The 72089-nt window shown below is 35.2% G+C and overlaps 1 long non-coding RNA gene across 1 annotated transcript; it reads left to right on the top strand.

The window, feature by feature from the left end:
* Positions 1-45108: 45108 nt before the first annotated feature.
* LOC131273869 (uncharacterized) lies at positions 45109-71091 on the top strand. The gene is made up of 3 exons (XR_009181038.1): positions 45109-45218; positions 60161-60311; positions 71043-71091. It is a non-coding gene; the product is annotated as an uncharacterized lncRNA (long non-coding RNA).
* The last annotated feature ends 998 nt before the right edge of the window (positions 71092-72089 follow it).

Raw genomic sequence — 72089 nt, 5'->3', positions numbered from 1 at the left:
GAAGGCAGTTTTACAAGCAGAATAAGGAAGTTGGCTGGGTTCTGTTATTGGAGTAGGGGCCTGGTGTCTTATAAGGCTGGGTTAAATATAAGTGAGGCTTTTTTTTATTATTGATTGAGCCAGATGTGCTTAACTAGAGGTTTAACTGGCTTTCCTGTCTCAATAAGGACTTTTCAAAGATGATATTTGCCACCTACTCCTATGCTAGTTCAGGGAAGTTAACTTTTGTGTTGGTTCTGAGAAAACCAAGGAACTAACTTGATTATATTTATCACTTTCTATCCATTATCAACCTGCATGAATCTGGCTTCTTTACCTGAACTAATCCACTTGAAATTGCATTCTCAGTGTCACCAGCAACTTCCATGTTATACAAACCAACAGAACCATTTTTAAACAGGTGTCTATTCTTGCCTTCTTAAAACAATTCTCTGTGTTTGGTTTCTGTGATATTACAACCCTTCTTTTCTTTGTACCTCTTTTCTTCCACTTCTAAATTTCCAGTTTTGCATCCTCCGACAAGTCCTTAGAGCTCATCCTCTTCTAACTCTAAACATTTTTCCTAAGTAGTTGCATTAATCACCATGATTCTAATTATTATAGTTATAGCCATACTGACAACTCGAAAATATGTGTTGTAAGTCCTTGCATATCTTCCTATTTTGAATTCTTATACACTATTTATTGGTGTCCCCAATTTCATGTCAACAGATAGCTCCAGTAACAAATAGCTAAAACTAAGTTTATAGTCTTCTCAAAACCTTATTTTTCTCCCATTGTTTTAGCCTCTAAAATGTTTTCATCATTCACCCAGTTTCCAAGGTCCAAAGCCAATGCTTTCTGTCTTCTGCCTATCAAATCAACTACAAAGCTGTCTTGACTCTACCTCCTAAATAACTCCAGAATTGATATGCACCTCTACATATGTACTATAAAAACCCTAGTTTAATGCAACACAATCTTTCACCTGGACTATTGCAGTAACCTCATAATTTGTTCCTGACATATATGATAGCCCCTGTAAAATTCATTCTCCTTACTGAAGCCAGAGAATTGTTCAAAAATATAAACCATGTCATACCACATTTGGGTTTCCTTTTGCCTTTAGGTAAAAACCAAAATCCCTAAGATGCCCACAAGACCTTGGGCAATCTTAATCCTGTTGACTTACTTCCCCAACCTCATGTTAATTTTCCAGTCACCTTTTCTTTCATCTATTACAACCTGCCCTTTCCTTTCTTGGAATCTTCACATAGACTCCTCTTTTAGCCTGTGATACTCATCATATTCACCCTAATGACACACCAAAATAACCCCCATTATCTCTAGCATGCAGCACATTGAAGTCAACACATTCAACCAATATTGACTTAAGGCCTTCTTGTCGTAATCTGATTAGTTTGATGAGTTGACATAATTGTTATTAAATAGAATTAAGTACTTGTTCAGTGTCCAATTCTTAGATTAGACCGTGAGCTCCGTAAGAGTGCAAACAATGTCTTCTTCCTGGATATGTTCCCAGTGCGTAGAAGAGTACCTGTAAGGCCAGAGGCATACAATGTGACTTTGCAGAATGAAGAGAGAAATCCAGTGGTTTGTTAGATAGCCATCACTTTCTTTATTTTTAAATAAAGTATTTTATTTATTTACTTATCTATTTATCTATTTATTTATTTATAGTAGCATCTCTTTACCCTGTGGAAGATACCTTTTACTCTGCCCTACCCCAGGCAAAGATCCAGTCTTTCCAATGATTTGAACTCCAAATATTAAAGAATCATTCTAGTGTTATTTCTTACACCGTTTCAGTGTTATTCCAGCAAAACAGAAAATTCTGCTATTATAAGGGAGGTCACGATTAAGTTATTTTCTCTGTAGACAGTAACTGTAGACAGTAAGCTATAGAGACTGTGAATTTCTTATAATAAAAATCAAAGGTTATTACTGACATGAAAAGCCAGGAAAAGTTGCTACTTCAATGGCTGAGGAATTATTTAGCTTTAAGCAGATGAAAAAACATGGCTTGGTGGCTTAATTAATTGAAACATGGAAGGCAATTTCATTACTTTTCCTAATTTATTCATAACAAAGTTATTTACAATCCAATTTTATTTAAAAGAGACACAGATAAGGTTTCCCCCCTATCCAACAGTAAGCTTTCCAAGATGGCATCTGGGGAAGATTCATTATTAATAGATATATAGTATTTACATATTTACAAAGTGACATCTACTCTTGTTCATTTCACTCATTTTTAGTTAAATGTCATATTTTGTTTTAATTTGATCACATTGTTAATGTTGGTATCACCTTCTCCAAATAGATTAGTTTGGTATAAATATCTTCTAAAATTGATGTTTCTTCAGCATATGATATAGACTATTACCAACTCCAGTTTCAAGAAATGCCATTGGATAATGAATAGGCCCTTTCTTAGTTTTAACGTTAGCCTTGTGAGGTCGATCACAGTAAAATCAGTGTTGTCTGCTTAGAAATAGGCTTTAAGAGTATGATGTCAATTTTTTTTTTAAAGATTTATTTATTTATTTAACCTCACCCGGTTGTCTGTTCTCTGTGTCTATTTGCTGCGTTTTGTTTCTTTGTCCGCTTCTGTTGTCGTCAGCGGCATGGGGGGTGTGTGAGGCGCCATTCCTGGGCAGGCTGTACTTTCTTTCACGCTGGGCGGCTCTCCTTACGGGGCGCACTCCTTGCGCATGGGGCTCCCCTACATGGCACGGCACTCCTTGCGCGCATCAGCGCTGCGCATGGGCCAGCTCCACAGGGTCAAGGAGGCCCGGGGTTTGAACTGTGGACCTCCCATGTGGTAGACGGATGCCCTATCCACTGGGCCAAGTCCGTTTTCCCTGATGTCAATTTTTGATGACAATAAATTAAGACCCAGAAAGTAGTTTACCTGTGGAAATATTAGGAATGTAAAATACAACAGAAACTCCAAGTAGTGTAATAAGCAACTGCAGCAACAAACAGGTAAATTAGGGGACAAATGAACAGTTTTCCAAGAACCATATAGCAAATACTGGTAGATCTGAATTTAAAACACTCTTAAGTCTACTGCTTGCTCTATTAGTAGGCAAAATAGTTTTCTTCTTATTTTGGGGAACAATTTTCTTTCTCCTTTGACATTTGTTTCACCAAGTAAGATAGAGATAATTAAATTGTCAATTTGTCAATTTGGTGTGATAAAACATACAAACATTCTTGCAGGTGTGAGTGTATTATAAAACATAGGATATTTCTTATCTGGAAATGGTATTAGGCACTGATTAATGTGAAAAAGACAGTAGTAACATGAGAATGATAATGGCAAGTCAAAATTTGTTAAGCACATTTTTTATTAAATGTTGTTATACGTACAATACATATGAAATCATTTAATCCTCACAAGCAACCTATAATAAAAGAACCGTTATTACTCTCTTCGTTTTTTAGATGAACACCAAGTTTTAGTGATTTGCCCAAGGTGAGGCTGTGATAAGTATACATACAAATACATTCATATTCAATGAATGATTTTGAGTACCTAGTCGTGTCAGGAAATTCGCTGTGTAATTTCACACATTGTCTCATTTTATCCTCACAATATACCATGAGGAATATATTTTATCCTGATTTTTCTAAACAAAAGCTGAGGTATGGAAAAAATTAATCAATTTACCAGGAAATCTTTGAGGTATCTGAACCCAGCCTGCAGGCTCTAAATCTGAATTTTTATTACTATGCATTGTTCCTTTTTGCATATCTTACAGCACTGTGTTTTCCAAAAGGATACAACACTAATTTTCTTATTTTTGTTATCCTGATATCATAATTTTAGCACTGTTTAAGGGCTTCCACAGTGATCCTCTCCAAACAAATTCCAAAGGAAAGTCAAAGTTTCAGTTTTCTTCAATGGGAAGAATTATTGCTACATGCTAAGAAGGAAAATAAAATCTTAAACGATGACCCGAAAATTTTATTTTTCAATATGCCAAGTGTATTGCCCTTAGGAAATATTTGTTTTATAGCAAAGAGTCAAAATGTAATCTTTTAGTGTTGTGTTGATTTGTTCTTTTGGCTTTAGATAGCTTTTGCTAATATAACTGAAGAAAAAGCATTATAATATTTGGAAATAAAGTTGCTGAAGTATTTCACTTAATGTTGAACAACTCTGTAGTCTTATTTTGTTGGCTTTGAGTTCATTTATGTAAGCAGTGATTCTACCTTTTAAGGATTAGCTGACCTCAAGTTTTTTATTCTCTATATTGTCTCACACAACATCATATATTTATTGGTGGGGAAATTAAAATATTGTGGCAGTCATAGTAGCATAAGGGAGTTTCAGCCAACTGCTGAAAATTCCAACTCTGGTTCTACCTCTAACAAGGTCATGTACCTCTCCAGTTTAACTTTCCTCAAGTGTTAAAATACAGACCTAAGATTAGATTCTATGTAACAATGGTCACTTCCTGCTTAAAAGATGATGTTTCAGTGGTAACAAGTAGATTCTTGGAGATGAGCCAGCTAAATTCCATCTCACCACCTGAAAATGAGAGTGGAAAAGTAATTTAACAAATCTATGCCTCAGTGTTCCAGTTTGGAACATGAGAAATGAATTAAACTCTGCCATTTTTAGATCAGTGCTGTCCAGTAGAAATATAACATAAGCCATACTTATGACTTTAAATTTTCTAGTAGCTACATGAAAAAGTACAAAAGAAGCAGATAAGTTACTTATGGATCGTAATTAAGAGCTATGTTTTAATATGCTTGCATCAATGTCAAAATGTTACTATATCAACACTGAATGTCAATAATAAAGGCTATGGGAGTTTTTCTTTGGGACTAAGGAAAACAGTCAAAGGTTTATGAGGTGATGATTGCAGAACTCTGTGATGAAAGTGAGAGCCACTGAGTTTACACTTTAGAAAGAATGTGTAAAGCATGGGACCATATAACAATGACGCATGGTGGAAGACAGACTGTGGCTAACAGTACCAACATGAGAATTATATCAAATGTACAATATTTATACATAGTGTTAATAATAGGGGATGCATGGAAAAAATACACCAAGTGTACATTCTGGACTATAGTTAGTGGTGATAGTCTGATTATGTTCCTTCATAATCTGTAACAAGTTTTTATTATTGTTTTCATGCTTTTCTTGGTTTTATTTACACTTGCTACTAAAGCACTAAAAAAACGACAATCCTTTCATACCACAAAGACCAAAGAGATTGTTATAAATTCAATTTGGAATTTCCCATTTCAAATTATACCTGTGTATGATGCCACTTGCTTGAAAGTAAGGGGAAGTTCAGTAGAGAATAGAGTTTAGGTTTTGATATCTGAAATTACTGATTCAAGACTGCCCTTCCCCGTATAGAAGGATTATATATATGTGTGTGAAGGTGTGTGTACCTGAGTGCATGCCTTTCATACAATATGCCCTCCCATATGTAAAAAAAGGTTAAAAACACTTCACATGGGGAGCTGGTGTAGTTCAGTGGTTGAGCTCCTGCTTCCTATGTACGAGGTCCTAGGTCCAATCCCTGGTACCTCCTTAAAAAAAAAAATCACTTCACCTACGAAGAAGTTATAATTGCCTGACAGCCAAAATATTCTCCAAAATATGATCCCCATCTATCACTATATTCTCCTAACTCTTGTCTTTGATCCAATCAATTGTGACTCTAAATGATGTGATAGCTACTTATACAGATACTAAGCATAGTTGCACAAGTCTTAGATCACAAAATTTAAGTACATTGGAACTTTGTTGAATGGAATGTAAGGGCTAATGGATTTATTTTATTATAAATAAAACCCCATATAATTGTACATCAACTAGCTAATTTCTCAGGCACCAACACTGAAATGCTAATTGTTACCTATCATTGAAGATACACACACATTATACACACACATGCACACACATATGGAAATTTTGCAGACATACCATTTGATTCATAAAAATCATGATGAGATAGGTATAACTTTTTCATTTTACTAATTTGAAACTGAGTTTTAGAAAGACTGTTAATTTGATGCATAGTCTGTGGGCCTCAAAGCTTGTGAACTTTAAATTTTGCCAAGTTGCCTCTTACTGTTTAGAAAATTGCAACAAAGAATTTTTACTTCTTCCAAGAATCACAAAATGCCAATGAGGAAGGGCCACCTAAAAGTTCATTTTGTTCCATTTCTATTTAATAGTGGAATCCAACTTCAACATTCTGCACATCTGGTGTTCAAAGAATCAACCAGAATTATTTTGAACAAAAATAAGCAAGGTCTTGTACTCAACAGGCATAAAAATATTTTTTAAGGTTAGAGTTCTTTAAACCATATGCATTAAACTGGTGTGTAGATACAGGCACTGAGAAAATATAATGAATAGCCACAGAACAAACCCAAGAAATATATGAGTTTAATATTTGGAGAAGTTAGCATGCTAAGTGAAAACATGGTGGAGTCTTGGTACATGGTAATCTTTTGTTGAAATGGAGAGCACTAGTTGGCCCTTGTGCTCTGTGCCAGGCACTATCTAGTAATTGTCTCTTTTGACCATATGGTTTAAGCATGAGTGTTCTTTGCAATTTACAGGTATGGAGAAAAAGTTAGGGATGTCGGGTTACTTCCTCAGTCTCTTCCAGCTAGAAAATTGCAGACCTTAGCCTCATACTCTGATCTCCCTGATGATCATTTTTCTTCTTTAAAATTCCATTGAAGATTTTTCTCCACTGTCTTGAAGAGCATTCCAAGAGCACACTTGTTATCCCTTATAGGCTATTTAATTTTCTGCCAGTTTTTAAGAATATTGCTTTGTTTCTCCCTTGTCTTTTCCTCCTTGTTCTCCTTCCCTTCCTCTTTCTTTTCCTTCTCACCCACTTCCCACTTGATCTTCTCCATGAACATGACCGAATTCACAGACTGTCATCCTTTCCTAAATCCGGGTCATCAAAATATGGGATCTTTTTTGGGTCCAGCTGGGGATTCTTCCTTAAAGGCTGACTATGCCTTATGCTTCTAATTGGCAAATCCTATGTTGATGTGTTCTCCCCTCCATCCTCTCTTGCCTGTACTTGCGGGAGATATGGATATGAAGTTTCAGCCTCAGGACGGTATGGTAGATTGTGTTTACTAGTATAGTCACACTTTTATTTTCAGTTCACATGGCTTTCCATCGCTGTGGTACTCCCATCAAGAAACTGAGTGCATTTATATACCACTGCATTTGAGTGGGTGCTTGTGTTTACCTCTGTGAATAAAATGTGGTCAGAAGTGACCCTGTGAGATGACCGAGGCTTGACCATGGAAACTTCTGCCAGGCTCATTCTCTACTGGGATATGAGCCTTTGAAGCCCTGAGCCACCAGATGAAAGTCCAGCTACCCTGAAGCTGTGGTGCTGGGGAGACCATGTGGAAGATCATCAGGATTGAAAGAGGTGTCTGAGGGGCCCCAGCTGTTCCACTACCCCAGCTGTTTGAACCTTCCCTGCCCAGGTGCCAGACTTGTGAGTGATGGAGCCTTCAGATGATTCTGGTCCCTGCACTGTCTGACGGCAAGCATGAGATCCTGAGCAAGGACCACCTGCTCAGGATCAACTCGAGAACCACAAAAGATATTAATAAAAATAAAATGATTGAGATTGTTTTGAACCATCATGTTTCGGGGTGATTTATTTATGCAGCAATAAATAAACGGAACAGATGGTCACTTCCCAAAATTAAGAGGGGCATATGATATATTTTTAAAAACAAAATTGTTATTACCAGTTCAGTCGACTTTTAGGAGGAATGGAGTTATTTTATTTAGGGTTCACACTGTAAATCTCTAGGGTTTATTTTGTCCATTAGGTAGAAAAGCCACTGATGCGTTTTGCATCTGGCTGTCATTGAATGATACTTTGCAGACTTTGCACAACACCCTCGTATGGATTCATAATTAAGCTTTTTAAATTAATTAGGCCAATAAAAACAATTAAATCATGGAAAGACTTCCTGGGTCACTTAGTCCAAGTTTCATCCCATATTAAATAAAGTTTTGAGAGAAAGCAGTAACCACTCATTAACAGTAGGTTCAGGAGAATTCAAGGTCTCAGAAAGAGAATGATTTTAAACAATATCAGTTGAACTTATGAATGCTTCACAATTTTGAGGAGCTGCTACGTCACTCAAAAATAATAGCATGGGATAATAAAGGAGACAAAGTGATTTTATAAACATATGTTGCCTTCATAAAATAAACTGTGAGTTACAAATGCGTGCATAAAGTCAAGGAGTCTAAGAGAAGGAGGGAACCTATTATTACTAATCTGTTTGTTGCAAGAGTCCTCTTTAAGTGTTTCCTGACCTTGACTAATGAATTTCAGGGCTTCAAGGTATAACATAGGACCCTCAGTTATCCCTTTTGGCCCTGGTCTACAGCACCAAATCTCCTTCCTTCCTGTTTGACATGCTCAAACACATGCCCTTGCATTTTCATTTATGCCCTTCCTGATCAAGCCTCTTTGTTCCCATAAATCTAGCACAAAGGCTATTAAACAGTGCTCAGTGAAAGTTAGATGATGATGATGGTTAAGAGGATGTAGGAATGTTTGTTTTTTTTAAACTTTAAAGCCATGAAATTAAATATACTTTATCTGGTTGTTGTTTTTTTCCATTTTTAATTTTCAGAAATTCAGAAAACCTTGGGAATTCCTCAGGCTGAAAAAGTCTGTGACATTCAATTACTCTAGGAACAATAGCATATTGCATATAAATACACATTAATAGAATAAAATACAATCCACTGGGTAATACATAAAATGAATCTGGTAATAAATGTTTAATCAAATATCATATTTTTTTTACACAATTATAGTTACCATTCTAAATACAAGAGAGACTCTTCTCTTCAACAATCCTGAGTTTTTAAGTTTTCAAGTAAGAAGACATAAGTATTAAGCCCTCCAATAATCATGCATTAATGGATTGAACCCAGACCACTGTCCTATGGTTCTAAAGTGAAGACTAAGAATCTATACACTGACCTAAATAAGCTTGAAGGATTAATTCTAGTGAAAATTTCCACCAAAAATAAAGAGCTATGAATTAAAAAAGAATGTGCCCTAATTTAATGATAAATAAATATGGCAGAATACCAAGTCCAGAACTGGATAATGTAGTCAAAAGTACACAAACAAAACTGCATTTTTCCAAGGGAATAAATGAATGAGCAATGAACTATAGTGTAGCTATAGCTCACAATATTATTAACACATTTATAAAATTGCTGTTTATATTTACAACCTTAATGATGGAAAACTGTCATCTCCTTATAAATCACTTTTATAACCTTCAACTCTGATAATTAGAGGATCCAGCTTACTTCCTTGACAATGTATTATTTATAGCAATATTTAAACTAACACCATAGGAACAGTGTTAAACCTATAAATTTATTTTAAATGTCAGTGCTAGTTTATTTTTCCTATTTTTAACTGCAGCATACATCAGCAATTTTTCAATTGCACAGAGACTTTAGAGAAATTTTGTCTTTGCTATTTCTTATAGAAGAATATCAAATATAGAAAGCCCATTTTTCTCCAAGGTCACATAGTGTCTATCCTATTCAGATTCAGATTCATGCAGTAATAATTAAGTAATCAGTTTAAAGAAGCATGGGTGTTCATTATGTATTTTCTAATTGAATCTTCCTATTGTAAGGTTAGTATTTTTATTCCCATCTTTCTTAAAAAGAAACTGAGATGTTGTGTTATATGATTTACCCATTGTGACCTTCTATGTGAAGGCACAAATCACAGTTCAAACCTACATACCCTTCCGGGGTCAGTGCTATGATGTATTATCTAAATTTGAAAATCTTTTTTTCATAACTAATTATACTGATCATTTATCTGGTTTTGTATTTTTTAAATCTCTTTGTTTCCACATACTTATAAACATTCTTTGAAATATTGAAAGTCATTATGCATCAAGAAGATGACAAAAAAAAAAAGTGCTAAGAACTGGTGAAGGTGGTTACTTGAATCTTTGGCTTAACTCAAATCTTACCATAGACAATACATTTTTTTGTGCCTTTTGAAAGGAGGCCCACATCTTTGTTACAACTTCCCTTTCTCACATTATTCCTTTAAACATCATTTAAAATTTCCATGATTATATATAATTCCTACAATAAATAAACTAAAAGAACAATGACCTAGTCTCATAATTAAGAGTAGTAGTATTTATTAGACACTAAAGAGTATAGCATAACTCCAAGAGCTTTTCATCGTCATAAGAAAGATGGTACCTACTAATGTTTAAAGTTGAAGGACCCCAGTATCACCAGGATCTGTATGAGAATTCAATCACCAATAAAATTATGTACATTTATAGAGCTGATTCTCTATTGAATAATGTCTAAACCTTGACTTCAATATTACACAATATTTCTTGGTAATGTAGATGTGGTAAATGGGGTAATTGAAATTAGATTTCTGATATGGAGAAAGTCTAATTTACAGAATACATATAACATTCGTTTAACAAAGATTTATTGAAAGTCTATTATAAATACATGCAAAAACTGTGTTAGAAGCGACAGGAGATATCTCTTGATATTATCTGAATCCAAACATTCTAAAATTGACAACGTTTTCCACTTTCTAAATGTAACATAGGTTATTCACTCGCCCTTCATGCACTAGCATGAAGACAAAGCATGTATTTTGCATGAAGTGTAATTCAGTTCACTAATTTATGAAGAATTGCTCAATATTTCCTCCCCTTTTCTAACCAAGACCACATCATCTAACTGGTGACTTCAATTCAATCGATGACCACAATCTTTCCATCGCTGGTTTCCTCTCCACTGTATCTATAATTTCTTCAGCAACACAAGGGTAATCCACTCACATCTTGACCTCATCATCTAGCCAGGTTAAATAGTCAATAACATCTTGAACGCAATTGTTCTTTCTCATTACCATGTCATTCCTGCTTCACCTCAGTAGACCTTGGATCTACTTAGCATGACTATTTCTAGTTAAACAGCCTCCTTTCCTTTCTATCCTCTCTCACATCTACTGAAATTATTTTCAGCTTCTTTGAAAATCCATCTTATTTTCCAAATCCATTGGTGAAAATCTAACCATTAATTCTTACCCTGAAGTGTACCCTTGGTCTTTTTTGTCAGTTCTGCTTTCCTGGGTACTCATACAGCATGCACTCGATCTTAGGTTTTCCCAGTGCTCATACTGACCATTTGCACAAACTCATTTCCTGTTCCAAAGTCATGCAGTAGTGCAAAGAGACATGAACCTTCTGTTTCACTTATGAATTGATTTTTAACTTTATCTTTGCCCTGACTGATGCTCAGAAAACTTTTAGTTCATCCTTTTCAGAAAAAAAAGTAGTTAAATACAACTCATTAATGAAGAGATTGGATTTGTTAGACTAGATATTTGCCAAATTTGGGCAAGGCTCAATGAGACAATTGAAGATATGGATAAAAATAAATGCTTTAGCTGTTACAGGCTCTCTCCCTCCCAATATATTCTTTAATTGAAATAAAACCTTTCTAAATTGCAAATATGTGTCCAAAATTCTTACTAGTAGAACATCCAAGCAGGATTAAATAAAGTCTGTCTAGGGCTATCAGATGTTGGACTACAAGTCTTTACTTAAGGAATAATAATCTTCAGGAAATTGGAGCATCTGTTTATACTCTTAGTGAAAGAAACAAATCTGTCCATTAAACTGAACACAACCACCAGGTAAAATGGTAAAGATGAACCCAGTTAGGAAATACACAAAAATACACAGTTGAGTAAAGGTTAATTTCTATTATAAACATATATATCAAATTATGAAATATTATATTATTATTAAATAATCCAAATATATGTACATAAAATACACTTACATATATATATATGTATAAGAAAATGTAAGATAGGACATTGATGAAGAAAAATTGAAAACTTCAGGTAGGATTAATAAATCAGGAAACATGTACCCTCTTTCAGAAGATAATTTGGTTTTAGAGGTTATTTTAACTAACCTTCAGGAAATCTATGATCTCTTTTCCTGCAAATTGCTTTAGATAGAGAATAGAAAAGTTAAAAAAAGCATCACAATTAATGCATTTCAAAAACTTAAGATTCACTCTTTTCCATATGGTAACATTTTAAAATTATGATGCATCTTACAATTGTGTGATAAGAAAGAGTCTGTCAGAGTTTAGTTGATGTATGTTTCTTTTTTAAATGTAATAAAAGAATGGTACATCTCATAATTGAATGACATCTTAAAGTTAATGAGGTATCATAATTTTGTAAAAGTTAATATAATATTGACATCAGTATTAGTTTCCTACTGTTGTTATAACAAATTACATCAAATTAGGGGTTTAAAACCACTCAGATTTATCATCTTACTATTCTGGAGATCAGAATTCCAAACTAGGTCTCACTGAGCAAAAATAAACATGATGGTAGAGCTGTCTGCCTTTCTTAGAAGTTCTATGGGAGACTCTCTTTTACCTTTTCAGCTTCCAGAGTCTACCCATATTCTTGGACTTGTAGCTGCCTTCTATCTTCAAAGTCCACAATTCTGGTTGGGTCTTTCTTACATCACATGACTCTTAACAGTGACTTGTCTGCCTCCCTCTTCCACCTTTTAAGGACCCTTGTAATTACACTGGGGCCACCAGCATAAGCTTGAATAATCTCCCTGTCATAAAATCAGTGGATCAGCAACCCCAGTTCGCCTTTGCCATGTAACATAATATGTTCACAGTGTCTGAGATTTAGAGCATGAATATCTTTCGAGGTCCATTATTCTGTTTGCCACAAAACCTAAACTGGATAAGGAGAATATAATAAAGTATCAACTTGCACAGTATGAATATAGATGCAAGAAAACAAAACAAAACAACAAATGGAATATCAGCAAATAAATTATAGAACCATATTATACATACTCATTAATATATACTATATATACATGTATGTATCGTGACTAATAAGGTTTATCTTGGAAATGAGAGGATGCTTTAATTAATAAAATTTATTAATATAATCTCCCACCACTAACAGATTAACAAAACACATGGAAGTTTAAATTGATGCAAATAAAATACTCAATAAAATTTAACACTAATTCATGATTAAAAATACACCTGCCAATTACACGAGGATATAATAATTTCTTATCATAAGTACTATATAATGCATCCCAATTAAAAATTTGGTACAATGTGGATAAAATTGTACATCTTAGAACTGATAATATCCACAATTTCTATAGATCTCATTATTTATTATCTAAATCAGACTAAGAGTTGGCAAGAAATTCCCAAACACAGCAAAGTGAATCCAGCAATAAAGTATTAGTAAATGCCCCAATTAGTAGTAAAACTTTAGTATACAGAGTCAATAACAAGATTGTATGCCTAGTCTCACACCAGTTACCCAACAAAGTACTGAAGGTTCTAGTAATTTAGTTAGGAAATAAAATTATATGAAATAAAAAGAGCAATTTTTTAAACATTACTGAAACATGCAAAAGTATACCTAAGTAAATAGAATTTATTTGTGGGTAGGAAATAATATTTTAACAATACTAACTATTACTAGATGTTTTCCATAAATTTGATGTAATTTTTAAAGCTACTTATTGATGTAGAACAGAGAACTTAAAGAAATTTGTCAATGTGGCCCTTAAATCCATATGAAAGGGGAAAGTTCTAAGGGAGCTTTAAAAAAAGAAAACAAAGAGTAAACAAAAAATATGAAGATTAACAAGAATAAAACCTTTATGAATTGAAAATGATACGATATTCTGCACAAATAGCAAAAGGGAATGCAAGTGAATTTTTTAAATTAATAATGAAATTCATCAAATTTGTGTTTATCAATATAGAACAAAAATTTAATAATTACAAAAGTTATAAGACAGTTTGTTATTAATAGAAAATAAAATATGCTTAAGGTTTATGTGGAAATTTTTATTAAATTTTACTGAAAGACATTTGAAAAGGCTAAAAACTCAGAGAAATTCATCTTACCAACATTAGGAAGACTCAATATCATGAAGATATCTACTTTTTCCAAATGCAATGTGATTTCAATTAAAACTTTTTATGCATGATTGTTTTTAAATCCACACCTTCTCTAATAAAAAAATATAATAGAAAAACAAACTCTATGAGAAGTTCTCTTGGAAGTTGATAAGCTAATTCTGCACCCTGTGAAAAATACCAAGGGGTGAAATTGCCATGGTGCCATGACTACTTGGAGAAAAAGAATGACTTAAGGATACTTGCTCTCTCAGGTGTCACACAATCTAATGAAGATGTAGTAATAAAACTATGGTATTGATTCAAGTAATTATTTTAGAAGCATATTGCAAAATAGTGAGAGATGTAGATATATTCACATATATAGCTATTAATTACTGTTTTACCTAAAGTAACAAGAAATAGGAAACGTTTAACAAGGGATGTTTGTTTTAATAACTGTAACTATGTAATACACTGTGATGTCATTTCAGACCAAGAGTTAGAAGGAAAGTTTTTATTCATAGATATTGATCTTACTATATCATTTGATGAAAATATGTTACTTAAAAATATTACCATATGATCTCACTTTTAAAATATAAAATGTACATATACCTATATGTCTGTATCCATATATATCAATATAACTATGTATATAAAATGACTGAAGAAATAAAAACACACACATATGAGTTTTCATGCCATAGAATTGCTTTGTGGGTTTTTAATTTATGAGATTTGTTTTGCAAGCATTCTCCTTTGATATTACTTCTCAAAATAATAAGAAGGAAAATTCTATTATTTTGATAAAACATTTGACAGAAAAAAATGCTCAGATTTTATATTAAAGTTTCCAAAATATTTATCAACCAATATAGGTCTTCTGACTTAAATTAAAATATAGGTATGTGTTTGAATTTATATTTCTTCTCTTCTTTTCCCTTATTTTCTCTGTGATAATTTTAATATTTGTTTTTCTTATTGCCATTATTCCCATAAGTGAATCTTGCACCAACTATGTGCAAAGTATTTCCATTGACTGTCTTATTATGTGGGTAAGGTTCATTTACTTCTAGTGGATTCATTGCTCAAAGGAGATCTATACTGGTTAGGGCCTGTGCAAGGAGGTAAATTGCAGGTAAAGGGAGCAAATGACAAACAGATGACCAAAGTAGAAATGCCTAGTGGACACTCTCTCATAATTAAGAAATTTTCATTTCAGACTGTAAAGGAGAAAAAACAATTAAAATATAAACAGACTTGACCTCAAACATTGTTTTTTTTTCAATATTTGGAAGCATGAATAGCTTGAACCTTAATCATATTCTCACTGCGGTTTGTGAGGCTGCACTGTTCAACATTTTATAGCTGCTAAATTTCCCTTTGAGTAAAATATCAAGTTAAAAGCAACTGCAAAACACACGCAGTTCTTTTTTGTATAGAGTAGCCGTAGCAGAGTCTTAGTTCTCGGTATTGTGAGTGTGGACACATTTTCTTTAATGATAGCTCAAGCCTGCCTGAGGACTTTAACAGGACTTGCAGAAAAGCTGCCTTTTCCCACTAAGTGACAGACTGTCACATGAATTGTTGTACTTAGAGGAGCAATTAAACTCAGGCAGGGAAACTAGTTATCACTTCAAGCTCTTCTGCTTCATATTCCATGAACTTTTTCCTGCCCAAATTTTACTACTTGGAACCATCTTACCAAAGTTTAGAGAAAGAGATTTAATGAACTGGAAAAATAACAACAAAATCAAACAACAGAAACTCTAAGAAATATTAAGACTCCAGTGTGCAATGAAAACCATGAAGAATCCAAATCCTTTAAAATATGCAGTCACACTGCTTATCACCGTTGTACAGGCCTGTGCCTTTTATCTTGGTCCCTAAGACTATTGCTCCATTTCCTGCCATCAGCTTTAAAAGATCCTCACATCATACTCTTCAGCATCTGCCAGGTTTTCTGTGGTGCATAACAGTCCCTCTGAAACCTCAGCTTCATTATCTCATTGTGCTGAGCCTCAGTAGTTCAAAATTGTCTCATGTTCTACAAATATCAGTTTGTTTGTACATCCTGGAGGCTAGGGAAAGAATCACAGCTCTTTGTAATTGCATCCTTTATAAAATATTTTCCATGGTTCCTATTTCAAGGCAAAACACAGAAATAACCCTTTCTTTGTCCTCCTCTAATTTCATATTATGGTTAAATTCCCTTTGCCATACTTAGTCATTGAGCTTGTCCAGCACTCCCCATTATTCAAAAGTAAATGCACACTATATCCTCAGGAAAAAGATGAGTGACAGAGAACACCTCATTTTAAAAATTAAATTAATACTTATTTCAGTACTAATCAATCTAATGCTAATGTAATGTATCCACACTAAACTATGATGTATGTAGTAATATTGATATTTTATAGAAAATGAAACCGATACTAAGATTTAATAATTTGTTCAAGGTGAAAACTAGCAGAGCTGAAACTAGAATCTTTTTTCCTAAGCATCAATTGGTTATTATAGTCATTAAGTGAAATAAAGGATGTTTGACTCCAGCAGTTCACTTAAGATTATACGGGACATGACTCCCAAGGATGAGCTTCCCTGGCACCAAGGGATTAGTATCAAGCACGAACTTGCTATGAATCTGGAAAAAGACCTTGAGTAAAAGGGGAAATTTTAAAATACCAATGAGTTTTTATGACTAAGAGACTTCAAAATGGGTCTGGAGGTTATTCTTGAAGTTATGCGTATGCACACCTCAGCAGGATCTCATTGACTGCCACAGTAAACTGCCTCAATGAGGCACTGAGCACTGAGGGCTCCAGAGACATCCAGACAATATAGGCAGGACAGACAATCTCAGGAATTCAGCATGCTGTCAATAGACCTTACTTTGGAGTATATGCTCCTAATGTAACAGTTAAATTCATTTAAAATTTCCCTACTATACATGGCTCTTGTGCTTCTTTTATTTGAACCTATAATTAGCACTACTTGTTAAATATATGTCCCAGAGACTTAAATCTTTGGTCTGTTCATATGCTGGTTGAAACACTGAATCTCAGCAGAGTTGCAACATCCACTCTCCAGTTCATTGGATTCTCCGATGATGATGGGCAATGCCCATCTCAGAAAGTACAGAATGTCTGCAACTGCAAGCAATGCAATTCCATCCAACTGCCCCATGGGATCTAAGCCATCACTCAATCGGAGACAGGATGGGCATCACCATCCCTCAAGATTGAGGACTGAAGAATCATAAGGGAGGAAAGCAAGTATGGACTAAAGTAGGCTTATGATTATTCTAGCAATGGAGGAACTTGCATCACTGATGTAAAGGCAGCAGCCACCAAAGATTCTGAGGGAAGGGAAGGAAGAATAGGTGTAACAAGGGGACATTTTTGGGACATTGGAATTGTCCTGCATGACATTACAATAATGGGTACAGGATAGTATAGTATACATTTTGTCAAAGTCTATAATATTGTACAAAGTGTAAACTATAATGTAAACTATATCCTTGGCTAGTACAATGTTTCATTATTGTGTTCATCAATTACAACAAATGTACCACACTAATGAAAGATGTTGTTAATGGGGAAAAGTGTGGGAAAGGGAAGAGGTGGGAAATATGGGAATCCCATATATTTTTGCTATAACATTTATGTCATCTAAAGTTCCTTTCTTTTTTTTTAAAGTTTATTCTTTCCCCTCCCCTACCCTGCCTGCTGTTTTTGCTGTTTGTGTCCATTCTCTGTGTGATTTTCTGTATCTATGTATTTCTCTTTTTGTCTTCTCTTCTCATCTTTCTCCTCTAGAATTCAGAGGGATTTGATCCTGGGGACCTCTGATGAGGAGAGAGGTTCCCTGTCAATTGCAGCACCTCTGTTTCTGATCTCTGCTGCATTACGCTTTAACTCTCCCCTTCATCTCTTTTGTTGCATCATCATCTTGCAGCATGACTCACCTGCATGGGTACTGGCTCACAGCATGGGCACCTGCTCAAAATATGGGAACTCATTTGGTCACTTGGCTCACCATGTGGGCACTTGCTCAAACAATTGGCTTACTGCATGGGCACTGGCTAGCCACACAGGTATGCCTTCCCTTCTTCCTTTTCACCAGGAGGTCCCAGGGATTGAACCTGGGTCCCCTCATATGATAGGCAGAGGCCTTATCACTTGAGCCACATCCACTTCCCTAAAGTTTCTTTTAAAAATAAAACTGTTTTGCACCTAGTTAGCTGGGACTTGTGGTTCCTCAGCAGGAGTAGCTACTTGCAATTTTCTCTGGGTCACCAAGTCCTCTATCAGCACAGGTCCACCATTCCCATATACGGCCTCTTCTAGTTAGTGCTCTAAAACAAAAAGAATCATAGGGATTCCACATACCCTGGTTTCTACAAGGTCTCTCTGGAAGAGGATGCTAGTCTGGTTGAATATATGAGTCACTTTGTTAACTGTGCCTTTAAGTTACTCTAGAAGAGTCTGTTTCTGCTTTATCCTTTAGTTCTCTAAACTGTGGATTTTGCTTTCAATATCTATGCAAAGAATGTCAAACACTTGGTGAGTGCATGGTGAGTGTTGGTGGTGATTGTTATTATTTGGTTGTTATTTTCAGATTGAACTATAAGTCAGGATTTTTAATCTCTGTGTTAGGTTTTCTATGACTTCAAGCAATTCCTACATTTTCCAGGGAAGCTTTCCTTACCTTTTTCTTCCATAGAAACTCTTAAGACCAGTGGAAATTTATTTCCTCTTTAACTTTCCCAGGTGAATATATTTATTTATTATTTTATTTATTTATTTTTTAAAAATTTCTCTCTCCTTCTCCCCGCCTTTTCTGTTCTCTGTGTCCATTCACTCTGTGTTCTTCTGTGTCCGCTTGCATTCTTGTCAGCAGCACCGAGAATCTGTGTCTCTTTTTGTGGTGTCATCTTGCTGCGTCAGCTCTCCATTTGTGTGGCACCACTCCAGGGAAGGCTGCACTTTTTTCGCACAGGGCATCTCTCCTTGCAGAGGTGCACTTCTTGAACACGGGGCTCCCCTATGTGGGGGACAACCATGAATGGCACGGCACTCCTTGCGCACATCAGCACTGCACGTGGGCCAGCTCAACACATGGGTCAGGAGGTCCTGGGTTTGAACCCTGGGCCTCCCATATGGTAGGCAGATGCTCCATCTGTTGAGCCAAATATGCTTAGATACCATTTTTTGTATGACTACAGTATGTCACACATGTTAAAATATCACAATGTCTTATATAAATATATAACTTTCCTACTAGCCTGTGACCATCTTCAGGAAAATGTGTGAGATTTTCTTTTGTGGTTAAATATAGAAAGGTGATTTCTAACCAAAATAATGCAAACTTTTTTTTCCTTTTTATTTAACTCCATTTTGATCTTGATTTTTTTCTGTATAGTATGTGGCAGAAGTCTTTAAGCCATGTTTTATTGATGTCATTGTGGATCTTCTCCTCCAAATGTTTCAAATTGTCCTAAAAAATACTTAAAGTCATAAAACAGGGCCTAGCAATTATTTTAAGAAGACCTCATGAAATTCTTATTAGTGATCTTTCAGAAAAGAAATATCTTTTCTCCCAAAATACAAAAGCCAAGTTGCTTGAAGGACTGGTGTCATCCTAGTGAGAAAATAGGCACCCTTGGAATAATAAATATGGAACATTTAGCTCTGGGCATACATTATGTTTGTTGCCAAAGCTCTGGTGTAGCATTTGTTATCATATTGATTTTCCTCAAATCCACTCATAACTCCAGTACTATCTGAAATATATTCCACGTCTTTGTCAGAATAAAGAATTATTTCTAACTGATGACAGTCAGTTGAAAAAGCATTTGTCTTTTTATTATTTTCAATAAACATTTGGGATTGGAAAGCAAGAAAAAAATAAAATTTATTGGCTAACTACTGAGTGCCAGGAATTATGTTCAGTTGAGTGTGTATATATACCCAGATATACAAACAGAAGATGATAGCTAGATAGATAGAGAGAGAGAGAGAGATAGAGAGATAATGGATAAAAGAGAGAGGATTTCATATCTCAAATGACATGATAAGCACTGGCATTAGAATATGAATTTATGAAATGGTGAAAAAATCTTGGTATAAAATTTCCATAAAACAAAGTACAATATAGTACAAAATAGATTTATAGGTCTCCTGAAAATATAGTGTACATTAAAACAGTGCCAAAACATTCTTACTATATAAACAACAGGGTTCAATACCATTTGCACTTCTGACTGGATTATAAAAAAGCTGCCCTTTCTTCTGCTGGACTCAGCCTTGAGCCAAGGCTCATCGCACGACTGGACGTTGGCTTTACTTGGCCCGATGTCAGGCATCCTTAAGCAGTGAACAACCATATGCAGATGCCCTTTGCTTGAGCTTCTGGTAATTACAAAAAGGTTTTTCACTTAATCTGGTGTCTGGTGAGAACTTCTAAGGTCTCTCCATTGGCTGGAGCATTGTTTATTATTTATTGCCATAGGTTGGAAACATTTTTCATTATATAGGTTTATTCTGTAAATGCAGGGTGACTAAAATCTCTGGCCTTTATACATTTAATTTCAGTATATCTGTCACCATCACCAACTAAAAGTGATGATACACAGGTCTCTCAAACGAGCTCTACACAGCGGTAGCTCTTGCACTGAGAACCTTTATTCTTTACTACACTGGCTATTGGTTGACAGCAAAGGTCTTGGAACAGGAAAGCATGTCATCATATGAATGGCGCACAGTGAACTTGATCGAGAATTCTCTGTCTTGTTTTCTCATTTGAGTTTCACAACATCCCAAACAATTAACAGAAGAGATGTTATTCCCAATTTAAATGTGAGAAAGATAAAGTGACTAGAAAATGCTAGAACTGTAATAACGTCCATATTTTTCCGAATAGTGGTCATTTCTTGTTCTACTTCCTCATACAGTCTTTCCTCTCCAGCAGCTCAGTTCTGATTACGTTAGCCAGAGACTAGAGTCCCTGTCTGGGCAGAATTGCTCTATTAAAAGTATGTTGAATTCAGGGTTTTGCATCTACTAAGTGTTTTAATCTGAACAACCTAGCTTGCTCCTTTGAAAGCTGATATCCCCAGTCAATAGCAATTGCAGTGAATATTGTTCTTCTACTTGGATTTCAAGGAAAATGCAGTGTGGCTGTGGCCTTGCATTTTGGCTGATGGAAAGTAAGGAGACTGCTGACTTGATCCAGTTAGAGTAAGATTTATGATCATATCTTTGTTTTAATTCCACAGTCCTCATGCCAAATTTGCTTTAAAAATGTTTTCCCTATCATATTTGGATTGGTTTATGGCTTACTCACTCTCGAGCAGGAATTAATTATTTTTTCATTCACTCAACATTTTTTTTTCTTTTAATGTACTCCTGCTATGTAGCAAGCATGTGCTGGGAAAGAGAGATTTAACAACTATCAAGATACAGTCTCAGTCCACAAGGAGGTGGTCTTTGGAGAAGACAGGCAAATACTGTGAAGAGTAATCAGGAACGAACATGAAAATTTCAATAATGCAGACAAGAGATGATCACAGCCCGACAAGGAGATCCTGGAAAGATATTAAAGACTGAAGCAACTATATGAGGGTCGGTCTTGGGTAAAGGTGAAGAAAGGAAGAAAAACAGAATTTGGGTGCGGCCATCTAGATTGTAAGGAATATCTATCCTTGAGGAAGAAACCCACACAAAAATGGTGATAGGTGCTGAATTCAGTTTTGACCATAAGTTGAGATTGAGTTTCCTGAGGAATATCTGGTTGGAGATATTCTGGAAACACCTGGATTTAGGACTATGGAGTGTATGAGAGACATCCTGGTTAGAGGTGTTAAGTAGCCAGAATGCAAGGAACACAGATTTGAGTTCTCCTGCTCATAGGTATGAGAATGGGATTTGGATCAAATGGAGTACGTTCAAATCATGACTGTACTCATACTATATTTGTGACTTTGACCAAAATATTTCAAATTTTTATGCTTCAGTTTCCTCATCTTTCCTACATAGGTTCTTTAGTTTGCTATAAGCTTCTGGGAGTAATATATCAGAAATGTGTTGGCTTTTATAGTGGGATCTTATTAAGTTAAACACAGTTCTGAGGCTGTCCAAACAAAGGCATCACCAGAGATGCTATCTCACCAAAGGTAGGCTGCTGGTGATCTTGGATTCATGCCCCATGGCAAGACTCAATGGCAGTTTTGCCAGTCTCTGCTTTCTCCAAACTTTCTCCCTGAGCTCAGCTGTGGGTGATCAGGCACATAGCAGGGTCCGCTCATCTCTTCCTTCTCCTCTGGGTCTCATTGCTTCAGCTTTAGACTGCTCCATTTGTGGCTTTTCACTCTCTCCTGGCTTGTTAATATTTGGAGGTTTCTTTCTGTCATTGTAGCTTTTGTCCTATGTCTGTGGCTTTTTAGTCCTCTATTTACAAAAAAAGCCACTCTGAGGAGGATTAAGACCCACCCTTGGTCCTGAAATCTAATCAAAGAAATTTACCTGAAGTGATCTAATCAAAAGATACCTTAATTGAATCTAATCAACAAGTACATTCTACAATGGGTTTACAGGAATAGGTTTGCTTTAACAACGTTGTTTTCTGGGGTTCACAAAAGACTCAAACGAATACAATATATTATCATGGTATCTTCCTCATACTCTTGAGTTATTATCCATACAAACTTTGATAAGCCTGATATATAGTAAGATTTCAGAAGCAGTAGTTTTGAGTAAGAAATCTAATTTCATTTTTCCATAACTGTACTTTTATTTATTGACATTTCTCCAGTACCTAAAATAATATCTAGCTCATAATAGGGATTCAATAAGTATTTGTTGAAAAAAAAAAATGAGCTGCTTCCTAGTATGAATCCCTAATCTGCTAGGGTGGCAGAAAGTTAATCTCTATCACTCTTCCCTCCAATTTGCTTTGAATTCATTGGTGATTACATAGTAGAGGTAAGTAGATGATGGGAACATCCTGGTTTTGTTCCATTTTGGTTATTTATTCTAGTTCTCATCTACAGTCACTGGTTCATCTATTATTCAGGAAATATTAACTATCTACTATGTGTTTGATGTGTTCTAGGAACTGGGAAAACAGAGGGGCACAGGATAAAGTCTTCTCCACATGCCCCCCCTCTGTTCACATGGTCACTGTAAGTTCAGAGTCTTCCTCTGCTATTTGGGTCATGCTGAGTAGCATGGGGAAATCCTGGCTGCCCCTGTAGCATTCTGGCATCTTAAAATCCTTGCAAGATTGCCCACATTGTACTTAACTGGTGGGATCATGCCAACGTTTTCTTTTTCTCATGCAGGGTTTTCCTGCCTTCTCATAGGCAGGTACCACTTCAGGCAACCTCTCTGCATCTTTAACCTTTACTCCTTCCAGATGAAGGGAACCTCTTTTATCTAGTTGGAAAAAGCACCAGTGTTTTCTCACTCATTCTCTCAGACATTTCTGAGTATACTTTAAATCCTTTCTGTTTCCCTAGAGCTTTCTAAATAGAAAAAACAAAGACTCACAGGCAGAATTGCTGTCTGCCTGCCACCTCTCTCCTTTGAGGAAACACACCCAGAGCTGTCTTCCTGAAAAGGGATGATGAGAAAAATAATGAAATACTGAGAAAGACAAAAAAATGCATGTGACTTTATGCATCAAAACATTATTCTGTTAGAAGCATAGAGATGCAAACATGAAGTATGAAAGTAGATGAGATTATTTATTTCACTAAAGGTCAAGTTCAAGTTTACCAAAACCTCTAGTGAAATTTATCTGAGTTTTGCCTTTTGACTCATTTTCTCCTTATGTTTTGATTTTCCCTAGTGTTAAATGTTGATATTTCACCAAGACAATTTTTATTTATATATTCTGCCAATTACACTTTTGATGACATCCAATTCTCTTATCCTCTTTTAACATGGCTTACTTTTTTTTTCTGATGCCTTTGCTCCCCAGGCTTTCTCCTCACTGATGGAGTTGAAAGATATTAAAAAGGAAGAAGTACGTGACTTCTTAAGAGCATTTTATATTCTGTTGTAGCCCGAGGTTGGGCTTAGAAGGTCAAGTATCCTTGGAAATCTTAATTACATGAGCCTTTAAAATCCCTTTGTGTTTTCAGATAATTAATTGGGCATATGTTTTGGTCAGCTTGAGGAATCTTTGCACAGCCAAGGGGCAGGTTTGCTCATTAATCCCTCCTTCTTCTCAGAATTCCTGTTGAATGTTGCTTCTCTGCAATCTGGAGGTGGTAGAGGAACCAGGTCAGGTAAATAGCACTCTACTTGGGTGAACTGTTCAGTTATTCCTTTGCCCAGGATCTAGGAACAAGAACTGTGGCGAACACATACAACTTTCAGATTGCCAGAAACTCTATCCTAAGAAACATTTTAAATATATGAAGTAGCTCCAGTGACCAATTGTACCCACCCAATATTCCATCTCTCTCTTAGGTGTCTCTAGGTAATTTCATCAGTTAGACACTGTTACCCATCCCAACTGCTTGTGATGAAATGTTGTTCCTATATTTTTAATATTCCATGGGCTTTTCTTTTCCTGATTCTGTTGCTTTCAGTTTAGAAGGAAATTAAGCTATGATGAAGAGTCTCCGTTGGATTACTACAAATAAAACCCTGGGTGTTACTCCATTTCTGTCAACTCTTATGGATAGTCAAGTCAGATTCTGCCATTTTCTTGCATGGTAGTCTCAATTTTCAAGTTTTCAGGAGGATTTTGCCTTTATTAGAGAATGTTTCAGCAGGTTTTATGATCAGACATAACGTTTTTTCATTTTATAAATGAGAAAAGAGGTCGTAGAAGTTAACTGGTTGTAGCAAAGCTAGGACTAGAATCCAGGGTCGCTGCTTCCAGCTAAGGATATACTTGCAACAGGTTGGATGGCCACATCTCCTGGAGTTCTAATTGTACCAGTATTGCTCCATTCACCCAGAGTAGAAAATGGGAATGGGCTGTGCTCACTTGGCAAACAGCGAGAGGCAGCTCAGATAAACTCAATCCTCAAAACCACTTCCTGAGTGAGGTACTATTATTACTCCTAATTTAAAGATGAGCAAACTAAGGTGCAGAGAGGGTAAACATTTGTTCAGGTTCACATGCTGTCTAGGAGTCGAATCGGTTTTTATGGTCAGTGAGTTTGTTTCCAGCAAACCTAATTTTACCTGCTATGTCCTACTTCCTCTTAACAAGGGGGCTTCCTTTATGATACAAATACTACACCTGTGCTCAGTAGCTTTTCTATAATATTTCAAATTTAAGATGTAGCTTTTGATGGGGAAACAATAAAACCATAACTAACTTATTAGGCAATAATTGTTATTAGCTAAATTAATCGGTTAAAGAAGCAACTAATTTCTATTTCTGTGATGACTATAGGATAAGGTTAATAAAGTGGAATTTTGTCTTCATTGCAGTCTTTGATTGGCTGATCACACTAAAGGGGTCTTCTTGTAAAAAGGTATTTTGAAGATACCCATTTTGATAAATCTCCCATTGTCTGAGGGAGATCTTTTCTTGTACTTGTAGAATCTTCTGTACTAGCATTTTAGTGGAAATTAGTGTCCTATTCTACTAAAATAGCCAATGAGTCCAGAGGCTTGCTCTCTCTGCTGACAGTTAGGGTATCACCACTCTCCTGGAATCACTGATCCATGCTCTCACTCTGGTTGCTAATTGTGGAGAGAATGACTCAATAATTAGGAACAGTTAGAACTCTTTCCACAGTTGGCTTCTAGCCTCTCACAGTGACGTGATACCATGTGATTCGGTCTCTGTTCATGTGCTCTGCATTGCTACCCAATATCCTCACAAGAAGCACCTTCTCTGATTATAGGAAAAGGACATATCTGTTGTTTGTGACCACAGCATATCACCTTTGCATATTGCATTACCTGTAGGACTCTTTTGTCTCACTGTTTGATATTCAGGAGTTAGGTGTTATGAAGTATTGATTTTCTTTCAATTCGGCAGCAAATATAAGATTTGTAATTTTCACAAGCACATTTTCCAGAAGGTAGTTTTAATGCTTCATAGTCTATTTCCACTTTTTACTTTTACTCATGTCTTATTTCTTTGAAACTAGTGAGAATTGAATCTAAAATTGTTACTAGCCTCATACAAAATTTTTCCAGAATAAATAAGTTGTTTTTAAATAAGTCTCAGTGTTGATTTGTAGAGGATTTAAAACAAATGTACAACACAGACTACCCACGTATTTCAAAATAATTTTTCCCAAAATATGCTTACCCAAATATTATCCTAGCTTCTAGTTCTTACATGAATGTCTTAAAAAGCAAACCAAAACAAAAAAAGGAGAGACCATAAAATATATTAAGCCTTTTACATTAACAAGAGTATATCAGAACATTTTTGCAGTGTTAGGATATTTTTAAATAAAACAAAGTAAAATTTACAACTCATCCAAAAGAAAAACTGTATTATAAGGGGAGTCACTTTAAGCAGAGAAAGTAAAAGTCCATGAAATTATTCCAGCAACTTGTTTCCTATGGTGGCTTTACTTAAGCTTATCTGTATTTTAAATTTATAGTTTAAGTTAGACCACTCAATAATTTCTTGATAATATGGCCTTGTGCAGCATACTGGCACATGCCATCCTCCCCCCCCCCCCAGGGTAACAAAATCACCCCTGCACCCAATTTAATAATCTTGCATTTACCATGCAAATAAATAAGCATATTAATTTTGTCTGAGTTGCATATGTACTACACTAAAAATTGTATTATATTATGATAGCTTTATTTTGCCAACAAGTATTAAAAATCAAAAGAGGTTTCTCTGTTTGTGTTTGTACTTTTCCCATTTGTCAAATATAAAAAAAGTCCATATATTGAGCCAATACCAGAGAAGACAGTGGATTAAATATCATGTATTTTAGGTTCCTGGGCTGCTCAAAGAAGACACTATGAAATGGATTGGGTTAACAATGGGACTACACTAGTTACAGTTTTGAGGCTTAGAAAAATGTCCAAATCAAGGCATCATCAATGTGATGCTTTCTTCCTGAAGACTCGCTGCCAGTGATCCTGGACTTTTCTGACACAAGGCACAGGGCAGTGTCTGCTGGTCTCTCCCTTCTCTTATGGGTTCTGTTGCTTTCAGCTTCATGCCTCTCTCTCTCTCTGTATTCATTGTATTTATAAAGGACTTCAGTAAGAGGCTTAAGACCCCTCCTGAATGAAGTGGGTCACACCTTAACTTAGCTTCATCAAAAGATTCTACTTATAAAGAGTTCACACATGCAGGAATGTGTTAACTTTAAGCACATGATTTTCTGGGGTTTGTGCAGTTTAAAACCACCCCAGCAAATCATGCTTATTTAGAGCAGACCTTTTTTAGTCAATCTGTAAGGAAATTTTAGTGTCCACCTGTCCCCAGGCTTAGTCAATAGAGCTAGGAAGATGAACTTAACAACTGTTTTGTTGTTGTTCACATAATACATTGGAGAAACAAATTTATAAATATATGTGAGAATTTCATGAATAAATTGTAACTATTTTGATGATAGAAGAGCACCCATTTTTTTTATTCCTCAAGATAACTCTGCAGAATGTATGCATTAACTCCCCATTCTCTACACCATTCCATCCATTGGTAAACTATAATCTAGATCTAACTCTATGAGTTTGCTTATTATAATTAGTTCATATTTTTGAGATCATACAATATTTGTCCTTTTATATCTATCTTATTTCACTCAGCATAGTGTCCTTGAGATCCATAAATATTGTTGCATGCATCAGGACTTCATTCCTTTCTACAGCTGAATAATAGTCCATCGTAGGTATATATCACATTTTGTTTATCCATTCATTGGTGGGCTAACTCTTGAGTTGCTCCCATCTTTGGGCAGTTGTGAATAATGCCGCTATGAACAAGGCTGTTCAAATTCCTGCTTTCAGTTCTTTTGGGTTTATACTTAGTAGTAGTTTATATTATAATTCTATGCTTAGGTTCCTGAGGAACTACCAAACTGTCTTGTCTTCCACAGTAGCTGAAACATATTACATTGTTACTAGCAATTAATTAGTGTTCCTGTTTCTTCACATCCTCTCCAATACTTGTCCTTTTTTTTTTTTAAGAATAGTCATTCTAGTGGGTGTGAAATTATATCTCATTGTGGTTTTGATTTGCATTTCCCTAAGAAGTAGTGATGTTGAGCATCTTTTAATGTACTTTTTAGCAATTTATATGTCTTATTTGGAGAAATGTCTATTCAAGTTTTTTGTCCTTTATTTAATTGGCTTTCTTTTCTTTTTATTGTTGAGTTGCAGGTTTTCTTTATGTATTCTGGATATTAAAACTTTATCAGATATGTGGTTTCCAAATATTTTCTGCCATTGAGTAGATTGTCTTTTCCTTTTTCTGACGACGTCCTTTGATGTACAAAACTTTTAATTTTGAGGAAGTCCCATTTATCTATTTTTTCTTTCATTGCTTTTGCTTTGTGTGTGAAGTTTAAGAGACTATTGCCTAATATAAGAACCTGAAAATATGTCTCTGATTTTATTCTAGGGGTCTTATAATCCTGGTTCTTATATTTGGTCTTTGATCCATTTTGAGTTAATTTTTGTGTATGGTATGAGATAAGGATCCTCCTTCATTCTTTTGGATATGAATATCCAGTTCTCCCCCACAATTTGTTGAAGAAGCTATTGCTTCCCAATTAGGTGGTGGGATGATTAAGGTAATGTATCAACTCAGCCAGGTAATTGTGCCAGTTGTTTGGTCAAGCAAGCACTGCACTAATTGTAACACAAGGACATTTATGGGCTTTAGTCATCACTGAATTTACTGTGTAGATGGCTGATTATGTCTACTCTCAACCAGAGAATTTGCCTTTAGGAATGAGTGACATTTTATCCAATCAGCGAATGCCTTGAAAGGAGAAATGATTTCAGCATTCAGAGAGAAATTTCCAGCTCATATATGAGCAGCCAACGTCTCCCAGGAACTCATCAAGGACTTTCATTAGAACCCTTGTTTGCAGCCTGGCTGTGGAAGCTGGACTTGTGCATCCCCATGGTCACGTGAGAGAACCTTATAAAATCTCATACTATTTACAGATATCTCCTGTTGATTTTGTTTCCTAGAAAACCCTGACTAATACAGGTCCTTTTCTTTCCTAAATGAATGCCTTTTATTACTCTATTTTGCCTGACTGCTCTGGTTAGATTGTCTAGTACAGTGCTGAATAATAGTGGTGACAGTGGGCATCCTTGGCTTGTTCTAGTTCTTTAGAGAGAAAGCTTTCAGTCTTTCACCATTGAGTGTGATTCTAGCTGTGGCTTTTCCATATATGCCCTTTATCATGTTCAAGAAGATTCCTTCTATTCCTAGTTTTCTAAGTGTTTTTATCAAGAATATTTTGACAGTGCACTTTAATCATTAGTTGAAAAGGTTTGAAAACAATGCAAGTTATTGATGGTAAAGTGAGATGTAAAATGTGTTTGATGTTATATACATTTGTTTTATAAGCTCACACTATTACATTTATTGTTTCTGTATGTTTATGTATGAGTGGTATATTTCAATAAATTTAAAAAAAGAATAATGGATTTTGTCTAATGATTTCATCATCTATTGAGATGATCATGTGGTTTTTCCCATTCAATTAATTATTGCAGTGTATTACATTAATTGATTTTCTTGTGTTGAGCCATCCTTGCATAACTGGGATAAATCCCATTTGATCACTGTTTATAATTCTTTAACAGTTGTTGGTTTCAATTTGCAAGTATTTTGTTAAGGATTTTTGCTTCTATATTCTTAAGAGAAATTGGTCTGTAATTTTGTTTTCTTATAGTATCTTTATCTGGCTTTGCTATTAGTGTGATTTGTTTGAACAACTTTTATTAGCTTTTCTAACTTCTGTGTTTCCTTTGAAGTTTTCGTTTGTTACCTTGACTGAGCCATATCTTCCTGTTTCTTAGTATGGCTTGTTATTTTTTGTTGGTGTCTAGGCATCTAATTATCTTGATTTGTTAACTCTGAAGGTCAGTTTCTCCTGTTTGTCTAGCATTTATAGTTGACTGACTGCGTAATGACTTTTCTTTGATGCTTGGTCCAATTTATTTTAGACCTTTAGAATAGTCCGTGTTTACCTATTCAGATTTTCTCAGCTCTTCATCTGATAATTTCCCTGGATATACAGTATAATTTTAAGGTATTTTTGTGCATTTATTTCACCTCCAGGAGACAGCTCCTTTTTCTCTGTTCCTTCTCTGGGAATCTTGATCTGTTCTGTGTGTTTTTATAGTGAATTTTCCTCCCAGCTCTTAAGATTTGTTTAAATTCCTCCCCCTGCCCCCCCCCCCCCCCCACACACACACTCAGTGTCCTCCTTTCCCTGACACTTTTCAGTTCTGGTAGCCTTCCTGTCTTACAGCAGGAAAGGTATCCCCCTTTTTTCTATGGGGATTTTCTGCCTCCAACATCTCTCCCATTAGGGTATCCCACCCTCGGGAGACAGTCAAGAAAGGTGGGCACTCCAGAAAAGTTCATTTTGTGTTTATGTGGTGAAGCCAGGAGACACTGGATTGAGTGAATATACTTCTTGCCAACAGGCTGCCATGTTCTCTCCTCTCCCAGTGTCCCCTTTTGGATGCAGCCTGATGTAGAAGCTTGTGTTCACCCTGGATCTCTGTGGACTTGGGTCCCTGTGCTTAGTTACGTGTGGGGTTCTAACTCATTGATGTGAGTTGTTGTATATCTGTGTCCACAGTGGGAGGGACTGCTTCTAGGGACTCCCAGGCTATGCAGGACCAAATGGGGGAGAGAAATCTAGAGAGTCATTCTGAGATGGAAATGTACACTTCACATTTTTCTTTTTCTTAGATGTAGCATTTCTGGACTCTAACTCCAGTCTTCACCATTCTCCAGAGTTCTAAGCAAATGGGTTTGCCTTTTTATTCACTGATTGTCTGGGAAGATATTTTCAGGGGGTGATCTAAATTGCCATGTTGGTGATGAAGGCATGCCTAAATTTTAATTCATTTATTTTGGTTAATTTAAATATTTTCCACAATAGAGCAGCAGTTTCTTATATATTTTGATTGTTAGGTATTTACAACACCTATTCGATGTTTAAGACTGCTAAAAGAGCATATTCTGAGATAAGTTAGTTATTGCAATATTGTTTAATGTTTTTTAACATATAGTGATCATAAAGACTTTTCTTTCTCCTTAATTCATGTATTAATCCAATATTTAATTGGTAGAGTCTCTGTGTCAGGTTATTTTCTATATAACAAAATGAATAAGCAAACCAAAAATTTCTACTCCTTTGAAAATTTCATTCTAATGAGGGGAGATAGAAAATAAATTGTCATGGTAAAAATAATTAATAATTAATTTTCTAGAAGGTGATAAATGCAATCAGGATAAGAGACATTGAGACTATATTTGGAGCACATTTGGGAGCAAGAAGTTTGCAATTTAAAATAAGATGATCAGAGACAGCTTCAAAGAACAGTTGAGATTTGGACAGATGTGAGAACAAAGAATGACAGAGTTAGATGTAGAGAGTATTGGGAATAAGAACCATCCAGAGAGAGGACAAAGCCAGTGCAAAAGCTCTGGGGCAGGAAAATCTTTGAGAATTAGTAAGCCTACAAGTGTGGCTGGATCTCTGCAAAAGAGCAGATGTGAGGACAGAGGGAAATGGGGCCAGATCACACAGGGTCATAAAGCTTCTTGTGCCAGCAGATGACTTTTCTCTGAGAGGGATGAGGAGACATTGCTGGGATGGAAACTGAGGGCTGTCATGATTTGACTTACTGATCAGATTACAATTATGGAAGGTCAATTTGACTGCATTGTGAGACAAATTTGGAAGTGGGAAAATGGTTAAATCGGAAGGCCAATAAGGAGGCTAATGGGATAGTCCAAACTAGAGATATTGGCTAGGCGAGGAAGTAGCAGTGGAGGTGGTGAGATGTGGATAGAAATTGAATGTGTTTGATGTCATAGCCAACAGCCTTTGCTGATGGATAGGGAGTAGGATCTGAGAAAGAAGTCAATGATGACATCAAGGTTTTCAGACTGAGCAACTGGAACAATCTATCTCAGACACCCCTTTGGGCCAATAGATATAGATCTATCATTTCAATATCAACCTAGTGTGTCATAGAATGATGCATTGCAATTCATTTATCTCTTCTCATTCCATTGACAGGTAGTTGTTTTCATTTTTTTTTTTGAACACCATAAATAACGCTTCAACAAAATGGCAGGAGGTAGAGTTAAAATAATTCTTCAATCTTTAAAAGAACTTGCCACAATCATCGTTTAGTTATCAAATTCCCAAGGTATATTTGAAATGTGATATATTTTCTGATTAGTAACGTTTCCTTAGTCTGAAGAGAACTTTCATAAATTTCTCAAATCCAGAGGTTACATTTCCCTCAGAAGGAACAAGCTTACTCCAGGACCAAGAGCCATCCTCTGCATCATTCTTCCTCTCCCATTCCTTCTGGCTTCATCTCTAGGAAATGATCATATTAAACAGCATCGTTAAAAAGAATTATGTATATATTATTAGTATAATCTGTGTTTATTGAGTTAAGGGTAACTACATACTATGGATTTCCTAGATAAGTCAGTGTGCAGCTGTGATTAATCAGTAAAGAGTGTGTGACAAGATCAACACTCTGTTAAAAGTGATAATGTATTTATTAATATTATTATTATTCATTTTCAACAATGTACATATCACTTCTGTATTTATACTTTGGAGAAGAGAGTGCCGAGTGAATGGAAATGTATTATTTAAATGTACTCTCACACCTTATTGAGGGAAACAGTGTTCAAAGTTCTCATTAACTCAAAACATCAGTACATATATGGCATATTTTGTTGATTGGCAAAGTTCATTACAAAGTCTTCATATAAACCCTGCACCGTTTTATAAATGTAAAAATTTAGACTATACCAACCTAGCATGTAAAAATCATTGGATAAATAACAGAAACTATCTGTACTCTCATTTAAAGACAAATTACTTCTTATCAAAGATTATAAGAAATTTAAGTTTGATTCTTAATATTGAATCAACTGTGTGAAGTGCAGCGACCCTTTATGTAATAAATTGCTTTTAGAGTCTATTTACAAGTTTACTCTAAAACAGCTATAACAAAAGTCATTCAGGCTTAAAGTTCACAATAATTCATGAAGACCTTTTGCATATATCCTATAATTCTTCCTCTGTGAGAGGAAAAGGTATTAATGAAGGTATAAAAAATCCATGAAAAATATGAAAATATAAAATTATACATTAGGAAATGATTTTTTATGAAACTGGGTGCTCTGTGCAGCCAGCCACGTAACAGGAGTTGAAAACTAAGGGCCTGAATTCTTCTGCTCTTTTAAAATAAAGGTTAGATTTCCAATCATTGTTCCATAGTATTTTTATAGAGTGGAGTCATTAGATTGTTTCCCAACAAATCTCAAGGACCTTTTATCAAACAATAAATGGTTTGTTTTCAAAACACAAAGTTTATTTCTGAAGTAAAGATTTATGTTCCATGAAGTTTATATGAGGCTGAGAATACTCTCAGCTTTGGGAAATTCTAGTTAGAGCCCCACAGTAGCTGCTATAAGCACTGAATTACCCTCCTGGGTGTGACATTCCCAGCTTGATGACTTGATGGCTTAATTTACTTATATGGTACTCTTGGAAGTTATTTTTGTAGCTTTGGGTAGAAACTGAAACCAGAGTTACTGAGCCACAAATAAGTGAAATTTACACTCATGAACAGGGAAGATTGCTATAATCATTTTGAGGGTGAAAAAAAATGTAACCACTGCCATCAAATCAAAACTTCAAATGTAGAAGTTTTACTCTGTAGTTTAAAATTTTAAAAAAGGAAAGAAAAGAAAAAATTGAAAATGATCTGGGTTTATTTCATAGGAATAGCTGCTAGCAAATGTTTTAAGTAAGGGCATGCTAAAATAAATTAAAAATTCTAATAATTTGCTTAATTTGAATGAATTCTTCCTATAATTATGCAATCATTGCTTCCTGTATTTAAAGGACAATTGCTGATTTTTCCTCTCTGATAATTATCTGGCCAGTGATGGCCAGTGAGATTTCATTCCAAATCACTCTGGATCATCCAAGATGGACACTGAAAGAAGAAAAGACAAAAACAGCTTTAAAGGAAAGCACTCACGGTTAAGTAATTGCTGCTAATTTTGGAGCAGGAATGCGAATGGAACCCATGCAGATTTCTGTCTTCTGCTTTTCTTATAACCTGACTTCATTACTTGAAGTAGAGTTTCCTTGGCGAAAAATCATGAAGTTGCTTTTGTAAATCAGCAGGGCCTGCAGCAACGAGACACCTCGAGTCTATCTCCTCTGTTGTTTGGGTGCTACTCTATTATTTGGAGTGAACAACCTCATAATATGTATGTTCATGCAGAGACTCCAACTTGCTGGCAATAACTGCTGAGTAATAGCAAGTGTTGGCTGGAACATAGTAAATCCTGAAACTGCACCCTAGAATAACAAGCTAAGTGTGAACAGACTAGAAATAGGATTAAAACTATGGATTATTTCACTGAAAAGACCAGTGTTCCAGAGAACCAGTAGTTATCCTCAGGAAAACAGAGACTTTAGGAAAATGTTCCCAAAATGGGCTGGACCCACAAATTTTCCTAGGAGCCTGCTTTGAGGTACATTCGAGAAGGTAAGTTGCTCACTTTGCAATTGGATGGCAAGCAGGAGAAACTTCATGGTGACAAATATTACCTACATATAAGCTTTTCAGGGTGAAAAATAGAAGATAAAATGTTTGGTTAAGTAACAATTAAGTTATTTGTCAGTAATGTTTTCCAAAAAATAATTCAGAACTGCAAATGCTAAAAAATTTGGAGATTAACATAAATGAGAACATTACACCATCAGGACCCATGTTGTTCGTAGAGCAACAGATATAACCACAAATATCATTATAAATACATTGTTGTCATCTGAAAGGATGAAAAAATAATGAAAGAAAGAATTAAGAAGAGATCACACAAAAATTTAAAGAAAGAAGAAGTATGGGTTAGTGTAGAAGTAAATTACTTAGAAAATAGGAAATTATTCAATAATCAGTAAACTCAAGAAGTTTCCCTTCAAAGGTGAATAAAACAGAAACATGCTTCAAATATTATCAAGGTTAAAAGAAAGATGAAATGAAATGAAATGTAAATATAGTCCTAAGTAATGAGAAATAAACATAAAATCTGATTTAGAGGGGGTACAGCTACAAGACTGCATTTGCTAATAATTTGAAAATTGATGTGAACTATAATTCTATAAATATTAACAAATTTGTCTAAAATGAGATATAACTCTAAACTGAGTTTCTATTTCATGAATAAACTGATAAGTTTTCAAGATCTATTATTTGAAAAGTTGATTTTGTTGGAATATTCTAATAAAAAGTCAAGGAAGAAAATATTCTTTGTTTACACAGTTGGTAAGCTAAATAAACACAGAAAACTTTACATTGTGACTTATGAAAGGAAGCTAACTGCAATCTAAGAAAGATAATACAAAGAGGAGTTCTGAAGAACAGTATTATTTTAGGATCCCAGTGCTAAATATTGATGTATTATATTAAATAAAACAGTAAATTAATAATACAGCACTAGCAAGTAAGTTTAGAAGGATTTATTTCATTAATCAAAGGCAAGTCTTACATAAGGTGAATTTTAATGTGATTCATTACATTAAAGATGAAAAGGTGATGGAGAAAAATCTTATAGTGTCTTCAAAGACACCAACATTTGAATTTCACCATACCAATACCCATTTGTCTTTAAAAGTAGTTAAGAAGTTGGGAAGAGAATGTTCCCTTCTTAGTTTGACATATGACATCTGTCTCAGAAAAGCATTAAACTTTCTATTAAACTATGAAATATTGTAGGTACCCCAATACATTTAAGGACAAGGGTGCCTTCTCCTCCCAGTTACTCAACATTCATCTGGTCTATAATGCTAAAGTGATGAGAAAATAATTAATTGTCTCTCTGGAAAACCAGGGAGAATCAAGTGGACAAATGTATTACACCTGTAGGGATACAGACAGGTAACCAGTTACCAAGTGTACATATGCAATCAACACACTAGTTATCTTAGCACCCTAGATGACTGGACAGTTATTGTTAGCGCCTCAGTCTTCCCACATCACTCAAACACCATTATTCATGAAAGGAAACGGGAGCTTAGAAGGGTTAAGTAACTTCACCCAGCTAGTAAACAGTGGAGCTGGGATTCAAGCTTAGCTCATCTGCCCATCTGGATCCTAAACATGGTACACAGGGCTGGCTGAATGAGTATGGGATTGTGCAGTCACACAGGGCCTGGTGCTCAGAAGGCCCTGAGCTCAGATTACTGCTCTGCTATCACTGCCTTGAAATTCTCAATACTTTCTGAAAAAAGGAAATATCATTTTCATTTTGCACTGGGTATTTCAAATTATTTAGCCAGTCCTACCTGCATTTATCCAAAATACAACACTGATAGTATGTGTGCCTGCGCAGGTGCATTAAGAAATATCCCATACATTAATTTCATTTTTTTTAGGACATACCAGAGACTGAACCCTGGACCTAGCACAGGAGAAGCAGGCACTCAACTACTGAGCCATACCGTCTCCCCCCAACCATACATTAATTTTAAGTTAAAGTTTTCATATAACAACATATCACCATACTCTAAGTTAAAGAATAGCAACACCAAGAATATCTATATCATTTTCTAATGACTCTACACCATTTCACTAATTGGATAGATAGTAATTTACCTAGGAAAGCCTATATTGTTGGGTATTTAATTATTCTGAATTTTATCAATTTTAAGTAACATTGTCATAAATTTCTGTGTTGATAAATCCATGTGAACTAAAACATAAAATTCGGAGGCAATAATTATGAGTATTTTTCTATTTATTTTTAAGTATTTTAACTTTTAAATTTGAAATAACTTCAGACTTAGAAAAAAATATACCAGTTTAAATAATTCCTTTGTTATCTTCAAACAGATTCTCCAAATGATAACATCTTACATAAACATAGACTAATAACCAAAACCTGGAAAATACCATTGATACAATTCTATTATCCTATTAAAATTTCACCAATTCTTCCACTAATGTCTTTCATTCTGATACAAAATTTAATCCAGGATCAAGTGTTACATTTTGTTGTCATATCTTCTGAGATTCCTTCACTGTGGAAGAGTTCTTTGACCTTGCTTTGTATCTCATGAACTTGGCAATTTTAAGGAAGTAATGGCCAGGTATTTTGTAGACTATCATTCATTTTGGGTTTGCTTCATGTTTCCTTGCGGTTAAAAGGCATATGGCCTCATTTTGGTCAGAATACCATAGAACTGATGTTGGATTCTTTCCAGTACAACACATCATGAGGCAAGGGATGTTGGTTTGATCCATTCCTGGAGATGACAGTTTTGGTCACATTGTTAAGATGATGTCCACAGCATTTCTCCACTATGAAGTTACTACTTTTCCCCTTAAAATTAGTAAATATCTTCTAAACAGATACTTTGGGCATTTGTAAATATCCTGCTTCTCATAATACTTTGACCACTTAATTTTGTCTGAAAGCAATTAATATTGTGGTGTTTGTGAAATGGTGATATTTTATTTCCATGATTCATTTTATATTTGTTACAAGGTATTTCATAATTTATAAATATAGCACAATCCCAATTAAATACAAATACTATGCACTTTTCTTTCTTGTGGAACTAGTCAAGTTTAGTATAAAATTTGTTTGGATGAACAAACAAGAATGAATAGACAGGAAAACTTTGTAAATAAAAAGAGCAAGAAATAGGAGATGGGATTAAGGTCCATCAGAGTTTTCATCATCATACAAAGCTTCATTATTAGTATTGGCACATGATAACTCAGACTAACTAAAGGGAAAGAAGAAAACTTTTGGAAAGAGACCCAATTAGACATGCAAAATGAGTAAAGGATAAAGAGGAGACACTTAACTTCAGTGAGAGAAAGATAAACATTTCACTAGGCAGTATGCGAAAAAAAGATAAAATTGCATCTATTTTGTATGCAGGATATTACTAAAAATTCCAAATGGATTTAAGATTAAATGAAACAAATTATACCACGCAAATATCAGAAGTAAAAATGAATGCATGTCTTTATAATGTAAGGGTAGGGAAAACTTTCCTAATTAATATTCTAAATCCAGAAATAAATACGTAGATAAATTGAACTACAACAAAAACTAAGCTAGATTTCTTTTTTGCATAGAAAAATTTTTATACAGGCAGAATAAAAAGAAAATTAGATATGAAAAATATATTTCAATTTATAAAAGTGTAAATGTATTAATATCATATTGTTAACATATAAAGACCTTTTAATAAAAAAGAAGCAAATGAATAATAACCCACCAGGAAGAAATAAGCTGGAAATATGGACAGATCAATCATATTGCATATCAAAAGGCAATTGGCTATTAACCACGTGAGAAAATGATCGCTCTGGCACAAAATAAGAGAAATGCAAAGTTAAATTAAAGGGAAATATGTTTTTCACCTATTAGTTGGGCAAAAATTCAAAAATCTGAGAATATACTCTGTTGATAAGAATGTGGGAAAACACTTTAATAATTTCTAGCAAAAATGGAAAAAGGTACAATTCCTAGGAGGGGAATTTGTCAATATTTAGCAAATTACACAAGCATTTACCTTTCGATTCCCTGATTTCACATCTAGTAGTCCATTCCAAAGACGCACAGGCTAAAAATTTAAAAAGATATATTATTTGTACTAGTAAAAAACTGGAAGCAACCCCAATGCCCATCAATAAGATACTGATTGAAGTAACTATGATAACTCTATCCAAAGTTTGCATTCAGTGGTACTCAATGTAATCACATATTTGTGCATTCTTCACTTCAGTCATTCTTAGAGTACTTTTATTATTCCAATAACAGTATAAAACAAACAAAACTCATCACCTCTCAATCTCTCTATGCTTCCACTGCCTTACATAACTGCTATTCTTTTTCCTTCTCTCTAGTATATTTGTATTTGTATTTTGTAAAAACTATCTTATACATGCACTATCACCCATATTTGTGTCTTACATGAGGTTTTACTAGACTATGGATTTTTAAATGAAGAAAGCAAGGGGAGAACAATGTGTATAGTATGTTATTGTTTTCCTAAGAAAAGGGGAGTCTGAATATATTTATGTATTTGATTATATTTTTAAATGAAATGATGATTATAGAATTCGTTTTTTAAAGATTTATTTGTTTTACTTCATTTTAAAAAAAAATTTATCCACCCCCACCACCCCCTTGTTTGCACTCTCTGTGTGCCATCAACTCTCCGCCGCAGCGCAGGCTAGCTTTTCTTCACCAGGAGGTGCTGGGAATAGAACCTGGGGCCTACCATATGGTACATGACAGCACAATTGCATGAGCCACATCTGCCTCCTTACAATTGCTAAAATGGTAATTAAAAAGGGAAGAAGGAAAGAAAGTGAAACACAAGCACTGAAGACCATTTATAAATTAAAAAACAATATTGGAGACTAAAATGCCTAAAGACCTAAAAGCCAAACCAAACCAAACAACAACAAAAACTTGAACTTAAGTACATATGTATTTGTTGGCATGACCACAATAATAACTATTCCAAATAAATTTAAAACCAACCATTTTTTCTAGATATTTTTGTGGGTTACCCCATGAACAATAAAAAGCTGAAAAAAATATTGTACCCTCTTTTATTGGTTTTGTTATTCTGAGACTCCTATGTAAAATACATTTAAATCGGAGCTATCTTTATTAACTCTTTTGTATTTTACTTTTAAAAAATTTCCTAAACCTGTTCAGTGAAAAGATCTGGAAGCAATAGTAACAATGAACACCACTAATGAATGGAATGGATTCTGCAAATACCATTTCTCACTAAAAGAAAAAGGCCACTCAGAAGAAATTGTTCTGGGGCAGAAATACACAAGATGAGTCTGAAAAGTCTTAGTTCCTTCATCTGTAAAATGGAAATAACTGTAACTCCCTCTTACAACCATAATATTTAATTGAGTAAAGTACCTCAAAACAGTATTAGACTTAAGGTTAAATAGTGTTTCTTGCAAAAACACAGAAAAATAACTAAAAGGAGAAAAACATTTCATAGCTGTTAAGATTATAGTTAATATTTCCTTTTCATTTTTTCTCTTCCCTTATTTTCTAAATGTTCTAAGATTAATGTACAAATGACATGAAATGGTGATGATAATATAAAAAAATTGCCACAGGATAAATGAAGTATTTTCTATATCCTCGTCTGAGAGATGTGACATGAATTCCTATGTGCTTCAAAAACCAAAATGAGTTTAAATTTTGGTTTAAATTTTTCACTTGTGGAATAGCGTTAGGTCACACACCTTTTTGGGGAGTTGTAAATATCTGAATGAATGAAAAAGTCTTGTCTTTAAATGGTTGTTTATATAGCAGCATCACAAATTGTTGTGAAGACTAAATGAGATAAATAATTCAAGAAGAGGTCTAGCTATGCACAAGGTAGGTCTTAAATAATAAGTAGTTGTTTTTGTTATGTTTTATAATTTTAAACAATTCTTAAAGTATGTTTTTTTGGGAAATAAAATGACATAATTCTTTAAAACTACTTTTTACCATTTATGCCTTTATGATTTCCTCAATTCTATTAAAGAAACTTTCCAAAGTGTTTTTTTTTTCCCTTTCCTGAGAAAATGAAATTGTAATGCTGGAAATGAGGCCAAAATATCTATTAATATTACCTTCATCTTTACAATTATGCTACCTACAATAGAAGGCAATAGAGGTAAAAAGAAAAGCAGCAGTGACACTTCTCCTTTTACCCTTTACAAAATGATCACTGACTTAAGTATTAGATATTTTTAAAACACAATTTCTAATGAACTGTCCTTGGCATATTAGGTTTTTTCAAAAACCTTTGTCTTGTCACATTTGCGAGTTCTTCCTTTATAGTACTGACCACTTAAACGTGTTATTATTCATCAAGGACCAATTTTGGCCCAGTACGTGAGACAGCTAACACTCAGCATGTTCTATTTGAAGGTAGCACAATGGAAAATTAAACTGGAAAGGATCCATGGTCTAACTTTTTTCTATTAGTATTTTATCCTCTTGCCCTTTTTCCTAACTTCTTGGCATACCCCCATCCTCTCTGCTAATGGAGCTGCTGATGGAGGGAAAGAAATGACTGAATGACTGAGACACGTAATCTTAAAAAAAAAAAAAAGTAGTTTTGCTAGTACCAGTATATGATTCAGAATTTTTTAAAGTAAAAACACACAAAACAATAATAAATACTAAAACTGATAATGTACCATTCCCTTCAGCACAGTCTTACATTAGAAGTAGTCATGAGATACGGATTATCAAATTGATTCTGAAATGAATGAGCTGTTTAACATTGGGAAAATCATTGTAAGGCTCTGGCTTTCATTTTGTAGACCAAAAAATAGATTATGGAGAGAGTTTTTTTATTCCTTTATTTCATCTAGAATTGCTAATGAGATATATTGTAATATGGGGATTAAGAGAATGGACGCTTGGGCAACTGACAGATTTTGTAGTTTGGGGATAGAAGCTATAGCTCACCCTAAAACAAAGATGTAAAGCCTAATTGGAGATGGAAAACAAGAGGTGCCTCTTTCTGTACTTTTATTTTCATTGATCAGTGTATCTATCCTTGGACCAAAACCACATTGTCTTCAATACTATTGCTTCATAGTTACTTTTCGAATCCATGTAGTAGAAATACTCCTACTTGGTGTTCTTTTTCAGAGTTGTTTTCGCTAATCTAAGATATTTGTATTTACATGAATTTGAGGATCAGCTTGTAAACTTCAACAGAAGAGCCTGTAGGGATTTTGATAGCACCTGCATTGAATTTACAGATCAGTTTGGGAAGAACTGTTATCATAACAAAATTGATCCTTTCAATCCACGAATATGGAGCAGCTCTCCGTTTGTTTTGATTTTTCTTTAATTTCCCTTAGTGAGATTTTGTAGTTCTCAATGTGCAAATTCTGCACTTCTTTTGTTAAATTTATTCCTGAGCACTTTTTTTTTTTTTGGTAAATGTAATTGCTTTCTTACTTTCATTTCCAGATTGTGCATTGCTACTATTTAGAAATGCAATTGATTTTTGTATATTCATCTTTGCTTTAATTAGGTAAGTTGTATTTAAATTTGGGTCTTGCAAGTGTTGGTTAAAGGGAGAGGGACTAGGGGTCTGAAGGTGGGGATGATGGGCTATTATTTGCAGTCAGCTGTGGGTTTAGGGGAGAGATGTGTGAGTAGTGGCTGCAGACCTGGGTTTATATCCTAGGGCTGGGAGGCTGCTTACCTAGGCCAGAGGTCAGTGTTGAAGCAAGCGGTTTAGCCCAAGTAAGAAGGATACTGTGGCAACATACAAAAAGTTCTGTTAGTAATAACATTCTTGTATCCTGACCCCTTGATAGACTTGTTTATTGGTTCTCGCAGTATTTTGTGTGTGTCTATTCTTTGGAATTTTCTGTATTTGAAATAAAGATAACTGTAAGTGATGACTGCTTTACTTCTTCTTTTCCAATCTGGATGCCTTGATTTTTTTTTTCCTTATGGAATTGTCTAGAACCTCCAGGACCATGTTGTATAGAAATGGCAAGATTGGGCCCTTCTTTTGCGCTCCCTTCCCCCAGCCTCAAATGGCAGAGAACAACCTGGGACAGGATGAGAGTTTGTAGGACAGACACATCTCTGTGTTTCTGTAATGTCTTCTGTATTATATGTTTGCATGGCACTGATCAATCCATTGTATGCAAAGTTAGGGCATGGAGAATATGCTGAAGCACATCTAAAGACTTAAGAGAATGGATGGCACTGCGATGCTATTCAATTTTTAATGAAATCTGCCACCACTGAGAAAGAGAATGAGACAGAGAGAGAGCAACATTAAGAGTGAGAAAAAGACAGGGACAGAGACTGAGAACTGGCCCTGAAATGAGACAAAGCTACTTCAACTATCTCTAATCATGTGATCTTGGTAGATTTATTTACTGTTTCTCAGATACTCCAAAATGGGAACTAATACAAATAATTATCCTGCCAGCAAGGTTAAAAGACATTATTCACGAGATGCTTTGCCTGGATGTGGCACTTGGTGATCCTTACATAATTATTAGCAGTTACTATTATAAGCCAAGACACATCCCAGATTCTTCTTCAACAAACAATACTGAAAATTGCTGTAAATATGAGTTTATTCTTAAGACTGGAAACATGAGAAAGAAAATTCCCACTAAATTCAACTTAGAGTTACAATCTTTTTTTAACTTCAAATTTTTATGAGTCAGTGCAATACTGATTTTATACTAAGAAACACACTTTAGCTAATCCAACAGCTGAAATAGATGTGGATTTTTCCTTTTGAAGAATTTGCAGAATCACACTTACATTTACAAATAATGACTGCGTATGTAACTTTTCATAAAACTACTAAATAAATAATTGATAGTCCCCCCTAAGTGTGAGCTTTATAAAAAAGAATTTATTAATTATTTTTTAAATCATGTTTCTTTCTGATGTATTTCATTCTGAAAAAAAAGTAATGGCAGTTATTGGGTTCCCTAGCCTAATCAAGAATAAAGAGACAAAAGAACAACCAAAAAGGCAAAGTTTGGTATAAAGTAGTTCATCTAACCATAGATATGGACGTGCTTAAACATGTAAAGGAACAACATATGCAAATTTGGATAAAATATACCATCTGATAAGAAAAAGTAAATTCCTGAAAATATCATAAGAGCTGGATCAGTTGAGCTGAAATAAAAATCACAGAATAAACAGAAAAATATGCTCAAAGTATTCTCTCTCCAATATAACTAGGCTCAGAAGGTATTAAGTGAAATTATTTATTCTTCACTTTTACATGAGTGATTACTGAAACCAAATGATAAAGCATTCTTAGGCAATTTTAATAATGAGACATAATTTTAGAAAATTCTTTTAACCACCGCACACTCCTTCGAACACACCCATGCCATCTCAAGGTCAGGAATGATACAGTTTAGAGTCAATGACCAAGGTCATATAGCGACTCAGAACCAAATTAGGTTTTTCTTTTAGAGCTTTATAAATTTCTTCCCATTAATTTCCCATTATGTTCACAACGCTGCCATTAAATCTGTATATATTGTAATTAGAATAAAGAAATGCACAGGAAGAAGATAAATGCCCTAAACAGAGAGGCATGATTGGGGAGTGAGAAGATAAAAATCTATTTTCATATTTCACAAACCTAAATAAATCTCACTTCGAGGGTAATACAACTTCAGTATGATGACACATGCTATCACATGGAGAACCCTTTCTGTCATTTGTATGATGGGATCTATGAAGTAATAATTATGAGGGTCAGATATCAGAAGGCTACAACACCCAAACTGAAAATGTTTCAAATGTGATGAGATTATACTTTGTTGACTAAATCAATTGATCAATGAACAGCAATGAGCAGAGATGAAATGAGGAGCTATTACGTGCATTTACAGAGGTATGTGCATTTTAAAAAGGAGTTTCAGGAAGTCCAATGTCTTCAGCCAAAAGAATGAATTCTAAATGTGAAATTTCAGGCACTGTGGCAGAATGGACAAAATTCCTTTTTAAGGAGAGGTTTTTTCTGAGTGCTTCCAAATAAACCTACTTAGGTAACGAACTCCCCCATGCTCTTGAAAGACTGCCTGGCTTTGGCATTTATATGGCAGAGTAAATTTCCTTGTTTCTCATTTGATTCTATTTATGACACAACACGAAGTCATCTTGATGTATATTATGACAATCTGAACATTCTATGAGGTAAATATGATGAACTGTAATGCCCATCTTTAATCACTAAGGTGATAAAAGATAAACTGATGACTGCTAGAGCAACTAGAAAATACTGGAGACGTAAAAAGTAGCAGGTCTGAAAATTTGTTAAATTTAGAGTTATTTCAGCCATTACCATATGAAAACACTTACCACAAATTGAGGCTTGGGAGTTGTCGCTTCATCCTGTCAAGAGGTTTGTATAAATATCACACTGGGAGGAAGTCATTAATTATTTTCCTTCCTTCCATTTTATGATTATTTATAGAAATTCACTTTGGTTAAAACATTTTTCCTTCCCTTCATTATGCATACATAGATACAAGCAAAAATTATGCTCTGATAATCATATTTTTACATCTTATTACGAGATTCCCATAGTCTAAATGCCTTGAAAAATGAATATAAATATATTTATGGTTCAATGAGAAACCACTGAGGTGTTAAAATATTTGAAAGTACAATCCTCAGAAGGGTAGTTTGAAATTTATATTGCTTTAAATGTCAGAATACAAAACAATATCACTGAATATGATCAAAAGACAACAGATAACATAGATTTTAAAATGTAAGTGACATGCATTTAGCAGCAGATATTTATTTTATTTAAACAGGTAAAATATGCTTTAATGCAGAAAACAAAACAAAAAAAATCAATTTATTTGGTCTTTCCTATTATTTAACTTAACCATTGGCTATTTAAAAGCAAATTTATTCACATCATGGCAAAAACTAAGATCATCTGGGCATCAGTGTGAACATTTGAAATTTCCATTAATTAATTATGTCTCTATAGTTTCATGAGACTCTGCTATGCCTTCCATTCATTCTGTATTTTACATATTTTTTGATGTTATTATTGGATGAAATTAATTTAATTATGATGAAAACATACTGTTAGCAAACTAAAAAAAATAGATTGTTCCCCTCTCCCTTACCCACCCTTCTGTTTTTGCTGTGTCCATTTGCTGTGTGATCTTCTGTACCTATTCCTCTTTTTTGTCTTCTCTCTTTCCTCTAGGGTTCACCATGATTCAATCCTGGGGATGAGGTTCTCTGTCAATTGCGCCACCTCAGTTCCTGGTCTCTGTTGTACTTAACCTTGACTCTCCCTTTGTCTCTCTTTTGTTGCGTCATCATCTTGCTGCGTGACTGACTTTGGCTGGCACTGGCTGATGGTGCCGGCACTCAGCTTGCTGCGTGGGCACTCGGCTGGCCACATGGGTACTTGCGAGCTCATCTCACCGTGTGGGCACTCGGCTTGCCACGTGGGCACTAGCATGCTTTCTCTTCTAAAAAAATGATTTTAAATTAACAAAATATTTGTTGTTTACCCTTACGGTCAATCTAAAATAGTTTAGAAACCAAAGATTAAATTCTTGATATTGCCTAAGAGCTACTTTTTCACTGACTTTATGCCTTCCTCTAAATATAAAGATAAAGTGAAATGGAGTATCTGCAAGGGATGGACATTAAGGTCAGATGGATTTTTATATGATAAATTTCTTAGTCGGTACTTAATTTCTCTTCCTCCAAGTGGAAGGTACAAGATTTTTGCCTCATAATCTGTCAAACAGAGATAATAACCTCTGATTTCAGTAACACTGAAGACTGAACTAATAAACTGTATCCAGCAAACCACCAGAAAAATGTAATAAGTATAAAAATCAAGGGCCCAAAACGTAGGATTCATAGTAGAACAGACATATACAGAAACTGAGTAAGTGTGCTGTACTGTCAGAATGAGGAATAACACTGCACAAATATTAGAAAGTCATACAGAATGTAAAAAAATAATAAAAATTGAAGATATATGGGAGGAAGAATTATACTTATGAATCCAATAATCATAATAAAAATGAATGAAAGGGAAAAATGTATTTGATGAAATGTTGACCACAAATTTTCCATAACTAAGAAAATAGAAAATATGGAATAATTCACATTGAAAATGTTTATAGGTTGCCAAACATCTTAGAGGAGAAAACAATCATGTTTTCATATTATAACAAAGCTATAATGACAATAATAAAATTGCTTTAAAAATCTAAAATATAAATCTGATCACAAAATTAACAATCAGAATAACATCAGACTCAATAATATGTTGGGTATCAGAAGAAAATAGAGTCATATTTTCAAAGTTTTGAGGGAAAATAACTTCTATCCTTTAATTTTACATCTAGTTAGACTATCTTTGAAATGAAATATTGAAATACATATATTCAGACAGAAATAGAACAAGGTAGAAAAGGAGGAAGAAGTAGTGCAGCAGTGCCCCAAAATGTGTCCACCGAGTGCGATGAGTGTGCCGCAATGATGGGGGAGGTTGTTGGTGTGGGAGGAGTGGGGTGGGGAGGTGGGGGTATACAGGAGCCTCATATTTTTAATGTTACATTTTTTGTGTGTGATGTATGTATCTTCAAAAAATACAGTTTACAAAAATGACGTGTTTTTTTAATGTTTTTTTAATGTAACATTCTTTGTGATCTATTAACTTTAATTTTTAAAAAAATTAAATTCTTAAAGAAAAAGAGGAAGAAGAGGAAATAAATTCAGAAGGAAACTATGCAATAATTCCCCCATCTGCCCCCTCAAATCGTTATGCAGAATTATAATTCTAAATGTTACCATTAAGGCCAGGAAAAAAGAGGGTGATGAGAGTATGGGAAGGAACTTATGGGAAGGAATAAAGGAAAATATGCAATAGAGAAAGCCTGAATAAAAAGACGGACGTATCCCAATGTAATAACGATCACAAGAAATTACATGGATTAAACCAAAACGGAGCTACCCTTGGACAGGACACAAGATTCAAAACTATGTAGTTTAAGCAGGCACACTTTAAACAAAAATGATATAATTTAAATAATGGTTTGAAGTGACTATAACAGGTGGGGAAGAAAAAAGGCTTAGATAATAAAATTAATTTTAGAACAGAATAAAACTGAAGGTGAAAAGCATTATTGGAGATAAAATGTAATAGAATATTCTGGTAAAATAGGATGATGACGGTATTATAGTAGTGCACATAAGTGGATCTAACAGCCTTGCTTCAAAAGATAGAAAACAATAATTATCAAAGTAAAGATAAGAAATAGATGAACCAACACTTATGCTGGGAATTTTTAGCTATATCACTTTCAGAAACGTGATGGATCAAGAAATGAAAATAAGGAAAATTTAAGTGTTTTATGTGTATAACACCTGACTTACATGAGATGGAGAGAAAGCATTATATTTGAGACCATTTATAGAACATTCTTAGAACATTTTTTGAGGTACTCATAGAAACATTCATAGAAATCACCTTTATAGGAGACCACAAAGAAGTATGAGAAATTAAACAGAAATCATGTTATACAAAAACTACAGATGATTTATTTATTTATGTTTAGGATGTATGGATATCACCCCCTTTGTTGAGCACATTCTAAGGCTTGTGGTGTGTATAAAATACTCATATCAAATATTGGAGACAACAATAAGATTAGTGAAGTCTAGGAGTAAAAGATATTATAAATCCATTTCTAGAAAACACTGCAAGATGATGTGGCTAGCAGGGGCATCCACCCTACATTCCAGCTCATAACAACTCATATTCTTCCTTCATACACTTTTTCATATGGTGTAAATACAACACAGCTTCACAGGCCACAGTTCATAACAGCTTCCCTCTTTGTTCATTTACAATGATAGATTGTTCAATTGTCACAGCTGCTTAGGATAAACAGGATTAGGAGGGTTGTAATATAAGGGTGAGTTCACTTTGAATAAGCGAACAAAACTATTTTATGTGTGTTATATTAGCTAAAGGAGTGCTAAACCAAAGTACCAGAAATCTGCTAGCTTTTATGAAGGGTATTTATATGGGGTAAAATCTTGCAGTTACAAGGCCTTAATGAGCCCAACCCAAGCTGCTTTCTCACTGAAGTCTGTTGAAACGTGTTGAAGTAAGATGGCGGGCAATCTCTTCCTGGTCTCTCCTTCCTTCTTCTTAAGGCTCCATGAGCCCAGCTTCTTCCAATCTCAGCTGTAGGCTATCATAGGGATCATTTCTCTTCCCAGGACCCTGCTGTTTGAGTCTTCTTCTGTCACATGGCAGGATCAAATTGACCAAAATCTCTCTACTTCCGTGTCTATTGAGCTCTCTCTTCCTGTGTGTCTTCTTGAGTGAATGACCATTTATATCAGCCCACCAAGGGGGTGGAAACTCAACCCTGAGTCATGCCTTACTGATGTGGTTGAATCAAAGCCCTAATCTTTTTTTAATACATATTTTTATTTATTTTAAAAATATACATAGATCACATAAAATATTACATTAAAAAATAGAGAAAGTTTCCATGCGCCCCACTCCCCACTTCCCCCTCTTTTCCCACATCAATGACTTTTTTTCATTAGTGTGATACATTCATTGCATTTGATGAGTACATTTTGGAGCACTGATACACAGCATGGATTATAGTTTACATTGTATTTTACACTCTCTCCCAGCCCATTCAGTGGGATAGGCAGGATATATAATGTCCTGCATTTATCCCAGCAATATCATTCAGGACAATTCCGAGTCCTGAAAATGCTCCCATATCATATTTCACTTTCCCTCTCCCTGCCTTCAGCAACTCCCATGACCACTGTCTCCACATCAATGATATTATTTTTTCCATTGCTAGAGTCACAATAATTCTATAGTAGAATACCAGTAAGTCCACTCTAATCCATATTTTATTCCTCCATCCTGAGGACCCTGGGCTGGCGATACCCACTCCAACTCTCAATTTAGAGGGGGCTTTGAACCCACACAGCCGGTGGATGGGACTCTCATGCCCACAGCTGTAAACTCTCTCAGTTCCTTGATGTGGTGGTTGTCCATCCTCACCATCCTCACCTCCTTGTTAGCTGACCTGGGTAAGTCCAACAAATTGGTCAGTAGGTGCTGCAACATTGCTGAGGCTCATAGCCCAACTGGCACATGAACAGCCCAGAGATTCAAGTCTTCTGGGCATGCACCAACCCCAGCACCAACCACAGGTTCAATAAAAGGGACAGAAGAGGCCTGTATAGAGAAGTCACATCTGAGTCCAATGCTGCTACACTCAGGAGCACAAATTCCAAAGTAGAGCCCACTGGTATGGCACCAAACTCCAGAGCCATCTGCCATGACTATAGAACCTAGGTGTCTCCATAGCCCATAGGAGCACCACTACCTAGGGTTGTATCTACTTTGGCTGTCTCTGAGATCCTAGTGAGATGTCCGTAAGTGCTACCCATCTGATGACCTCCTGACTCATTTTGAAATCTCTTAGCCATATAAACTCATTTGTCTTTACCATTTCCCCTTTTTATTCAAGGTCTTTTTCTAGTTGCATCACTAGCCAGTGATTGGTAGTAATTCCTTGGCACCAGGAAAACTCATCCCTGGGAGTCACATCCTATGCTGGGGGAAAAGTAATGCATTTACATTCTGAATTTGGCTTAGAGAGTGGCCACATTTGAACAATATGGAGCCTCTCAGGTGGAAACTCTTAGATACCTTGCAACACTATGCCAAGTTGAAATTTCAAGTGCAACAGGTTCATAAACCTAAGTATCAAGGGCCCATCATTGGACTATCCTTCTTCACTGGTCGTTGCCCTTGCACCTCAGGGATTGTTGCTGTTCCACTGGGGAATGTTACAGAGCTCCCCAGGATGGGAACCCAGCTTTCCCTCAGTTGTCACCCAAATCTCCACCCACTGTGACAACACCCAACAAACATCTGAACATAGGAGAACTTCCTCCCATGCATCCCCCATCAATGATACCACACAGCAATCCTCCTCCCCTGCCGTAGTTGAACCCCTCTGTGATTCAAAACTTCTTCAAAAATGAAGCCTAATATATTGCCAAATTCATTTAATAGGAGAAAGAAATAGTAATGATACGTTTAAAGATTAGAAATAGAATACATAATAATTTAGAAAAATTAAAATAAATTTTAAAAATTGGGGTATTAAAAAATGAAAAATACTATAAAAATTTTTTTTTTCATTTTACCTTTCATCACTGTAATAGGCATTGTCCTGTATGTACACGGGCAAGGCAGTCTCTTCCATTTCTTCCTCAGTGTCTTACCCTCCACTCTTTTATTTCATTTTGTCTTCAAAGAAGTTTTAGGTCCTAGGAAAGTCACATATAGAATATAGGGGATTCCCATATATCTAACATCCTCCCCCTTTTTCCTCCTTCCCCCAAAATGATCTTTTTACATGTGGATGTTACACTTGCTACAACTGATATATAAATATTGAATCATAGCTACTAACCATGGCCAGTAGTTTACATTATGGTTTACATTTTAGCCTGTACACTTTTATAAATTTTTGGTGAAATTTAACATGGCCTGTATCCATCATTGAATGCTCATGTAGAACATTTCCATTGCCTCCCAATCTCCTTCTCTTCCATTATTCTGTTCCTTTCTCCCCCATCCCTCAGGGTCCACAGTGATAACCAAGCTTCACTGCTTGAAGGAAAAGATTCACAGATACTTGCAATAATGCTGAGGGCTTGACACACTAGTCTGTCCTCCCCCATTAGGAGACACCCTCCCCTCTGTTTGAGAACATTGGGACTCCCGGACTGAAATGTCCTAATCTTAACAGGTAATTTAATCAAGACGTGTCAGCTGCATCTCGTGCATTCAATGGGTATCACACCCAGAGGAACAGACCATTTTACAAATATAATCTTTTTCTTTTGGGGGATTCATAAATAATATCAAACTGCCACATGTGTACAAAGAGGTAGAGAAAGACACGAAAAGAAGGGCTGTGGATAGAACTATAGTTTAATTGATTGTGAGTTAAGTAGCTGCATGCAGAACTAACAGAAGAATTAGTTGTCTATATGATAAGTGGAGATTTTCATTACACAAAGTAATTTAGGAAATTGTTATTACCAATCAGAATATGCTCTTCACTTGCACTGGACCCATCTCAGATCCATTAAGAGTGGGTTGCTTCTCACAAATCTTCCATTGGGTATAGCATGTTATGAGGAAAGAATAAGAATTCTGATGAACACAATAGCACACTGATCAGTAATTCTAAAGTTTTTGTGTAACAACATTCAGGCTTTTGGACAAGCTTGGGGGCCTTGTACTGTATTTGGGGAACAGAGCTGCTTGTACTGAGATCATTGGGCTAGAGCTTCAGGGATTATTTCTAAGAGAATTGAAAGACACAGAGGGACCATGATCTAAATTGGACTTACCTCACTCAGCTAACATGGAGGTGAAAAAGGTCAACCACCACACCAGGGAGCCAAGAGTGCCTACAACTGAAAGCAGGAGAATTGCATCCATTATCCATGTGGAATCTAAGCCCCCTCTTGATATAGAGGTGGAGTGGACACAACCATTCCAAGGTCCACAGGATGGAGGAATAGAGTATGGATTAGAGTGAACTTACTGATATTCTATTCATGAACTATTGTGATTAGTAATCGAAGAAAATGTAGTATTGGTGTGGAGAAAGTGGCCATGGTGGCTGCTGAGGGTAGGGAATGGGAGGAAGAGATGTGATGTGGGGGCAATTTCGGGGGTTGGAGTTGTCCTGGGTGGTGCTGCAGGGACAGTTATCAGACAGTGTATGTCCTACCATGGCCCACTGGGTGGACTGTGGGAGGGTGTGGGCTATGATGTGGACCATTGACCCTGAGGTACAGCGGTGCTCAGAGATGTATTCACCAAATGCAATGAATGTCTCATGATGATGGAGGAGATTGTTGTTATGGGGGGAGGAGTGGGGTGAGGGAGGTGGGGGGTATATGGGGATCTCATATTTTTTGAATGTGATATCAAAAAAATAAAGACAAAAAATAAATAAATTGGGATAGAATGATGCTGGTAAAGTCCTATCAAGGATATTTTAAGTTCTGTCATTGAGGTCAACTCTGCCATCATCCAGTCCATACCACACATAGAATGTATTTGTCACTGTATTTCAGATAAGGTCAGTTCAGTTTGAAAATTTATTAGCCACATACTAATAGCATGGATCAGAGAGTAGATCTTTGCAATTCTGGTTTATTAAAAAATGAAATCCTTATTTACTCAAGTTCATATTTTTGTGAACTCAACTGGTGCTAATATTATGAGATATGCTTTATACATTCTGTTAGTTGGCAATTTTATTTGGTTGCTTAATAATTAAAAGAAAGTAGGGAATGGAGGTGGCTCAAGCAGTTGAGTGCCTGCTTCCCACATATGAGGCTCCAGTTCAACTCCCGCCTGCCGGTACCTCAAAAAAAAAAAAGGTGATTGGTCTGCTGGAGGCAATGCTACTGCAGGAATACAAATTCTGACTATTAATAATTACCATGTTCGTGCTCCCCTTTCTTCTTAACAATGCAGCAGCTAAAGGCAGCTAACTCAGCCAGTCTAGCCTATTTTTAGGAAGGAGATTAAAGGGACTTCACAAAGCACTCCAGGATTTACCAACCGTATCTGACGAGATTCTCCTTTTAATTAACCCTAATGGCAGTTTCGCTGTGTCTTTATTTCAGTGATGAAGAACGACCAATCAGTATCTTTCCACCTTTGTTTCCCTGATTCAACAACTGTGGTTCTTCATTCTCATCCCTGCAGCTTGCCAGGGAGTATTTCATCCTGAATTCCAAGTCTTTTTCAGAAGTAAAATCAGAATGGAACTTGACCTTGAATGCTTCTCCTGTTTGTTCCTTTAGGGTTTTATAATTTTAGCACAGATTTTACCTTTTTTATGAAGTCCCCTGACCTTTTCAAGGCATTCGAGCATACTCAGTGTGTCTTTTTCCTACGATAAAAGTATATGTGTGTGTGTTTACATATATACCATTTTTAGAAGTTATTATTTATTGTTATTGTTTACATATTTTTCTTTGAATGGTGTTGTGAACAATTTACTTAAAAGTAGCTACCTTTTCCCCATCTTGGAGCTCCTAGAGCTTAGATTAGGATAAAGAAATAATGCAAAATATATTGTGAATCATATGCAATTAGGATACTTTTCTTCTCACATTCCTATACTCAGGTGTGAACTTCTCTCAGTATATTCATAATTCTATAGGCAAAAAAAGTAAAGACAATCAGGATCTGAATCTTACCTAAATAATTTACATATTAAGAAGCTTCTGAAGTTACGAATGCAGGTGGATAGTTTATGTTATGACTGTTCTGAAAATATCTTTACAACAATCATTGTCACCATCAAGGAAGGTACCGTTAAGTATGGTAGCAATATGTAGAGGGTAATAACTATAAGACATATTAGCTGAAGATAAAGCTCAATGGAAAAGTTCAGGGAAAATACATGCAATTCAATGTGACCAGTAAAAGAATTCTTGTTCACCAATGATGTATATATTTTTAAAATAATTTGTCAGTCGTAACCAGGTTAACTGTATATTTAATGTTAGCTAGATTTTTATAGTTTTGTAGGTTATACTACAACTAAATGAACTGCATCATATCTGGTCAAGGATGTAAAACTTATCTAAAATGAAATAAAATATAACTTTATGTTTTGTCCTTGAGAAGCAAAGTTTAATATTCAATATGCCAAAAGCAAGTAAAATGGCAAGCAGTTGAATCCAAAAGCCCTGTCCTCAAAAACTAACCAAATGCATCAGGATTGAATACTGAACTGAAACATATATTAAGTTTTTTAAAAGTAGCATTATTTTCAATTACTGATTGTATTATCTCCATGTACCTATACCCCAACTGGGAGCAGGATGGGAGATTGCCACTTACTGGTAATTCAGTGACCACTGGTTTAAAAACCTCTTTCAGTTTAAATCATTCCCTTTTTGGTAAATATCAACTCAAAATCCAATTCTCATATACAGTTTTCCCCATTTATTTATCTTCTTTAACTATGTGGTTCCTTGGTGTAGAGGAAGAGTCCTGATAGTCATGCTGGTTGGTAAGGGGTGTAAATCTGTTTCTCTGCTGCTCTCCAGCTGAGCTGTCCCACCTCTTATCTGGGTTTGTGGCTTAGCAGGCCCTTTTTGGCCTTCAGATGTGTGCTGGTGCCCAGGGATACTGACAAGTGATTATAGATTTGTCTGGTATTGTCACTTGTCATTGAGTTCTCCCCCCTCAACAACCTCCTCTTCCAAAACCCAGTTCCCATGGAGAACTAGCAGCACTACACTGGAGAGCTGTCTCACAAGACCCCTCTGCCAACCATGCTATATTGCTCAGGTGCCATTTTAAACGTAGTGCTAAGTAAGTAGGGTACTTCTCTCAAGACTTGTATCCCACTCCAACTCCAAGCTATGCCCAGGACAGCAGGTGACTGGCACCAAATATTTCTGGATATTTCCACTAATTGCAACCTCTCACTTCTCCAATTCCACTGTCCCCAAGGCTGGAAAGGTGGAACATTTTCCTTCGCATGTTTCAGTGATTTTCTTTATGTCAGATCATCACTTATCTCTATCTTCACTTACTACTTATCACCATAAATGTGGTTCTCAAACTTTACTATGCATTGAAATCACCTGGAAAGCTTTCTGAGCTCCAGGTCCAGAATTTCTGAGTCAGTAGTTCTAGGAAAAATCCAAGTATTTGCATTTCTAACAAGTTCTCCTAGGATGCTAAAGCTACTGGCCCAGAGACCACACTTGGAGAAACACTGGCTCCTAGAAAATATTACATTCAAATATATAAACATTCCTCTTGATAAGTTAGTGGTAGCTCAAGGAATTTATAAAAGCCTTTTTTTTCCCCTTCCTTAACAAAGCTTGGCTTTCAAAAATATTGCCTTGCAAAGGATAAAGAAGAAATAACAGTCAAAGTTGAGAAATGGTTTGTTACTTTAGCTGATAATTCATCCTTCCCTTGCAGCACTGAAACCCATTGATTCAATGGGAGGGAAGCCAGAGGGCAAGAAGATTTTCAGGACATGAAATATTTCAAAAAGACATTATCCTTGCCGAAAAAATGAACAAAAAATAAGATGGAAACTAGCAAACAATACCTACGTTACTGAAACTAAGGAAGAGTCACAATCTTATGACTTTTTTTTTTTTTTCAAGTAGTGGCTGGGGAAAGAGAGAGAAAATATACCAATATCCATGGTTCAGTTTCTACCTCAGCTTTCCCAGAAGCAGTGCAGAGAAGTTAATGGAATACAATGTCACAAAGGCTTTTTATTTGGAGAAAAGCTGATGAAGGAGATAATTAGGGAAGACTTGAAAATGTCTGAAGAAGTCTCTCTCAATCACCACAGAGTTCCTAAGATACAGAGACATTTCTAAGGTTTGGGATTTGTTTCCCCCTTTTTGTGAGGAAAATGGGAGACAGAGGAATCGATGTAATTGTGGCATCCCATAGCTTATTATTTCTTCTATAAACAGGGTTGAACATAAAAGAGAAAATAGCCAAGATATGATGGAGGAATTGTCCCACCTGGAGGGAAGAGGGAGATAAAGAGCCCACTGGTAAGAGTTTGACTGAAAACTTCTCAGGAAGCCGACACGGAAAAGTGAAAGAGTGAAACAAGGGTAGAAAAATAGTGAAGATTAGTGTATTAGTTTTCTATTGCTATGTAGCAAACTTCCACAGACCTAGTGGCTTAAAATAACATGGACTTATTATCTCATAAGATTTGTAGGTCAGGAGTGTAGACAAAGCCTGTCAGCATCCTGTCAGGGTTCTGTCAGGATGTGAAGGGTGTGAAATGAAGTAAGTGTTGCTGGACTGTAGTCTCATCTGAAAGCTCCCCTGGGGAAGAATCTACTTCCAAAGACATCCAGGTTGCCGGCAGAATTCATTTCCTTGTGGTCTGACTGACAGTTCTCCTTTTGTGCTCACTGGAGGCTGGGGTTTGCCCTCAAGTTCTAAGGGTTGTCTGCAGTTTCTTGCCATGCGGGCTTTCCCACACAGCCACTTAATGTGCCAAGCCTGCAACGGAAGTCTCTAGCTCTGGTCTGCTAAGATGGAGTCTTATGTAACATAACAAAATCAGGGGAGTGGTATCCCATCACCGTTGTTTATATTTGGTTGGTTGGAGGCAAATCACAGGTCCTGCTTAAATTCAAGGTGAGGGAATTACACGCACATGTGAACACTTGGAGGTTGAAATCGTGAGTGGAGGGTGGCCGTCTTAGCATTTGTCTGCCACCACTGGCTTTGTTCAAAAAGATTCTAGGACTCCATACTCAATTGGAGAAATAAGGGCAAAATCTCCATTCCCTAAGAAAGAAAATGTTCTACGTTTCCATCCCTTGCAATCCTGGATTTGAGGTGTTTAAAGAAATTGCAAAAATCATGCCAACTTATTATGACTGTCTATAGATCCAGCTGAGCTTTCCCTTAACTACTCATTGCCAGTTCTCAGACCCTGCAAAAGCAGATATAACAAATAATAGTCAGCCCTCAAACAGAAGCTCTTAGGAGGAAGAAAAATACTACTCTGGGATGGGAGGTGAAGAAATTCACCCACAGTACACTAAAACCAAAAGATGGTGTAGAAAAATCAAGAATCAATTCTAGAAGAAAATATAATCCAAGAAATTCTTTTGTAGGTTGAAAGGAAGATGGAGTGAAGGATGGAAGCAAAGATTAGGGCAACGCTTCTCAAACTTGAGCAAACATCCTAAATCACCTAGAGAGCTGATACCACAGAATGCTGGATATAATAGGTCTGGGGTGGGGCCCAATATTTTCTACTTTTACCAATTTCCCTGGAGTGAAGAATCTGCCGAACCAAGGACCAAACTTTGAGAACCACTATTCTAGAGGATGCTTGTTTTTTCGGGATTGTTATTTTCTATTATAACAAGATAGACTTTATATTAGTTTTCTATCTTCTAAACTGATCTAATTTTATAAAATGTGAGTGTTTTGAAATATCATGCCTGCTGAATGTTCTGTTTTTGGCCATTTTAAAATATGTCTTCATCATAGTGTTTTAAACAATATATTAAGTATAAAAATAAATAATTTACATGGACAAGATTAAATGGAAGCATATGTAAGTATATTTCATGTAATACCTGAAATTCACAGGCACTCAATATGCTGCTTGATTTTCTTCTTAACTGAGTGAAAGAAGGATAAAAAGGGGCATTTTTTATCTAATCCCAGGTGTTGTATCACAAACTTCTTGCGTCTTTACTTATTATCAATATCTAAATTTTAGAACTTCATACAAATCAGAGTTTACTAAAAATGATATGTTAAACACATTTTTTTTCTAAGAAAACGTGTCATTCCCTTTAAAAATACTTTGATGCTCTTTTCTGGCTAAATATGCTGGACAGAAGGCCAATTTTCATTAGGTGTCAGAAAATGTGTCAGAGTATGTAAAATGATCTAATGGCAAAATTATCCTTTAGCAACTTCTAGGATGAGACCTATTTCTGCTTATCCTAGCTCCTCCATCACAATTTAATTTGTAATACCTTTTCACTGTGATTATGCAATTTCTTCTCCCAGCCCTCTTTCTGAAACCCCATCTGAATCAGCACTACCACTGGGAAATGCCTTATTTTCAAAGTAGCAAATCATTATGCAGACGTAAATGTAAGTGATGAGAATAGGTACATCAAATTAATGTTGGTTTTCCCATGGACAGAGCTGTACCATTCATTCTCTGTTCTTATCAGAGAAAATTGGTTGAGAGTGAAGAGACTAATGATAAGAATGAAGCTTGATAAGGATTAAGAGTTTTAGTAGTGTATAGGATGGGAAGGCTTCTTTATCTGCATTGCAGGATTTTTATGAAAATCAAATAAAATAATACATGCAAAAATTCTATAAAATATAGAATTGATTGATTTTTTGATATAACTAGCCCATGCATAAACAAAAGATTTTAAGTATTTTTCAGAAGGAACTGACTAAAGATTGAAAAGAGTTTCTCAATTTTAAAGAGCAGAGGCCAATGAGACTGAGTAAAGGAAGGAAAAATGAATGTTGGAGAAAAAGAAAAATGAATGAAATGGATAAATAAGGCAAAAAAACACGCAAGAGTATGAAAATAATGATTATTCAAGATACGTTTGTAAATGGACTAAATTCTCATTTTTAATGCACATTTGTAAATTAAAGCTGACACATATTAAAGAGAATTCTTCCCCCCCCACCACCTTATGTAAATATGAAAAAGACCAAAAGTGGCTAAATGGGCAAGGACAGTCCATGCAAACTGTAGGAAAGGAGGACATTGGAGACAATATTATCAACATACCTTTTCATATAACATTCCTTTTCTAGATTTAGAACAAAAAGATCATTCTCTTAAATAGTGTAATTAAATCTTATTTATTTTTGTTAGTTTCTCTTTTCTTAAGGTATAGTTTCACAACTCCTTATTGGTTTATTAACTTTTTAGGATATTATTTCATTTTGGAAGAATCTTTAAGTTTCAGAAGTCAAATTTTCTTTCCTGGACTAATTTTGTTTACTCTCTGAATTGAGGATAAAATTAAGCAGTTTTTTCAGATGACTCCATTGTATTTGTTTTAAATTATCTTAGTACATGTTAGATTTCTGCAAAAAATTCAAATAGTGTTTTCCATGTATCCATATGATCTCTTCTTGATGTAGATTATCAGTCATTACTTCTATTGGAATTTATTACTTCCTTTTCATTCTTAAGGAATTATTGCTTTTGCCGTGACAGGAACACTTTTTTAAATGCAATTTGCTTCTTGATGGCTCAATGTTTTCTGAAGATATCTTTGTTCATTTTGGTTGCTTTTTACATATTCTCTTAATTTTGATCTGAACTTTTCTCAGTTCTTTAATAAAGAAGGTCAAAGGTGACTTGAAATACCCAACGATAAATCTGTTATTTTTCATGCATTTTATTACAGGATTCTAAGGGTTCTTTCTAAGTTGCAATGACATGGCATTGTTTTTCTCAACTCAACATCCCTTAACCATCTAAATACCATCTGACTCAAGAGAAGTGTTTCAGGAGAGGAAGCCAGAAGTCAAAGAGACAGCTGTCTCTGTCAACTCCTGGAAACATATCTTTCTTTTGCAAATTTTACAATAACCATATAATCATGAGAAAACATTGCTAGAAAACTTCCTGGGACTTGGAAAAGGGCCAATAAAAGCATAGCATCCTGACAGTTTCATTTTCTTACTTTCAGGGCATACTCACCTCTGTTGAGAATGTTTGATTGCAAATGGGATGGAAGCCTGATTAGGTTGAAGTTATGATAGAAGGAGGAGAAGAAGAAACTGTAAACATTGGCATCACTTTCAAGGACTTTGCTTCAAAACGGACTAAATCTATGACTGGTAACTAACCACACGGGGTATATGAGAGAGGAAGTTTCAATGCATGTTGTTTTTCTCTTGTTTGTTTGTTTTGGAAAGATTGGAAATATAATGTCATGTTTATATGCCTCAGTAAATCACCCAATAAAAAGAGAAAAAAAATTGAGTGCTAAAGAAAGAAATGTTCCAGGTCGCAACCCTTGAATAGAGTAAGGGAATGGGTTATACTTAAAGAGAAACACAGAAGGAAATTAATTGCTCTCAGAGGCAAGGCAGAGTATGTGAGCATGGAGATGGGATGTGGCTGGATTTCGTGATGGCAAAATGAATAAATTCTCTTCTGATTATATTTTCTTATTCATATATGAGGTAAGATCATCCCTGAGAGTTTTGAGGGCGACAAAGTTAGGATATAGCTCTCTGTGAGAGTGGGAGCTTGAACTAACAAGGAAAGTGTGATAAGATCATTGGAAATTGCTAAGGGCCCACTTGATGTTTGTGGACCTAAATTTAAAGTGAGATTTCATGTTGGTGTCAGTTTTTCTCGAAGTAAATTCAGCTGCTTGTGTACAATCCCAGAGCCAATGGAGAGATGAATTTAACCATGGTCTGGATTTTTCCTGTGAATACACTGGATGGAGAAGAAGGAATGGGAATTGAGGAAATAGGCAGGGACTTGATCATAGGGATAAACAACAGAATTGAAACTCAGTAAGATGGCAGTGAATTTCCAGATGGGTAAATGAAAAGGAAACACACAGTAGCTCAGTGATTAGAAAGTGTTAATGAAATCAACCTTTGAACGTGGCTTTGTGAAAGTTAACTGAACATCATCTACCTGAGTATGCCAAAATTTTGTATCTAACAAAAATCATATGCAATTTTTCAGCACCCATGGACCATTGAAAGAATCAATCCTGTAAGAGGCCCTAAAGAAAACCTTACCAAGTTATAAAATTAGATAACTGAATAGGATGCTTGTCTGATAAAAATATATTGAAAATAGAAAATGAGGACAAATGTTAAAATACAAAAATCCATCTCTACTGAATACATGTCATTCACAGCTGCCTAAACATTTTCGAATCCTCTCAGCACATCTGGGAGGTTAGCCACAGTGCAATGGAATCCTTCCTTCTCAAAGTAGCGTACAAGGAAGGAAGGAAGGAAATGCACCTCAGCACTTCTAGCTTCCTTTGCCAACAGAGTGCACATTGGAAGTTAGGCTTAGCCAAGTGGATACACTCATGTTGCTTTGATGTGCAAAGAAGTCCTTTTAGGAGAATCATGCAGGGAGGGGATAATCTATCTCATTGGTGTTCTCTTTAGTCAGTGACAAGCAATGACAGTTCCTGCTTTGGGCAGACAGTATCACTGCAGCCTGAAGCAGTGGTGGCCCTTTCCAAGTGCAAAAGCTTCCTAATTATAAAAGAGGCAGCAGTCCCTCAGCAGACCAGTTTTATGTAAGCATGGAAGAACCATTCCTTCAGAAGTTCAGTCCAGAGTTCATTTCTTTAGCCCTACCAATAATTCTTTGAGCTATCTTTAGTGATTCCTATACCCCTTTATTCTAAAACAAGCTGAAGTGGATTCCCTTGTCTGCAACTAAAAATTCTAATCAATACACAATCACTTGGGATATGATACAATGAAAAGCAAGTGTTTCTATAGTTTCTGGGGGAAAAAAAAGAGAGGGAACAAAAGTGTCACTAAATTATAAAGAAAATAATAATAATGGGGAAATAGAATTCCCAACTTATTATAAAGTGATCATATTAATATTCAGAGGCAAGAACACAATTTCAAACACTTCCATTTTTAAAACACATTTAAGCTAACACATTTCCAGGAAAATAAGAGGTTGCCCATAATGGTGGCTATGATTATTAGTAGTGAAAGTAGTAAAAAAAAAAAAAAAAAGCAAAACACATTATTATGAAACAAACTCACAACTATGGAAAAAGGCATTCTTTTCTTTCTTACCTAATGGGAAGTGAAAATGACACAAAGCAAAATGTATCTACAGCCATATTAGAAAATAAGATGGCAGGCAATCTAGGTACATATACATATACAGATGAGGTGTGGAAGAAACTACAGAGCAATGTAAATAATTTTTAACAGCTGTGAGGTTATACAGGGCTTCACCTCCTCTTGTTTTTAATCCACTTTACTGAAGTATAATTCAATAAAGTATACAGGTTTTAAGCATAGAATTTTGTGACTTCTAGTAAACGTATAAACCCATCAAAATACCAGAGTAGTGAAAACAGAACATTTCCTTCTACTCTAGTGGAGTAGTTTCACTCTAGCAAAAACAGAACATTTCCAGCTGCTCTAGTGCTTTGGTGTTCTCTGAACACCCCAAATACTTGCCTCATGTCTCTTTGCAGACCCCACAATTGATTTTCTTATTATTATCACCACCACAGATTACTTTGTTTTTCCCAAAACTTCAAGACTGGAATTATACTCATATATTATATTCACCATTCTATCTGACTTTAATTAAAAATAATCTTTTTAAAGATCAATCTATGTTGTGTGTCTTAGTAGCTCATTAGTTCATTCTTTATTTTTCTCCTTTTTGGCTGAGTAGTATTCCACTACTGTAAAATGTTTTATCTATTTGCTGGAGGTTACAGTCTCCTCCCAGTTTTTGGTTACTAAGAATAAATAAAGCTGCTATGAGCATTCTTGTACAAGTCCTTTGGTGACATGTGCTTTCACTTGTACAAATCCCTAGAAGTGGAATTTCTGGGAGGATTCATAAGGTATGTTTAACTTATAAGCAGCTGCCAAACAATTTTGCAAAGATGTACTATTTAACTTGACCAGCAGTGTAAGGGGATTCCATTTGCTCTCCATTTTGTTAAACTTTGACATCCTCAATCTTTTAAAATCTTACCATTTTTAACTTGTACAAAATGTCTTTCATCGTGTTCTCTACCTTCGTATGCAACTTTTTTAGCCATTCTGTTATATTCTTTCATGAAATAGTTGTTTAAGTGTTTTGACCATTGAAAAATGAGAATTTTGTTTTCTTGATAAGCTATAGAAGTTTTTCATATGTTCATCCGAAGCATAAGTCGTTTGTTAGATACGTTGATTGTGAATGATTCCCTTTAGTCTGTGGTTGTTTTTTATTCAATTTTAACAGTCTTTTGTGTAGCAGAGGTTTTTAGTTTTGATTAGGTCCAATTTATCATACATTTTCTTTTATAGTTAGTGTCCTCTGTGTTCAAAGAAGTCTTTGCTCACCTCATGGTGGTAAATCGTTTATCCTTTGTATTCTTCTGAAAGTCTGCTTAGCTTTTGGATCCATCCTTTATTAATTTTCCTTAAGACTATGATGTTGGCCTCAAGGTTTTCTTCCACCTCATCCCCAGTGGATACCCAGTTGTTACATTGACCTTTTGCTAAAAAGACTCTCCTTTTCCCACTGAATAGGCTTGGCACCTGTGTTCTAAGTCACTTATGGTAAATAATGAGTTTTTCTCTTGTTTCTTTTTTCTATGCACTTGATTTGTTATTACTTACAAAACATAGATCCTTCACCTTTATTTTAAGTGTTGAAATTGTGTAGCCCAAATCCTTCAATTCTATCGTTTTAAAAATTGGCAGGCATTTCTAGATTCTTTTACTTTTCTCTATAAATTTATAAATTTTATTTCTTTTTGGAATTCATCAGCAATGTCAGACTACCACAGCAATCAAATGATTTCTCTCCCTTATTCTGTTTGCTGAATTAAATCGATTTTCAAACTTCGAAGCAAACTTGCATTCCTATGACAAACCTTTTAACATGATGTGCTACCTTATTAGATTTTGTTGCTTTCCATTTGCAAGTATTGTGTTGAAGGCCTTTTATTTTCTTGTCATGTCTTTGTCTAAGTTGGGTATCATGGTTATGTTGGCCTCATAAAATGAGTTGAGATGAGTTTCTTCTATTTTCTGAAAGAGTTTGTGTAAAATCAGTGTAATTTATACTTTAAAAGTTTAATAGACTCCACCAATGACTCCAACGGAGACTGGAGAGTTCTTTTGGGAGGAAATATTTTTAAAACTTTATTACTGTTATGAATGCAATTTCTTTATCAGATAGAGAGCTATTCAGATTTTCTAGATTACATTGTTTCAGTTTGGTAAGCTGTGTTTTTCAAGGACTTTGCCCATTTTCAGTCAAAAGTGCATCCTCTCCTCTAAAAGACACTTGCTATTCTGTCTTTGAAATTTTTCCAGCTCATGTCAAACCTGCTGCTCAGCTAAGGGGCTATATCTCCACTCTTATCAGAAGCTGAATTAGCTAGAGGTTTGGTTACAGCTTCCATCAAACTCAGTTCACCTTTAGCTTCAAATGCTATAAAGGTGAGTTCAGTGCTTCAGGTGATTTCTTCTAGATGATCCCTGAGAATAGACTTCATAATACCCTGAAATTGTAAGAACTCAAAGGTGCTATACCCCAAACCAGCTAGCCTGCCCCTCCAAGGTGGAACCCCTCCAAAACCTCTTTCTCTTTTTCAGATCTGTGTCATCAAGAGTGATGCTCCTTCATGTCCCACGACCTAACCAGGGGTTGAACTTCATCCCTTCCTGTTCTTGGTTTCCTCTGTCATTGTACTGACATTTTTCAACAATCAAGTTTTTAAAAAAAAACTTGGGGAGGACTCTACTGTATGAGCAGTTTTGGCAAATCTGCCAGAGGATGATTAAAAAAATAGTGGAGCACCAGTATCCCGATGATCAAAGTTTTATTCATGTACATGAAAGAGGCCCAATCACAGTAAATAAAAATTGCTTCATTTTATTGGTATATTGATACTCCTTTAAATAATTTCAGAAATGTTCCTTATCTTGAATCACTAAACCTAATAACAAACACTTAAATCTGAAGCAAACACTTTAAAAGATTACAAAAATATATTAGTTTTCTGTCTATCCACTTTTTTTTTGCCTATTATTTTTTGTATTTTGAGGTCTTCTACTTGTGCTTTGTAAACCATTTTAGAATAATGTATAAGAATGACCCTGTATTCCAGCTGTTGTAATAAAATGTATATCAAATATTAATATGCAATTATGGTAGATAGTGATTTCCTAATCTTTATGATTCTTTACAAATTTAAATTTCTCTCACTTTCATATTTTTCTTCAGCATCTTTCTTGCATCCTTTTGATAGCAGTAAGGTATTTATTTATATACATTTCTGTTTTATTTGAAAACATACTTTATGTGATACTGAAACCAGAGCTTGCTGTTTTCCATTCTTTATTGAATTTGTGTAATTCTTCACAAGGCAAGAATTTTATTTATATATCTGGAATGAAGAGAAAGTGTTTGTCTTTTACTGTTTTGCCACTTGCTTTGTTTTCTCTGTTATAGGCAACTATATGTTTTGTAAATCCGCAGAGACCAGAATAATTAGGCTTCCTGGGCAGCTGCAATACTAAACTTTCCCTAAACTGTTAGTGGGAAGATTGCCTCAAAACACTTCTTTTATTTTACCTATTGTTTCACCCTACAGCTTTCCATAAATCCCTCCATAAATCATTTGGGCTCTGCCATTCTTTTAAGTGCTTGTGTTTTTCCCCATTGTTTAGTATAACTGCATACTCCAGTGTTGCACAAAATGTGGGGAATAGGGGAAAGAATACCATATATGGATATAATACAGTTTGTGTTCTCCACACTCTAAGAGAGCAGGTGGGCCTAAAGAAACTGATAGTTGCCATGCTGATTGGGGTCTAATGTGACGACAGTGTGAGTCCGTTGAGCTAAAGCCCTCACGGGGTAGTTATCCATCAGACCTCAACCAAGGTGATGTGGATTGCCAATGTTCAAAAGAATCTGGCATATTTTATTATGTGGCCATGTGTTTAGGGGACTGTGATGTTCGTTCTGTAATAAAATGACATGTAAGTTGATCCCTTAGAAAAGATGGCTAAGTTAGGTTGCTACAAACTTATGATTTCAAAACTATCTGCATCTTATAATAAAGCAGGGAAGTATGGTTGTCAAAATCTGATTGTTTTCTATAGCATGACTACAGATAGTTGAAATATGAGATAAGAATAAGGGATCTGATCACAAGGGTTGAAAAATTTGGCGATTGCTGTAATTATACTTTGCCTATCTAAATAGAGTTCCTAAACTGGTATTTCAAACTTCTATGAGCCCTGATCCTGTGGGAAACAAACATAAATAATTCACAGCGCCTGCTTAGGTATGACATGTGATGCATTATGCACCTCTCCTCTTCCTCTCCTTTAATGTTTTTATCAAGCATTTAGGACCATAATTGATAACAGTTTATCAAATGGTAAGCTGATGAATCAGAGTGACGTAAATGTCATTCAGTTTGTAAAATGATGTTGCCAGCCTCAAAAGTAACAGTTTAGGCTCCAGTACAAACAACTTGCTAAAAGCCTGTTTCTTACTTGTAGTGGGTTGAATAACTGTCCTCTAAAAGGTATTCACTTCCTAATCCTTGGAACCTGTGAGTATTACTTTATATATCAAAGGCATGATTAAATTAAGGACATTGATGGGGGAGCTTATCCTGGGTTTTCTGTGTGGACCCTAATTGCAATTGCACGTATCTTTATGAGAGAAGCAAATGGAGAATGGACACAATCAGGAGAAATGGAGGAAACAAAGTGACAGAGGAGTTTGGGACTAGAGTGATGCAGGCACAAGCCAAGGAATGCTGGCAGCCCAGAAACTGGAAGAGGCAAGAAAAAGATTATGACCTAGCACCTCTGAAGGGAGCACAGACTTGCTAACCCATTTATTTGGGCCCAATGAAACTGGTTTCAGACTTCTGACCACCAGAACTTCTAGAGAATAAATTTGTGTTGTTCTAAGTCAGAAAGTTCGTGGTAATTTGTTACAGCATCTACATGGGGCTTTAAGTAAATCACCTTTTTTGTAAAGTCACTGACAGGCAGTAAGGGAGAGAAGAGGGGTATGGTGCTATTTACTCTTATCAGGTAGTTGGCTGTGTCTGATGTGGTGCTAAGTGTTCAACTCACATTGCCTTATTCCCTGGCTTTCCTAGAGAAACTTGCTAAAACGATGAAGCAGTGATCATGGGCATTCATGTTTCTTCAGATCTTCAAAGAAAGTAGAGTTTTCCAAAATTCTAAATAACGTCACAGGGATTTCAAGACTCTTTGGTGTCAACTGTAGAACTAAGTCTTATCCCCTGAGGAGTTTTGACTGGGAAGCCCTGGGTTGGAGAAATGGAGGAGAAGAGAGAGTTTCTAATACTCTTTATCATCAAGATTCAGACCAAAACAAGAGTATCTAATTGGAATTGGGTTCCTCGGGAAAGTGAGGCTACAAGAGCAGGCAGTCACATAATTAGTTCTGATCCTGCCTTCCAAGGAGTTGGTGAATGGCTGTATTTAGACTTGTTGCAAGTATCTGTTCTGAAGCATTCAGGTTAAATACAAATGAAGAGCTTGAAGAGTGATGAATTGTAGCTACACAGTCAGTGGCAGCTCCAGTTTTAGTTCAGGTCTTTCTATTTGGTGCCCATCTCTAGCTGCCCATCTAATTACCAGGTCGATTGCTTCTTATATGTTAATTCTATTTCAAAGAAAGATTGGAATTTTTAAAGGGAAAAAGTCATCCCTTTTATTTTTTGTTTTCCCCACAGTGCTTAACAATTATTTTTAATTATCCCTAAAACATAGTGACTCTTAAGCTTTTTTACTGTTATGGCAACATTTTGCAAGAGTATTGTTACAACAGTTCTCATAATAATAAAATGTTACAAGCTCCATAAGATTACCTATTTAGTTTAAGCAATAGTCTGTGGTACTAAATTTCTGTGCTTAAAATCAGGAATACCTGTATCTGAGCTAGAAAATAGATTAGAAAAAAGAAAATGAGGATGATCATTAAGATATAATGAAGATGAGACTGGTTTGAGGAGCTCTGAACTGCCCATGAGACCATGCATATGAAGAAAATAGATGGATTCTTTACTAGAAATGCATAAAGTACCCTCACACTCTGGGTGGCAGAGATATATATGGGTGCGTAGGCTATCCTTGACAATTGGGTGTTTTTGAAGTCACAACTTGTGGCAGATAACGTGTTGAGTCAAGTTGAAGGCACTGCCGAGATGAATTCCAGTGGCAGTTCTTGTGTCTTTCAAAGCAGGGCGGCCATGTACCTATTAAATTTGGGCTTTCACCACTAATTTGGAAAGAAAATGTTTTATAGAGTAGTGAAGTTCCCACTGTACTGCTTACTCTCGCAGTAGTTCCATTTCAATACCACAAAACAGATGGATCTGTTGCCTAGATCAGGAGTTGGAGAGCTTTTTCTATAAAGAGACAAGTAGAAATTCATTTTAACTTTGGGGGCCATGTATTCTCTGTTGCAATGACTCAATTCTTTCCTTATACCATGAAAGCAATCACAGATAATACACAGACAAATGGGTATAACTGTGTTCCAATAAAACTTTATTTACACAAACTGGTATGGTCAGTTTTGGCCTACCTGCCAGACATAGTTTGCCAACCTATGATCTAGAGAAGTAAAACCACAGAAAATATGAATTGTTCCTTCTTGCCTTTGTCTGGGGTTGAATGTTTGGAACATGGGCCTGCAATGTCTCTAAACTAAAACTATCTCAAATCCAAATTTTAGACAAAGAACAAGTAAAGAGCAAAGGAAAAAAAAAACCTACAGTACGAAAAGACAGATATCTGGAAATGGACCCCACCGAGAAATCAAGGCAAATGATTCTCGATTAAATAATATCACTGAAAGAAATTATTGAAAACATTTTTTTCTCACCCATTTCTGAATTGTAAAGAAAATGAAGCATAAATAATGCTGTGGTCAGCTAATCAGAATTATATATATATATATATATAAAATGTTAGATTACTGTCAAAATTTTATACTAGAACTCTAAGTCAAATTAATGGGAAATAGTTAAAGCGTTTTGGTAGAACATGTTTGTAAACAGATAAAAAATTGTATGTACTATTTATAATTTTTACAGAGGGATCTCTGACATACCAGCATTTCACATATCTCTGAGTGATTCTTGCTGGCAAAACAACTGTGAAAAGATTTAGGTGAATTTTGATAAATTTCAGACTAAGAAAGTTATATTAATGAAAGAAATACAGCATTACTTACAGAATAGAAAAAAATAATGGAGCCAAATAGAAAAGTCCAGGAATTTGTGATTCAAAAGCATTTTAGTTCAAACTATAAATTATAACCAGTAGGTTTGATTTGGAAAAAAATGGATAAGTAAAATCTTACTTGAGAACCTTAACTATGCTCCAGAATCAATTCCAGATTTCTCTAAAATATTTTTTCATAAATTGTTTTGAGCTTTTAATATGACAGCTTTTATCTTTCTTGTTCAAGTCATGCAAATATTTAATTCCTCTTAAGAATGATGAGATAAGATATTCATCTTAGTCACCAATATCTGTGCCTGCTATGAACAAATTGTAGAAGTAAAACCAAAAACTTGAGACATGTCTTTTTTACCATGTGCTGTTTAAAAACATTTATATTTCTGTTTAAACATGGCAATTGGTCATAAATATTTATTTCTTGGCTATTCAGAATACCCACCGAAATTACACCAAAGTAATAAATGAAACACAGTACCCTTTACTGACAGATAACAAGAAAGAAGAAAAGTGGGGACAAGTTGAATAATAAACATTTTGGAAGGTGAAGATGGATAGAGAACTTTTTTTGACTCAATGGAGATGGAAGGTGAGGAAGTCACAACCTTAATTGGCCCAGAGGATTATTTCTAATAAGAGAAACATTTCCTTCCTCAAACTCCTTAAAAAATATCATCCTTCAGAGATAACAAAGGGAAGTACTCTCATTATTTGGAGGTAACAATGGAAAGGCTGAGGTTAGAAACAAGATAATTATAATTACGTAAGTAGACACAGCTTATGATCCCCCTTCAGATCCTCTCTTTAGTCTTATAAATTAAGACCACTATTACGATAGATTCCTCATCATAGGAGACAAGTCTTTCTTGATAAAGTAGTCAGAGAAGCTCTGAACGCACAGACATCGGGCATGGAGGAAAATCAGTACTAGGCGACGCAGGTCTCAAAGATTGGAGAAATGAGAGATTGCTAGCATATGAGAGCTTGTAACCCCTTCCTGCAAGTTATTCTTAAACTACTAGTTGCAAGGATGCTTCATCTGCCTCTCTTCCCTTCCCATATACGAACAAGATTAAATGTATTTTCCTAAGAAATTGAAATGCCCTAGAGGATAAAATACTCTGGCAATGAATTACCCACTCTAGAAAGCCACCAATTTATTATATGACTTCTCACTTCCTAAATTCATAATTTTAAATCTTTACATGATTAACTGGAAATTATTGTGCATTTGCCCATTTCTCTGTTGTGATATTTGTCTTTTCTTATTGATTTGTTGAAGTAATATATTTAAGAGAGTGCATCTTTGTCTATTTTATTTGTAGCAAATGTTTTTACAGGTTTGATGGATGTCCATTTGTACCTTTCATGAACAGAAGTTCTTATTTCTATGAAGTCAAGTCTTTGAGTCTTTTTCCCTTTTTAAAAAATAAACATTATTTCAACTTCAAAAAAGACCAAAATAGCAGGCAAAAGGCAGCTTAACAAATTATGGTAGCATTACTTTAAAAAAAATTCTGTCCATACACATTTATATTATTCAATTTGAAAAACAAAATCTGTTTTTTTTTTCTCCAGTGTTCGGAAGGAGTAACAAATAAGCACAGATTGGTTAAATGAACATGGCCAAGGTTTCTTTGTAACATGAAGAAAATGAAGAAATCCTTTTTTTGTAATATATCCTTTTCAGTCTTGTTTATGAAATCCTTCTCTACCACAAGGGAAAATCACTGAAAAATTTGCTTTTTCATTTGTAAGTATTTATTCCATTTAAACTTTACAAAATAGTTAAAAAAATTCACCACAAATCACAATATGGTGAAATTTTGGAAAATAAAGGAAGAAAAATACATTCAAAGAGAGGTTAAAATCAACGAACAAATTGTGTAAAGGACAAACTAGACTTAAAATAGCACCAGACTACTCAACATCAATTCAGGATATTAAAAGACTGGAACAGTGCTTTAAAACTTCTAAGAAAACTTATTTTCCATTAAACTTTTTTTTTCTAATCCAATGTATCAACTACATGGTTAGGATAATGACAGTTTCAGGAATCTGGGCTGTTTCATGTATCAATAGTTCATTATTTTTATTTGTAATATTTTATTGTGTGAATCCATCACAATTAGTTTAATCATTCACCTACAAATGGATAAAACTATTAATAGAGTTATAGGGTTCTAGTTTCTGACTAATATAAATAAAACTGCTATGACTAGTCATGTTGAAATCTTGGTGTGGACATTTGCCTTCATTTCCATGGGAAATTACCAAGATCTGGAATGGCTGGGTCAGAGGGTAGAAATATATTTAGAAATTTGAGCAATTTCAAAGATGTTTTCTAGCTGTTCCACATTCCAGCCAGAACTTGAAATTGATCTGTTCAATTTTAGACATTTTCATAGGTTTGAAAACAGTATTTCATTGTTATTAATTTGCATTTTCCTAATGACAAATAGTGTTGAGTATCTTTTCATTTATTTATTTGCCATCATTGCATGTTATAAAGTTTCTATTCAATTTTCACACATTTTAAAATGGTTTTTGCATGTGTTTATTTTCTTATGATTTAAGTTTGAACGCTATTTATTTGTTCTGGATAGGAGTCTTTTATCACACATA

The sequence above is a fragment of the Dasypus novemcinctus genome, chromosome 17, assembly GCF_030445035.2.
Source record: "Dasypus novemcinctus isolate mDasNov1 chromosome 17, mDasNov1.1.hap2, whole genome shotgun sequence".
Lineage (NCBI taxonomy): Eukaryota > Metazoa > Chordata > Mammalia > Cingulata > Dasypodidae > Dasypus > Dasypus novemcinctus.
Note: the sequence above shows the minus strand (reverse complement) of the source record. Positions and strands in the feature narration are given on the sequence as shown.